Source organism: Euphorbia lathyris, chromosome 6 (assembly GCF_963576675.1).
Source record: "Euphorbia lathyris chromosome 6, ddEupLath1.1, whole genome shotgun sequence".
NCBI classification, from domain to species: domain Eukaryota; kingdom Viridiplantae; phylum Streptophyta; class Magnoliopsida; order Malpighiales; family Euphorbiaceae; genus Euphorbia; species Euphorbia lathyris.
In genome coordinates, this window is record NC_088915.1 from 72170855 (window position 1) to 72239309 (window position 68455).

Genomic DNA, 68455 nt, shown 5'->3' on the forward strand with positions numbered 1-68455 from the left:
GTCTGCCAATTTGGAGATTCTGGAAATCGATTCCGATCCAATCAAGTACATTTATTCCGGAAATCTCTAAGACTCCTTGAGGTCAGCCTTGTCATCTCCATGCTCACTGGTTTTCGCCCTCCCATGGGCTCATCAAGGGAGTAGGATCAGCTCCCGAACTAGTTTAGTGCCTAGATGTGCACCCTTCCATCGACAACTCGGGAGAGGATGCCATCTAAATAGCACGTAGTCAACCTTATCGCTAATCCCACATCCCACATTTCAAGATCAACCAGCAAGCACCCGCATCGTCTGTGCGTCACGAATTCGGGTCGTGACATACTCCCCCACTCAATTCATGCAACGTCCTCGTGCACGACTTCTGCTCGCTAGGATCAGTGTGCAGATTCCATGCCTGCTCGTATTTCGCGCTGCTTGGCGAAACACCCACTTCCGACACCCCCTCGATGTCGACCATGACTCGAAGGCCCTCTGCCTCATCCATATCCTCGTGCGGTCTGACTCGAGGTTCCAGGGTGCGAGCGACGCTTCTGCGCTCAGCCCTGTTTGCTTAGGACCCGGCACCGTGGCACCTCGGAGTGCTTGGCGAATTGTTCATTGCGGTTTCCTGCCTACTCGTGCTCCATTCGAGCACACCACTTGCGGTCCACTTTTAGACTCGCCACCGCGGCCAACGGAGGGCTCGGTAAACTGCGCAGCTAGCACACTACAGGCTCTGATACCATTTGTCACGGGGTCACAAGTTCACCTACAGCTCCACCATTAGTATGATATTGTCCGTTTTGGGCCAAACACGTACGGATTTGTTTTTGGGCTCCTTCCCAAAAGGCCTCATACTAATGTAGTTGGTGAACTTCTTTATAAACTATGCAACTCCCTTGTATCTTTCCGATGTGGGACTTGGGTGTTGGAAATAGGGCTAAGGTATAGCAGCGGAAATATAAAAATTTTAGCCTACTTCCTTTTAACCATAGGATCCGTTAATCGTTATTTCATATAAAGAGGGATAAGAAGATATACCTTTCGATGATCAATCTACCGTTGCAAACGAAGTGCCCACAACTTCAAAGGAGATGTAAACTGTTTACCAATCTGCCCCTATTCGAAATAGACCTTCCAGACCTCCGAACGACGATCCCTTCGGTGGAAACGTGAAAGAATGTGTCTAGAAGCTACTGTCCAAACATCGCGACGATCCGACGGTTCAATCTCCGGGAATCCTCGAAATAGTGAACTGACCTGATGTAACGAATTTCTCCCTTTTGATTGTTTTTCTTCTTTCGTGAACACGGTGAGGTTAAATTAGAATCAACCCTTATGAGATGTAACCAAAATAGATTACCTCTAATTAACCAACACAAGATCAAGGAGAAAGAGGGATGAATTAGATTAATCGATCGATGGAATGCCGAATGAATTCTTGTCCACGAACTTGGGGATGGAATTCACTTTCTCTCTCTAGCTAGTAGATTTCGAAAATCACAAGGGGTGGGGCTAGAGTGTGTATCGAAATTCACTAGGTAAGGGGTATATATATTATCTTGTCTCTAAACCCTAGTTAGATAGGATTAGGTTACTTAATAGCAATCCAATTCGGAATAGGATTTCTAATTATTATCTTACTATATATCTAATATAATTAGGATAATAATAAGTAACCTAGTTAGATAATAATAGGAGGACATTAATCCAATTAATAACTCCTAACTTGATTATCTCTTAATTAATTTAATTTCACAATCCTAATCCAATTAGGAAGAGTGGAATAAATTAATTCCCTTCCTTTAATACATATAATTTCGACCCCCTTTATCCATGGGCCTTACTGGGCTCAACTGGGCTTCCATCTATTAATCAGATCCATCTCTCTTTTGTTTCCAAGTCTTATGTGTGATCCATTAGGTCCTTACTACTTCTGGCCGTATGCAACTATTAAATTAATTTCTCCAAGAATTATATTTAATCCTTGCATAACGGAATGATGAACAGAGCATGTTATCGGCATGTCCGTAATCATTCCCCCAGAGTCCGTTAAGAAGACAGGTTGATTCTGCCGTTAACCCTTCCGTATTAGTTACAGTATAATTCGATCATTTATCAACTACATCCTTAAACTGAATCTTATGACTATGGATGATGTCAAGTCATATATAGCGAGACGTTCGTTTAACTTGTACAGGCCGAGTCAACTCAAATAGATAGGTTAAGTGAAATCTGTATTTCTACTCTTAAGCTATCACCTTGCAAGGATTTAGAGTCGAGTCTTCCACAAGCGATCCTTGGACGTATCTCCCATTCGTCGGGAGTGATAAATGCTCAATCCAATGTATAACTACCCTGACATTACCTCCTGTGACACCCAACCTTTGCAGTTCACACCCCAGAGTCATCTCTGTTAAGGATCGTGGGACCACGCGATCAAAGTCTCACATTCAGTAATTCAGGATGACCAATTAACATTCCTTTGAGTCTGAGGATTATTTATACCTATTAATACCAATGAGATGAACAGGTGACAAGGACGAATCTACCCATCCTGTTATCTCAAATCGGATCCCCAATCCTAATGAACGACGTTTCATCGGATCTATGTAACTGTCCAGATATCTATATATGTGAAGCTTGTGAGATCAGCTTTCTGTCGGACAGAAGACATTGTTACATACAAGTCTCAACAGTGATATGTCAATCCTAAACATCTCACTTGACTTGGGGTGGTTTTAAGTTTATTAGTTTATTATAAAGTCTTGTCTCACTTCATGCTTGTATGAACACTTTATAATCACTTTAAACAAACTTACGGATTTCCTTTTATTAGACTTTATTTAGTGCTGTAAAAGGGTTTGCCTTTATATAGTTATTAAACATATATCTTATTAAAACAAATGATATAAAGAACAATTCATTTACAATAAGTTTGTATCCTGCAACAATTGTCTATAGGACACTAAACCCCAACATACTCCCACTTGGACTAAAGCCAATTGTTTCTAAAACTTATCCCAGTAGAAGTCAAATGACGATCATGTACTTTCTGGGCTAACGGCTTTATCAACGGATCTGCAACGTTGTCCTCGGTAGGTACTCTTTCTATTCTCACATCTCCTCTAGCCACAATCTCTCTGATGATGTGGTATCGCTTTAGGTAGTGTTTGGATGCATTATGAGACCGTGGTTCCTTTGCTTGCGCAATGGCTCCATTGTTATCACAGTACAGAGTAATGGGATTGACAATGTCAGGCACCACTCCTAGTTCTATAATGAACTTTCTAATCCAAACCGCTTCCTTTGCCGCTTCCGCAGCAGCGATGTACTCTGACTCGGTCGTAGAGAAAGCCACGCTTCCCTGCTTGGAACTCTTCCAACTGACCGCGCCCCCATTCAAGATAAACAGGTATCCTGATTGGGATTTAAAATCATTCTCATCTGTGAGATGACTAGCGTCTGAAAATCCTTCAATTTTCAGATCTCCTTCTCCGTACACTAGGAACATATCTTTAGTCCTTCTCAAGTACTTAAGAATGTTCTTGACGACAATCCAATGCTCGTCTCCCGGATTCCCTTGGTAACGACTCGTTACTGATAACGCGAACGCTACGTCAGGTCTAGTGCATAGCATAGCATACATAATCGAACCGATCGCGCTGGCATACGGGACTACAGCCATGCGTCGTTTGTCATCATCAGTTTTAGGACATTGATGATTGTTTAACTTCACTCCATGTACCATGGGTAAGTTACCTCGTTTCGATTCAAGCATGCTAAACCGATTTAGCACCTTTTCAATGTATGTAGCCTGTGAAAGACCAAGCAGTCTACGCGATCTATCTCTATAGATCTTTATACTAAGTATATAGGCTGCTTCACCAAGGTCTTTCATTGAGAAGTTACCGGATAACCATACTTTTACCGATTGTAATAGAGCAATGTCATTTCCCATTAATAGTATATCGTCCACATATAGTATGAGAAATGCTATAGAGCTCCCACTTGCTTTCTTGTAAATGCAAGCTTCCTCGCAATTTTGTTCGAAACCAAATTGTTTTATGGTTTCGTCAAAACGCTTATTCCAGCTTCTAGATGCTTGCTTGAGTCCATAAATGGATCTCTGAAGTTTGCAAACTTTATTTGCATCCTTTGATATGAAACCTTCAGGTTGCATCATGTATACATCCTCAAGCAGGTTTCCGTTTAGGAAATCTGTTTTCACATCCATTTGCCAAATCTCATAATCAAAATGAGCGGCAATTGCAAGCATGATTCTGATTGATTTGGACATAGCAACTGGAGAGAAGGTTTCGTCATAATCAACACCTTGTTTTTGACGATATCCTTTCGCTACCAACCTAGCCTTGTAGGTGCTAACCTTTCCATCCATGTCAGTCTTCCTTTTGAAGATCCACCTGCACCCAATGGGTTTTATCCCCTCGGGTGGATCAACCAAAGTCCACACTTGGTTAGTATACATGGAATCCATTTCAGAATCCATGGCCTCAAGCCATGCTTTAGAATCTGGACTAGTAAGAGCCTCTTCGTAGTTTTCGGGTTCGTCGTCTAACACGGGAACCTCGTCATCATCTCCCATTAGAAAACCATATCTAATTGGGAGTTCACGAACTCTTCGTGATCTACGAATAGGTGCCACTGGAGTCTCATCTAATGGGACTTCTTCGGGTACTTCAACCGCTTCTGTTGTTTCAGTCGGCGTCTCTTCCTCTTGAACTTCGTCGAGTTCAATCACGCTTCCCTTTTGTGTTTCTTCGAGAAACTCTTTCTCTAAGAAGGTTGCGTATCTGGATACTATTACTTTCTGATCATCTGGATGATAGAAGTAATACCCTACGGTCTCTTTGGGATATCCAATGAAGAAACATTTATCAGATTTAGAATCTAATTTGTCGGACGCAATGCGTTTGACATATGCCGAACAACCCCATACTCTCATAAATGAGAACACAGGTTTCCTACCAACGAACAATTCATACGGTGTGGAACTAGCGGATTTAGTTGGTACTCGATTTAGGGTGAAGAGGGCAGTTTCTAAGGCATAGCCCCAGAACATCTTTGGAAGTAAGGCCATGCTCATCATGGACCGTACCATATCTAATAGGGTACGGTTTCTCCTCTCAGTTTATTAGTTTATTATAAAGTCTTGTCTCACTTCATGCTTGTATGAACACTTTATAATCACTTTAAACAAACTTACGGATTTCCTTTTATTAGACTTTATTTAGTGCTGTAAAAGGGTTTGCCTTTATATAGTTATTAAACATATATCTTATTAAAACAAATGATATAAAGAACAATTCATTTACAATAAGTTTGTATCCTGCAACAATTGTCTATAGGACACTAAACCCCAACATTGGGATGTATACCCAACAAGAGCTTCACCTTTACTGTTATCTTTGTCTTCATTGTTTGCAAAAGAGGATCGGGTCACTATCTTCTCTTCATCTTTGTCTCTTATTCATAATTACTTCTATCTTTCAAACATCTCATGAACAGAATAAATTAATTGATTGTATTTGATCAGGTCTTAGTTCAAGCTGACTTGTCCAATTATCACATACTGCATATTAGAAAAAAAAATCCATAAAGAAACGTACAAGAGCTCTCACTGCCTTCACTAAATAGAGAGAGTGAGAGAGATGTAACCATGGCTATTTGGGAATGGCTAAATAGAGTGAGTGAGAGAGATGTAAACATACAGGAGCTCTTTGACTATTATTTTATTAAAAACTATTAGGAATAGCCTTGAATGTTTAAGATAAAATAAACATGCACAAATCTAGATTAAATTCTTATAAGATCTTTATATGTATATGAATAAAACCAATTTGAATAGATCTAGGTTGCAGTGTTTAAGAAATTTGAACAATTTCAGTTGATTATGATCGTTTGAAACAAATTTGTTGGAGGAAAAATGATTAGCCAGGGACATGAATACATAGATATTCTAATTTTGATTCATATGATGATTTAATGGAAAAGAAAGTAAACTTAGTTAATTCATATGATAATTTTAATTTTGTGCAGGAAAAAAATGGTAAAAAATTTGGAAGAAAATCCATGTCTAGATGTGACTGCGTCTGTCCATGTTCTCACTCATATAACTCCAAAGCAAAAAATAAATATTGTAGCAATGATTGCATAATGTGGCCGGCGAATTATAAACTCGATAAGTTGAGTTTTAAAATAACAAATCTGTTATTATTGTTAACCTATCCATGTGCTTATTAAAACTTCATTATTTAAATTGAAAAATATGATGTTTTTGTATTGGTTCATTGTGTTCTCAAATTGCATGATCAAATGGATTATTCAAATGCTATTTGTTTTCTGAACAGTTTCCTGATACAGATTGAAAGCGATAGATGAAGGTTTTAATCGTAAACCAACAAAGAGGTTCTTCTCTAGCTAAACTAAAAGGAGTGAATCCCAGTAAACAAGGTATAAACCTTAGGTTCTCAAAGAGAATGATATTTGATTGATAAAAGTTGCCTCATCCTTATAAAATGGGGGTTAAATACATCCTCCTAAAGATAGAGAAAGGACAAGGACTACCCCTACTAGGGTTACAATAAGGTTATCAACAAAAGGGTAAAAGGGTAATACGCCCCGACAATCAGTACAAAGGTACAGGTACGGAGTGTCAGGGTTGTTGGTGAATTCCTTCGGGAGGAAGTAAACCTAGAGATCCGCCCAGGGGTAGATGTTGATACGCCTCCTTGTGTATTCCTAGATCCGCCCCGCTCGTATGTCCTGGGGATCCGCCCTCCTAGGTACAACCTCCGTGGGTCTGATGTCTGAGGATCCGCCAGAGCGCGCGTGATCAGTGATCCCAGTTAGGATGTCCGCATCATTCTCTCCTTCTTTAAAAGATCTCGGCACAGATTCGTCCTTGTTGAACTCCAAAGGACCATCCGGCTTCCACGGGCTAAGGTCACGGATGTTGAACGCTGGTGAGATTTTACCAAGCCAATTCGGCAATGCTATATGATAGGCATTGGCATTGACCTTCTTGGTGACCTTATATGGTCCGTATTTCCTAGACCGAAGCTTGCTGCTTGGGGCGTTGGCGAGTCTCTCTTTGCCCAAATATACCATAACCTCATCCCAAACTTCAAACTGTAGGTCCCTGCGGTGCTCATCCGCCTTAGTCTTTAATTTCTGATTTCTCTCCTTAAGAGTCTCTCTCACCTCTTGGTGCATCTGTACATAATCCTTGGCCAGCTGGTAGGCAGTCACGTTTCCTTTAGGAAGATGGGCTATATCAAGGACGTGATTCGGGGTCTTCGTGTATACCACCTCAAATGGAGATCTCCCGGTTCCCGAATGTATAGAGCCGTTGTAGGCGAACTCAGCTTGGGCTAAAACCGCATCCCACATCCTGGGCTTATCATTACATTTGCTGCGCAGTAAGTTTCCCAAAGTTCTATTGACCACCTCTGTCTGTCCGTCTGTTTGAGGGTGGGTGGTGGTACTAAACTTCAGAGACGTATCAAACAGAGCCCACAACGTCCGCCAGAAGTGACTGAGGAACTTCGTATCACGATCTGAGACAATGCTCTTAGGTACGCCATGTAGCCTGACAATCTCTTTGAAAAATAGCTTAGCAGTCGCTGATGCATGATTAGTCTTGCGACATGGTATGAAGTGGGCCATCTTTGAAAACCGATCAACCACGACAAAGATGGAATCCATGCCTCTCTGAGTTCTGGGTAACCCTAGGACAAAATCCATGGACAGATCCTCCCATATGGTTTCTGGTACAGGCAAGGGTAGCTGCAAGCCAGCATTTGTAGTGCGTCCCTTGGCGGTCTGGCAAATATAGCACCGTTCTACTAAGTAGGCAACATCTCTCATCATCTTAGGCCAGAAATAACGGGAACTCACTGCTTCATATGTCTTGTCTTGCCCAAAATGCCCTCACAGGGATCCGCCATGTAGATCACGAATAACCTTCTCGCGGATGGAAGTGCAGGGTAAGCAAAGTTGGTTGCCCCTCATGAGATACTCATCCATTAGGTGATACGCCCCATCCCCATGCTGGTGCTGACACTTTTCCCAGATACTGCTAAAATCAGGATCCGCCAAGTATTCTCCTCTGATTGTTCAAAACAATCGGTCTCCAGGTTTACTATTTTTATTAGTGACACCCTTCGACTCAAGGCGTCCGCCACCTTGTTCTGTTTTCCAGCCTTATGGATAAGCTTATAGGGGAACTTATCTATGAAGGCGGACCACCGGGCGTGCATAGAGCTTCGAAGTTGCTTCTGACTTCCCAGGTATTTGAGAGCTTGGTGGTCGGTGTAGAGAATGAATTCTTTCCCTACCAAGTAATGCTCCCATACTTTTAATGCCCTAACTACGGCATAAAATTCTTGATCATACGTTGCCCACTTTTGCCTTGCCTCACAGAGCTTCTCACCGAAATATGCAATGGGTCTCTTCTCTTGCATCAAGACACCACCAATCCCAACTCCACTAGCATCGCATTCAACTTCGAATAGTTTGTCAAAATTGGGATACGCCAGCACGGGCGATGTAGTCAACTTCTCCTTGATCAGGGCGAAGCTCTCCTCTTGGGCGTCCGCCCACTCAAACCCCCTTCCCTTCTTCAAACATTCCGTCAACGGGGCGACTATAGAACTGAAGTTTTTAATGAATTGCCGATAAAAGGTTGCTAGCCCATGAAAACTCCTGATGTCCCCCACGTTCCTCGGAGTAGGCCATTCTCGGATAGCTCTTACCTTCTCCCCATCAACTTGGACTCCATCGCCACAGACCACGAACCCAAGGAAAACCAGGCTCTCCATGATAAAATCACATTTCTTAGTGTTGGCGTATAGCTGGTTGATGCGCCCTCACCTAAGTTGGGATGAAGACTCACTAAGGGATAAGTGTACCCTGTCGTTATCAAGTAATAAATTTCTGGTTAAGTCCAGGTTATCGTCCACAGGATTTATTTCTACAAGTATCGAGCTACTTGGTTTCAGGAGTTATCTAGGCTTAGGGGGTTTTGAGTTTGTTTGATTAAATTAATCTACTCCTAAGTTGAATTATACTAATCCTAACTAAGTTATCTGATTCTAACTAAGTTATTCTATGCCTAATTAAGTTACTCTACCCCTAATTAAGTTAAACTACTCCTAATTGATCTTTCACTAATGCAATTATCCGAAGGAACATGGTATGAACGATAATAATGAAGATAGATTATTAGGTCTATTGAATAAAAACCTAATCTGAGTCACTTGTATTCAAGGCGATTAACCCTACTTACCCTCCTGGAGTTCCTAGCGCGTGATTCCCTAAGGCTGAAACAAGGGGAAAGCTAAGATAATTTACAAAAATGAAAGATACTAATTTACATTGGAAAAACTCTATTTATAGGCGTGGCTCGGCCCTCTTTTTGACCTATTTTCGTGTCCTTATGCAGGTAGGAAGTCGTGGGGTCCGTCGTGGCATCGTGGGGGCGGAATTGGTCTTTTTGACCAATTCCCGCAGGTCTGCTCGCCAAGAAGGCACTACTCGCGACGAGTAGCGCCCCGCTCGGCGAGCAGGCCTCTGGCAGCCTGCTCGGCGAGCAGGCATGGCCTACGGAGGCCCGCTCGTCGAGCATTCTTGCCCGGTATGCCCCCATGTGCTTGCCGACTGCCGTCGATGCCTTTTTTCGTCCGAACTTATACCTGCGCATGTACAGAAACTCCAGATAACATTAGTCCAAAGGCTAAATTGACCCGTCAATCGCTTATTTTGAGCAAACGCTTCGTTTGGTGTGACTTTTGACGGACCAATTAGCTTCAAAAGATAACGGAATTATACTATGCATGCTATTTTGGCCGTAATTGCCTAAATTGGTCATAAAACGAGCCTAAACAACGAAAAATAAATAAAACGTTTCCAATTCCTAACTAACTCACACAAAAGCATTTAAATGCGAGAAATGCTCGCTTATTAACTAAATAACCCTAAAAACCGTTCTAAAACCGTACCCAAAGATAGGGGTTTTTGACCCCTATCAAACCTCCTCGCACTTAAAACTTTACTTGTCCCCAAGTAAACTAAAAAACTAAACCCGCAATCACAAGAAAGCTAGAAAACCTCCCGATTTGACTAGGTGTTTGACATAATTTCGAGCATCTGTAATCATATGCATTCGGAAATACAAAGTAGAGACACGATATCCAAAAGCCGCATTTCAATTATCATAGGTCATATGTTTTAAGCAAAAGGACACATGTTCAATTAAACGAGCTTGAGGGGATCGCTAAGTAAAACACCTCACCGTAGGTAGTTCACTCATTTCACACAATTTTTGGTGGCTCAAGTGTTTACTCTCGGCTTATGTTCCTGCTTAGGATTACGTTGATTTTGCACGTTAATCCGAGTTCCTCTACTATGCTATATGACTCCGATGATATCAAAAACAGCCTCGAATTGGGGTTGTAATGTGGTTAGAGGGTCAAAGGTACAACAAGGGTTAATAGTTCTAGCGCTAGAAAAACGAAGTTTAAATGGCTTTAGCAAATATGAAGTGACTGAGCTTTTTATTCATTCATTATTCTCTTTTTAGGATGTTTTCTTGAGACGTCTTGGTTTCAAGAACTGGGGAACGAAATTCTCCCCTTCTTGTTCGTCTCTTTTCTTTTCTTTTCTTTTTCTTTTTTTTTTGTTTTTTTTTTGTTTTTCTCTTTTCCCCCTTTTTTTTCTTTTTGGGATAGTGATGCTCATTCACTTCTTAGCCTTTTGGCTTGCTACTATGATGCCATAAACAAAGAAAAAGCGCTAGAAGAAAACAAAGGCTCAATTTGAGCTTCGCAAAAACTTTGGGTTAGGTAGCAAACCAAGTTGTGGTTTGCAAAAATAGGTTAGAACGAAAGAAAAATCTATAAACTACAAAAATATAGGCTCAAAGGGGCTTCCTAAAGTGGATGAAAAAGAGAAAATAAGGTAAAGAAAAAGGGTTAATTCTAATGAGGCTGATTTCATCGTTTATCATCTCAAATCATTGCATGTAGGTTCAACACAGTATTAGGTGCAAAATCTGTAATCTTCCACAAGTCAAAGCATTCACACAAAAATGTCAAGAAAAAGAGCTTTTTGATGTTCACTCTTAGGCTCAAATTCAACTCACAATTCTTTGGGTTTCAATTTTGTGTTTACTAGTTTTCCCCAAACTCAAGTTCAACATCACATGCCCTCAATTCTTAAGTTATCTACCTAAGTAATGATTTTAGCATTTCTTCAAAAGTAGGGTCTAAATGCAAACTTTAGCTCATGCTCTTACAGATACAAGGATTGTGTCCTACACCTAAACTAGTTGTCATGCAATATTAGATTCGGTTCTCAGTCCTCAAGGATAAATAACGAAGTTTAGATTCGAAGGAGGTTCACGGTTTTAGGTCCTAAACATGCAAAAAGATAAATAAAACCCGAAAACGCTAAACTAAACTAGACACGACGCCACAAAAATTTAAAAATGATACAAATTTTTGTAAGTTTGTCTACCCCTCCTCCTCACACTTAAAATATGCAATAAGTTCCAACATTGCATCTAAAACCATCAAGCGCATGTGCAAAAAGTTAGGGTGGAGAAGACAACTTACTAACCAAAGTTAAAAACAGAAATCTATAATTGAATTAAAAAGAAAAACAAACCTATAAAAAGTTTAATCCAAACTTGGGTTGCCTCCCAAGAAGCGCTACTTTATAGTCGGTTAGCTCGACATGGAGTTCCTTCCTAGGTGTAAGCTTCTACTCGCGTTAGGAACTCGAACTCCTTGAGAAATAACCCGTACCTACAAAACGGATTAAGAGCCTCTAATAAGTTTAATGAAAGCAGGAGGTCGAATTTAAACATATTATGAAAAAGTTTGGTTTGCTCCCTTTTGGATTCTCTTGGTAGGTCGAAGAGAATGAAAACTTCTGAGCATGAAGCAAACCTAAACTTTTCTAATTTTTGAGGAAAAGGTAGTTGAGATACACAAGTTTTGATTTGATCTTTTATCTCTATCACATGATTTAGAATTTCAGATTTTGAACCGGGGTTGCTTACCGCTTCCGGTTCCTCACTTACCTCGAGTGATGCATGTGATAGTGGACTTGGTTCTACCTTTTTGTCATTCCTCAAGGAGATGGCTTGAGCTGATTCCCTTTGTGGGATTTCTATGTTTTCCTTTATGCCTGGGAGAGCATCTCGGGATTGCTCTTGCATCTCATGGTTTATTTGAGCCAATTGGTTGCTCAAGTCCTTGCAAACCTCCTCGTTGATTGTAAGTCGGGCTGATATTCCTTTCAAAAGGGACAGCACCTCATCTCGTGAGCTAGAGGGTTGTGGAGGAACTTGGCTTGCTTGTTCGTAAGGGAACATTCCCAATTCGTTTTCCCTGTGCTCATTAACAAACCTATTTGGAGGCCTCAACATGTTAGGGTTCCCGTAGGACAGATTTGAGTGTTGAGGTCTCCTCCAATCACTACCATAAAAGCTGTAAGAATTGGGGTTAGAATTATACCTTTGGTGATTACCCACAAAACTTACACTTTCATTGGTGTTGAGGCTCAGTTTCGTCATCAAGATATCCATTTTCTCATTTAAGTCGGCCATGGAGGGATTGGGAGCCTCATTCTCCAGGGCATGAATGTATTGTCTTGATGGGATAGTAAACTTTTGAGCTTGCCACTCGACTCTTTCTTGCCAATTCATTGATCAGAGAATGCTGAGAAAAAGTGAAGTTCTAGCACAAAAGTTGATAAGTAAAAGTATATAGAACAAATACAAAAGATATGAACAAGTATAGAATTTATAAAGAATTATATATAAACAAGTATAAACGATATAAACAAAGGATATTCACAAGGAATGCCTAAACTAACAAATCGACCTTTGGTTCGATATTGCAGAAGAAATAAATCCCCGGCAACGGCGCCAAAGACTTGATGCGCCCTCACCTAAGTTGGGATGAAGACTCACTAAGGGATAAGTGTACCCCGTCGTTATCAAGTAATAAATTTCTGGTTAAGTCCAGGTTATCGTCCACAGGATTTATTTCTGCAAGTATCGAGCTACTTGGTTTCAGGAGTTATCTAGGCTTAGGGGGTTTTGAGTTTGTTTGATTAAGTTAATCTACTCCTAGGTTGAATTATACTAATCCTAACTAAGTTATCTGATTCTAACTAAGTTATTCTATGCCTAATTAAGTTACTCTACCCCTAATTAAGTTAAACTACTCCTAATTGATCTTTCACTAATGCAATTATCCGAAGGAACATGGTATGAACGATAATAATGACGATAGATTATTAGGTCTATTGAATAAAAACCTAATCTGAGTCACTTGTATTCAAGGCGATTAACCCTACTTACCCTCCTAGAGTTCCTAGCGCGTGATTCCCTAAGGCCGAAACTAGGTCTAAGGCTCAGTAAATTGGCGCTTAATCAACTAAGAGGTCGTCAATCTCCTAGGCTCTAACTAGGTCAGATTCAGCTCGCAATATGTGCCTACTAGATTTTGGGGCTTTTGAATGAGTTAAACCAATTGAATAAAGCTTAAGACAGAGATTAGACAAATAATCATAGAACAAAACAAGAGCTAAATTATTATTAAAGGCGAAGATAAATGTCACAAGATACAATAAGCTAAGTTCGGCAACTGTATCAAAGAGTACAAGCAAGGAAAGATAAAAGGAGATACAAAAATCCCTTTCAGGGAACCTGTTTACTCTGCAGCCGGCGACCTAATCTTAAGGACGAACCTTGATAATTCCTCGAGTAAAGCTTTAAAGGAGCTTCAATGGAGGTTTGAAGAAGATGGAGGAGATGGAGAGGAATTACAAGGGGAAAGCTAAGATAATTTACAAAAATGAAAGATACTAATTTACATTGGAAAAACTCTATTTATAGGCGTGGCTCGGCCTTCTTTTTGACCTATTTTCGTGTCCTTATGCAGGTAGGAAGTCGTGGGGTCCGTCGTGGCATCGTGGGGGCGGAATTGGTCTTTTTGACCAATTCCCGCAGGTCTGCTCGCCGAGCAGGGCGAGCTGCTCGGCGAGCAGGCATCCTGCTCGCTCGAGCAGGCCTCTGGTGGCCTGTTCGGCGAGCAGGCATCCTGCTCGGCGAGCAGGCATGGCCTACGGAGGCCCGTTCGTCAAGCATTCTTGCCCGGTATGCCCCCGTGTGCTTGTCGACTGCCGTCGATGCCTTTTTTCGTCCGAACTTATACCTGCGCATGTACAGAAACTCCAGATAACATTAGTCCAAAGGCTAAATTGACCCGCCAATCGCTTATTTTGAGCAAACGCTTCGTTTGGTGCGACTTTTGACGGACCAATTAGCTTCAAAAGATAACGGAATTATACTATGCATGCTATTTTGACCGTAATTGCCTAAATTGGTCATAAAACGAGCCTAAACAATGAAAAATAAATAAAACGTTTCCAATTCCTAACTAACTCACACAAAAGCATTTAAATGCGATAAATGCTCGCTTATTAACTAAATAACGCTAAAAACCGTTCTAAAACCGTACCCAAAGATAGGGGTTTTTGACCCCTATCACTGGTGTTTCCTTAACAGGTCAAATACTGTCCGCAAGTGCTCCACATGTTCCGCCAAGGTCTGGCTATGGATCAGAATATCATCAAAATACACAACTACAAAGTTGCCAATTACCGGGCGGAGCACCTGATTCATTAGCCTCATAAATGTACTAGGGGCGTTAGTCATCCCGAATGGCATTACTAACCACTCATACAATCCATCTCTGGTCTTGAAAGCAGTCTTCCACTCATCCCCAGCCCGAACCCGTATTTGATGATAGCCACTCCTGAGGTCAATCTTGGAGAAGACTTTGGATCCGCCAAGCTGATCCAGCATATCATCCAACCTCGGGATTGGGAACTTGTACTTGATGGTGATCTGGTTAATGGCTCTGCTGTCAACACACATCCGCCAAGACCCATCCTTCTTAGGTGTAAGTAAAGCTGGAACGACGCAAGGACTCATGCTTTCTCTAACGTATCCCATCTCAATGAGCTCTTCCACTTTCTGCCTCATGATGTCATTTTCCTTTGGACTCATTCGATAATGGGGGAGGCTTGGTAAACTAGCCCCGGGCACAAGATCGATATGATGTTGGATGTCCCTCAAAGGTGGTAACCCACTTGACAGCCCTTCAGGGAACAAATCTTGATAGTCGCTAAGTAGGCGGGTCATTTCATTCGGCATCTCCCTTTCGCCCCTTTTGGATGACTCGTGTTTCGCCTTCACCATTACAACATACACCATCTGGCTCTCCTCACATTCGCTAACGAACGATTTGTGTGTGGGGCAGACCACCAAGGTAGACTTTTCATCGGCCTTTGGTTCACTCATCATTGGCGTAAGTACGAACTTCACCCCATCCTTCATAAATCTGTAGGTGTTCCTTCTCCCGGCATGGATGGTGTCGTTATCAAATTGCCATGGTCTACCCAATAATAGGTGGCAGGCATCCATATCGACCACGTCACAATAGACTTCATCCCTATATTCACCGATCTCAATAGGGACCTTACACTTCTGGGTTACTCTGAGTTCACCCACATCCTTGATCCATCCAACTCTGTAGGGGTCAGGGTGCGCCTCTGCCAACAACCCGAATTTCCGAACGGCGCTGCTGCTCACAATGTTCTCCTGGCTACCACTATCAATTATTACGTTGCATCGCCCACCTTTCACAAGACAGCGGGTCCTGAATAGTCGGTGCCTCTGATCTCCCTCTATCCGGCTGGAGACTAACAAACGCCGTACCACATGAATGGCGTATCTCTCTTCATCCGCCTCACCCTCATCTTCTCCTAAGGGTTCGCAAAACACTTCATCCCCTTCGTCATAGTCATCTTCATACCTCTCCACCATGTTGGCGCTCTTCCTCCTAGGACATTCATTGGACCTATGGCCTGGCTCATTGTACCGAAAACATTTAAAAGGCGCTGGCCTGGTGTACGGATTGTTGCTCTTAGGTGGTATGGGTGCTTCCTTGTACGGCCTAGTATCTCCGACAGATCCCCTTCACACACTATTGACCTTGGCCCCACTAGCACTCGCTACCTGCTTGCCTTTGTCATAGGGCTTCATGTTATCTCTTCCTCCAGGCATATACTCAGTAGTGGCGGATCTCCTGGATCTCCTGGTTAGTTGGGATTCAGCCTTGAGGGCTAAATTCCTGGCATCTTGTACCCGAACCACCATTTGTGTGCCAATACGATCCTGGATGTTGTATCTCAACCCTTCTAGATACCTAGAGGTGTTTTGGATTTGAGTTTCTGACAAGTTGGCCCTTGCCGAAAGCCTCAAGAACTCTGAGGTATATTCATGGACACTTCGGGTCCCTTGAGAGCATCCCCTGTAGGAGCTGTAAATATACTACTCATAATCCGACGGTAAGAACCGGATCGCCTTCATCCGTAGCCAAGATCTAATCGGATCTCTGCCCCCTCTTCTTCTTTCTTCCCTCATTTGATCCGTGATAGGGGTCAAAAACCCCTATCTTTGGGTACGGTTTTAGGACGGTTTTTAGCGTTATTTAGTTAATAAGCGAGCAATTCTCGCATTTAAATGCTTTTGTGTGAGTTAGCTAGAAATTGGAAATGTTTTATTTACTTTTCGTTGTTTAGGCTCGTTTTATGATCAATTTAGGCAAATACGGCCAAAATGGCATGCATATTATAATTCCGTTATCTTTTGAAGCTAATTGATCCGTCAAAAGTCGCACCAAACGAAGCGTTTGCTCAAAATAAGCGATTGGCGGGTCAATTTAGCCTTTGGACTAATGCTATCTGGAGTTTTTGTGCATGCGCAGGGATAAGTTCGGGCGAAAAACACACTTTTGGCATTCAGCGACCGCACAGAGGCGTGCCGGGCAAGACTGCTCGATGAACTGGCCTATTTAGGCCAGCTCGCCGAGCAGGCCCTCAGGGGCCTGCTTGGGCGAGATGGCCTTCGTAGGCCAGCTCACCGAGCAGGCCCTCAGAGGCCTGCTCGGGCGAGCAGGGAGCATGCTCGCGATGAGCAGTGCCTGCTCGCCGAGTAGCTCTCCCTGCTCGGCGAGCAGACCTGCGGGAATTGGTCAAAAAGACCAATTCCGCCCCCACGACTCCATGACCGGCCCCACGACTTCCTACCTGCATAAGGACACGAAATAGGTCAAGAAAAGGGGCCGAGCCGCGCCTATAAATAGGATTTTTCCAATGTAAATTAGATATCTTTTATCTTTGTAATTTTCTTAGCTTTTCACCTTGAGAAATCCTCTCCACCTCCTCCATATCCTTCAAACCTCCATTGAAGACACCTTCGAAGCTCCGCTCACCGAGGATTGCTCAAGCTCCATCTTTAAGTCCTAGGAAGACGCCTGCATTGGTAGACAGGTTCCCTGAAAGGGATTTTTCTTCTTTTATATTCTGTCTAGCCTCTGATCCATGTTATGAATCCTAGGCTCATTGTATCTTTGTGACAATACTTTCATCTTTGATATATATTATAGTTTTGTTTATTCAATTGGTTTATTGCTTTAATCTTTGTCTTACGCTTTGTCTGATTGGTTTAACTCATTCGATAATCCCAAAATTAAGTTGGCACATATTGCGAGCTGAATCTGACCTAGTCAGTGCCTATAGGATTGACGACCCTATAGAAGATTAAGCCCAAATTGATGAGCCTTAGAGCTAGTTTCGGCCTTAAAAGGGAATCATGAACTAGGGACCTCAGGAGGATAGGTAGGGTTAATCGCCTCGGACACAAGTGACTTAGATTAGGTTTTAATTCAATTGCTTCAACAATCTATTTTCATTATCATCGTATCCCTTCATGTTCCTTCGGATAATTGCATTGGTAAAAGATCACCTAGGAGTAGTTTAACTTAATTAGGGGTAGAGTAACTTAATTAGGCGTAGAATAACTTAGTTAGAATTAGATAACTTAGCTAGTAGGGGTGGGCACGGTTCGGTTAACCGGTCCATTAGGCAAAAAAATTAACCGAACCGTTATCAACGGTTTTTTAACTATCCAAACCGAAACCGGTCCATATCAATCGGTTAACCGCATGATCGGTTAACCATTAACTTCGGTTAGGTTTTTCGGTTAACGGTTTCTAACCATTAATTTCCGTTAGGTTTTCTGATTAATGGTGTGAGGAGAAGAGACGGACGGGGGTGTGCAGAGGAGAGTCGGACGGTGGTGCGTAAACAAAAATAATAGTACAGCAGCAATTATATTATAATATAATTATGTATATATTTGATTTTGAAAAAAACTATTAGTTTTTTATTTTCAACAAAAAAAAAACAGATGTATTTATTTTTGTTGTAAAGTACAGCACTTATAGAACATATATTTTATGCACATTTTGAATGGGTTAAAATCAAGCAGCACTTATATAGTATATTTGCACTTATATAACATATAATATACTGTTTTGTTTTTTTTAATATACTGTATTTATTCTCATCAAAAGAAAATATACTGTATTTATTTAATCTATGGTAGTACAGGTACATCAATTATATATTATAATATAATTTATATAATATATTAATTTTTTTAAAGTATATATTTATTAAACGGTTCGGTTAACCGGTAACTGCGGTTTTTGAACATCCTAAACCGAAACCGAAACCAAAACCGGTATCTATCTATTTTTTTAACCATTAAGAAAACCACCGGTTCGGTTAACCACTTTTTTCGGTTCGGATTACCGGTTTCCGGTTTGTCCAGTTTATTTGCCCACCCCTATTAGCTAGGGATAGTATAATTCAACCTAGGAGTAGATTAACTTAAGCAAAACCAAACTCAAAGCCCCCAAGCCTAGATAACACCTGAGACCAAGTAATTCAATACTTGCAGAAATAAATCCTGTGGACGATACCTGGACTTTTCCAGAATTTTATTACTTGATAACGACGGGGTACACTTATCCCTTAGTGAGTCTCCTTTACGGGAGGCGCATCAAGTTTTTGGCGCCGTTGCCGGGGATTTATTTCTTCTACAATATCGAACCAAAGGTTGATTTGTTAGTTTAGGCATTTGCTGTGAATACCCTTGTTTATATCGTTATATTATTTATACTTGTTTATACATATACCTGTTTATACATATACTTGTTTATATACAATTCGTTTGTGAATATTCTTTGTCTATATTTATACTTGTTCATATTCATACTTATATATGCAAATACTTGTTTATTCGTTTATACCTCAGTATATATGACCTTTCTATACTTGTTTATATCTACCGTGTTTTCTCATGACACGCGTAGTTGTTCATACCTATTCTTATTTATACTTGTTTATACAAACGTATATTTATACTTGTCAAATTCATCTATACTTATCTGTCTGTGCTTGTTTATACCTTTTATACTTGTTCATTCTTATATTTATATTTGTTCATATTCTGATTCATACTTATACATACTTGTTTATCTTTACTAGTTTATACCATGTACACCAATCTATATCTGTCAATATGAACCAATAAGAATACTTGTATAAAACTGTGCGACCCTGTATGATGTGTACACTTTTCTTTCATAGGAAAAATTTCTGCTTTCATTTATTTCTTGTATTTATTTCTTCTCAGCATATGCCTACAAGATCAGCGAGAATACCGTGTGTCCCTCTTAACCCTAAACTTTCAGGTGACCTACGGTTAACACAACTACATGAACTGGACGAGCTCCGGTATAACTCTTACGAGAATGCTAAGATGTACAAAGAACGGACCAAAAGGGTGCATGATAAAAAAGTACAGCGGAAAACCTTCCATAAAGGCGATCAAGTACTGCTTTATAACTCCCGATTGAGATTCTTCCCTAGCAAACTCAAGAGTAGATGGTATGGACCATTCTCAGTTCTTGACGCACATCCCTTCGGTATGGTTGAGATTGTGTTGAAAGATGGAGTCACCCAGAAAGTAAATGGACATCGACTCAAACTTTATCTCGGTAAAGACAATTCGGGTGTTCAAATTCTCCGTCTTCAGGACGATCAGTAAGTTGTCTTCTCCACCCTAACTTTTTACACTTGTTCTTTATGGTTTGTGATGCAATGTTGGAACTTATTGCATATTTTTAGTGTGAGGAGGAGGGGTAGACAAACTTACAAAATTTGTATAATTTTTAAAATTTTTGTTGCGTCGTGTCTAGTTTAGTTTAGCGTTTTCGGGTTTTATTTATGTTTTTGCATGTTTAGGACCTAAAACCGTGAACCTCATTCGAATCTAAACTTCGTTATTTGTCTTTAAGGGCTGAGAACCGAATCTAAGATTGCAGGACAACTAGTTTAGGTGTAGGAAACAACCCTTGTATCTGTAAAAGCATGAGCTAAAGTTTGCATTTAGACCCTACTTTTGAAGAAATGCTAAAATCATTACTTAGGTAGATAACTTAAGAATTGAAGGCATGTGATATTAAACTTGAGTTTGGGGAGAACTAGTAAACACAAAATTGAAACCCAAAGAATTGTGAGTTGAATTTGAGCCCAAGAGCGAACATCAAAAAGCTCTTTTTCTTGACATTTTTGTGTGAATGCTTTGACTTGTGGAAAGATTACAGATTTTGCACCTAATACTGTGTTGAACCTACATGTAATGATTTGAGATGGTAGACGATGAAATCAGCCTCATTAGAACTAACCCTTTTCTTTACCTTATTTTCTCTTTTTCATCCACTCTAGGAAGCCCCTTTGAGCCTATATTTTTGTAGTTTGTAGATTTTTCTTTCGTCCTAACCCAATTTTTGCAAACCATCACTTGGTTTGTTACTTAACCCAGTTTTTGCAAAGCTCGAATTGAGCCTTTGTTTTCTTCTAGCGCTTTATCCTTGTTTATGGCATTATAGTAGTAAGCCAAAAGGCTAAGAAGTGATTGAGCAATGCTATCCAAAAAAAAAAAAACAAAAAAAAAAAAGAAAAGAGACGAACAAAAGAAGGAGAACTCTATCTCCCAGTTCTTAAAATCAAAACGTCTCAAAGAAAATATAACGAATAAAAAGCTCAGTCACTTCATACTCGCTAAAGCCATTTTAACTTTGTTTTTCTAGCGCTAGAACTATTAACCCTTGTTGTACCTTTAACCCTCTAACCACATTACAACCCCAATTCGAGGCTGTTTTTGATATCATTGGAGTCATATAGCATAACAGAGGAACTCAGATGAACGTGCAAAATCAACGTAATCCTAAGCAAGAACATAAGCCGAGAGTAAACACTTTAGCCACTAAAATTGTGTGAAATGAGTGAACTACCTATGGTGAGGTGTTTTATTTAGCGATCCCCTCAAGCTCGTTTAATTGAACATGTGTCCTTTTTCTTAAAACATATGACCTATGATAATTGAAATGCGGCTTTTGGATATCGTGTCTCTACTTTGTATTTCCGAATGCATGTAATTACAGATGCTCGAAATTGTGTCAAGCACCTAGTCAAACCGGGAGGTTTTCTAGCTTGCTTGTGATTACGGGTTTAGTTTTTTTTAGTTTACTTGGGGACAAGTGAAGTTTTAAGTGCGAGGAGGTTTGATAGGGGTAAAAAACCCCTATCTTTGGGTACGGTTTTAGGACGGTTTTTAGCGTTATTTAGTTAATAAGCGAGCAATTCTCGCATTTAAATGCTTTTGTGTGAGTTAGTTAGAAATTGGAAATGTTTTATTTACTTTTTGTTGTTTAGGCTCGTTTTATGATCAATTTAGGCAAATACGGCCAAAATGGCATGCATATTATAATTCCGTTATCTTCTGAAGCTAATTGATCCGTCAAAAGTCGCACCAAACGAAGCGTTTGCTCAAAATAAGCGATTGGCGGGTCAATTTAGCCTTTGGACTAATGCTATCTGGAGTTTTTGTGCATGCGCAGGGATAAGTTCGGGCGAAAAACACACTTTTGGCATTCAGCGACCGCGCAGAGGCGTGCCGGGCAAGACTGCTCGACGAACTGGCCTATTTAGGCCAGCTCGCCGAGCTGGCTATGCCAGCTCGCTGAGCAGGCCCTCAGGGGCCTGCTCGGGCGAGCAGGGAGCCTGCTCGCGATGAGCAGTGCCTGCTCGCCGAGCAGCTCGCCCTGCTCGGCGAGCAGACCTGCGGGAATTGGTCAAAAAGACCAATTTCGCCCCCACGACTCCACGACCGGCCCCACGACTTCCTACCTGCATAAGGACACGAAATAGGTCAAGAAAAGGGCCCGAGCCGCGCCTATAAATAGGATTTTTCCAATGTAAATTAGATATCTTTTATCTTTGTAATTTTCTTAGCTTTTCACCTTGAGAAATCCTCTCCACCTCCTCCATATCCTTCAAACCTCCATTGAAGACACCTCCGAAGCTCCGCTCACCGAGGATTGCTCAAACTCCATCCTTAAGTCCTAGGAAGACGCCTGCATTGGTAGACAGGTTCCCTGAAAGGGATCTTTCTTCTTTTATATTCTGTCTAGCCTCTGATCCATGTTATGAATCCTAGGCTCATTGTATCTTCGTGACAATACTTTCATCTTTGATATATATTATAGTTTTGTTTATTCAATTGGTTTATTGCTTTAATCTTTGTCTTACGCTTTGTCTGATTGGTTTAACTCATTCGATAATCCCAAAATTAAGTTGGCACATATTACGAGCTGAATCTGACCTAGTCAGTGCCTATAGGATTGACGACCCTATAGAAGATTAAGCCCAAATTGCTGAGCATTAGAGCTAGTTTCGGCCTTACAAGGGAATCACGAACTAGGGACCTCAGGAGGATAGGTAGGGTTAATCGCCTCGGACACAAGTGACTTAGATTAGGTTTCAATTCAATTGCTTCAACAATCTATTTTCATTATCATCGTATCCCTTCATGTTCCTTCGGATAATTGCATTGGTAAAAGATCACTTAGGAGTAGTTTAACTTAATTAGGGGTAGAGTAACTTAATTAGGCGTAGAATAACTTAGTTAGAATTAGATAACTTAGCTAGGGATAGTATAATTCAACCTAGGAGTAGATTAACTTAAGCAAAACCAAACTCAAAACCCCCAAAGCCTAGATAACACCTGAGACCAAGTAATTCGATACTTGCAGAAATAAATCCTGTGGACGATACCTGGACTTTTCCAGAATTTTATTACTTGATAACGACGAGGTACACTTATCCCTTAGTGAGTCTCCTTTACGAGAGGCGCATCAATCCCACCAAACTGATGCGCCACCCTTCAAGCGATACGCCACCAGCCTCACTTTCCCCTCATCAGGAATCCCAGCATACTCAAAGAAACGTTCAACTTCCGATAACCAGTCTAAGAATCACTCTATATCCAGTTCGCCTCCAAAAGATGGTAAGTCTATTTTTAGCTTAAAGGCATCATCTCTATCAAATTTTCCTAGACCTGGGTATACTCTCGCAACATCCGCACGTCGGTTGTCAACAGGCCCAACATCCCTCGTCGTTCTAACGGGATCATCATCCCCAATACCCTCAAAGTCATCACTATCACTATCAGCATTATGCACAAGGACATAGTTGGGTCTTTTTACCTCAGGATCCCTAGGACCCATTTGTGGAATCTGTTGTTCAGGGACTCCTTCCTTTCTCTAGGTTGATCCTCCCACGGTTGGTCGGATTAGAGCCAGAACCTCCAGTTTGAGGTTTTCTAGGGAGGTGGCCAGCTCCAGGAACCGTTGGTCGGTTTGCCTCTGCCGCTCATGGCTGGCTTGGATCTGCTCCGCGAGGTGCTCCCTCAGCTCCTCATACCTTCGGTCACTGGTCTCCATGGAATCTTGCGGTTGTCGGGGTTGAACCATTGCCAAAAGAAGTTTCAGGTCAGGAAACAATTGGCTCTGATACCAACTGATACAGATTGAAAGCGATAGATGAAGGTTTTAATCGTAAACCAACAAAGAGGTTCTTCTCTAGCTAAACTAGAAGGAGTGAATCCCAGTAAACAAGGTATAAACCTTAGGTTCTCAAAGAGAATGATATTTGATTGATAAAAGTTGCCTCATCCTTACAAAATGGGGGGGTTAAATACATCCTCCTAAAGATAGAGAAAGGACAAGGACTACCCCTACTAGGGTTAAAATAAGGTTATCAACAAAAGGGTAAAAGGGTAATACGCCCCGACAATCAGTACAAAGGTACAGGTACGGAGTGTCAGGGTTGTTGGTGAATTCCTTTGGGAGGAAGTAAACCTAGAGATCCGCCCAGGGGTAGATGTTGATACGCCTCCTTGTGTATTCCTAGATCCACCCCGCTCGTATGTCCTGGGGATCCGCCCTCCTAGGTATAACCTCCAGAGCGCGCGTGATCAGTGATCCCAGTTAGGATGTCCGCATCATTTCCTGTCAGATTGGACAGCTAGTTTCTTTCCCAATGATGTTTTTCTTTCCCAATGATCCAGTTAGATTACTACTGATTTATTTTTCTTCTTCATCATCCTCCTTGAGATCTTCTTGGTCTTCATCGTGTGTTTGCAATGCCGCTGCATATGTTCTAGTCTTTCTCGCCATTGTAGGTTAAGTTGATTATCTCGGATTGAGACGTCTCTATAAATCCAGAGATGTGTATGTGTATATATGATTCATGATGATTATAAGCTCAAACCCTGATGAGTTTCAACATGGCTTTAATATTTACTACAACTGGAGAAAGGTTGGACCTTTTTACATCCACAAGGAACAGGAAATCCTCTCTGAAGTTGAGCCAGTGGTCTCGAAAATCTTGAGGATCGAAGTAAGCCATAGAATTTCGTATGGAATGCCAATTATGATCCTGAAGTTGAAGGATGGTCCCTCATCTGATGTATTTGAAGACTTCTTCTTGAGTTTCTTAGTGCTTTGCCTTTTCAATAATATAGTGGCTGCAAAACTGGTATCCTGAACATTGTTGTGAAATCACAACAAGTTTAACAAAATTGGATAAATTAATCCAAATTAGATTTCGTCCAACACGTCCCCTATTTTTGTCATAAAATCTGAATCTTTGAGAGACAGTGATGTTAGCAATGTGTTAGGAGTTGGGAATGAAGATGACCATAAAGGATAAAAGGAGCAAAGTTCTATTAGCATATTAATGCATCTAAAGGATAAAAAGAGCAAAGAAGAAGAAGGATGTTCAGGGACTTTGCATTGTGAGGTTTAGTTTAGTCGAAATGTCAGAGTACAAGTAGTGGATTTTGACAATGTGCAGCACATATTCTCAAATAAGTTCAAATTATTATTTGCTGCATTTCTCAAGGATTGAAGTTAGTAACTACTCTTCAGGAATTGAAACTCATAGAGATGGCAAAAAAGAATTTGAGAAATATTTGGTTCCAATTTTAGAACTTCTTTTTGTAAGTTCCCATTTTTTCTTATTTCTTTTGTAACCATTCCCTAATCTCATCTTTTTTTTATTAAATATTGGCTTCTCTAAGCTTCATTCTTTTGGTTTTTCTTCAAATAGTTTGTCTAGTTCATTTTGGTAGATAGTTTTTTATTTTCTTTTTTTTTTGTATATATTATCAAAATCATATATTTGTACATTATCATTAGGAGTAAAGTTATATGAAATTGTAGATTCCAATCTTTCAATTGCATGCAATCTATTTATGGGCAAAACTTCTCGACAAATGTCGCCAGATGATAAAAAAGTTGTTTGTTGGCTGGCCACAAGGCATGGTGGTTCTTACTCCGGTTGGTGCTTGTTGATGTGTGAGACATGTTTGGATTTCAGATAGGTTGAGAAAAGGGCTAAAGAACTAGTATCAACTAGATGTTGGGCTTATGAGACTAAAATATATAGGCCCAACTGCAGCGATCCAACTGCAACGATTAGGGTTTCAGACGGTTAGGGTTTCAGGAGTATAAATGTAACCTCTTTCTCTGTAATCCGTATCTCATTCATTATAGTGAAATATCCTGGCTTGGTAGTGCCCCCAGACGTAGTCATTCTAATCGAGTGGCGAACTGGGTTAACAATTCTTGTGTGTTTGCTTATTTTTTCGTTTATCGTAATTTCAATTATTCCTAACAACTGGTATCAGAGCGAGGTTAATTATGATGGGAGACGGAAAAACCCCTATAGAGAAATTTGATGGTTCGGATTTCGGTTTCTGGAAGATGCAGATCGAGGATTACCTGTACGGTAAAGATCTGTACCAGCCTCTGGGTGAGCAGCCAGAGGATATGTATGATGAAGAGTGGAAGCTGTTGGACAGAAAAGCGATGAGCGTGATTCGCCCGTCGCTGTCCAGAAACGTGGCGCATCACACGGTGAAGGCAAAGACCACGAAGGAGATGTTGGAGATCTTGAGTTCGTTGTACGAGAAGCCTTCGGCGGCAAATAAAGTTCATCTGATGCGGCGACTGTTTAATCTGCAGATGACAGAGAATGTAGCAGTGGCGGCGCACCTGAATGATTTTAATATGACAATCACTCAATTAAGTTCTGTAGATATTGATTTCGACGAAGAGGTATTAGCCCTAATTCTGTTATCTTCTTTACCAGAGAGTTAGAGCGGCACGGTTACTGCCCTAAGTGCTTCAGCAGGGAAAGAAAAACTTAGGTTTGATGATGTCAAAGACTTGATTATAAGCGAGGAGATTCGTAGGAAAGAGTCAGGTTCCACATCTGGATCAGCCTTGAATGCAGAGAATCGGGGCAGGACAGATCGCAGGTCAAAGCAGAATCGTGGCAGGTCTAAGTCCAAAGGGACAGGGAAACCTGTGAAGGACAAGAGCCACATCAAGTGCTGGAATTGTAATGAGAATGGTCAGTCAGTAAATTCAGCCAGCGAGGATTTTGGTGATGCGTTGATTCTGAGTAATTCAACTGTAGAAATAGCAGCAGAAGCCCTGGTATTGAGTGTAAGAAGTCCTTCGGAGTCTTGGGTATTAGACTCAGGAGCTTCGTTTCATTCATGTAGTAGTGCAGATTTGATGGAAAACTATACCCCTGGGAAATTCGGAAAGGTTTATCTTGCTGATGATGAGCCTTTGGAGATTGTAGGGAAGGGAGATGTTTCGATCAAATCTCCGAATGGATCTGTGATAAAGCTGTCTGGAGTAAAGTATGTTCCTGGCCTAAAGAGAAATCTGTTGTCAATTGGGCAAATGGATGATGAAGGTTATTGTGTAATCTTTGCAGGTGGTGCTTGGAAAATGACCAAAGGAGCCATGGTGGTTGCCCGTGGTGAGAAGGTTGGATCGTTGTACTTAACAGATAACGTTTTCAATAGCATTGATGTCGTGAGGGAGAATGTCGATGTAGATTTGTGGCACTGTCGTCTTGGTCACATGAGTGAAAAGGGGATGAAAGTGCTATATTCAAAGGGTCTGTTGCCGGGTTTGAAATCTGCTGATCTTGGGCTGTGTGAGGATTGCATCTTTGGGAAGCAGAAAAGAGTCAGTTTCTCTAAAGGTGGCAGAACTTTGAAGAAAGAAAGGTTGGAGTTAATTCACAGCGATCTATGGGGTCCTGCACCTGTGAAATCTCTTGGTGGAGCTTTGTATTACATGACCCTTATTGACGACTCCACTAGGAAAGTGTGGATCTATTTTCTGAGAAAGAAATCTGATGCTTTTGATTCCTTTCGAAAATGGAAGGCCCTGGTTGAGAATGAGACAGGTTTGAAAGTAAAGTGTTTGAGGTCTGACAATGGTGGGGAGTATGAGCTTAAGGAATTCAAGGAATTCTGTGCTGAGAATGGAATTCGCATGGAGAAGACTTTGAAAGGAACTCCTCAGGAGAATGGAGTTGCAGAACGAATGAACAGAACTCTGTGTGAGCGTACTAGAAGCATGAGGCTGAAGTGTGGACTTCCGAAGATGTTCTGGGCAGAAGCAGTTAACACTGCAGCATTCTTGATCAACAGAGGGCCATCGGCTCCCTTGCAGAGCGGCATTCTAGAAGAGGCTCGGAGTGGCAAGCAGGTAAATTTGTCTTTTCTGCGAGTATTTGGATGTGATTCATATGTTCATATTGCTCCCCTTGAGAGAAGTAAGTTAGATGCGAAGTCTGTTAAATGTACGTTCATTGGATACGGTGGTGATGATTTCGGATATCGGTTCTGGGATAGTCAGAAAAGGAAGATTATCCGCAGTCGGGATGTTGTTTTCAATGAGCAGATGATGTACAAGGATGGTCTGGGAGCATCTGATACTGCTGATTCAGAACCAGAGGTCGTGGACCTAGACATCACGAATTCTGGTGGGAGCAAGGAGGTAGTTGTGGAGGAGGCAGTTGTGGAGGAGGTAGTTGTGGAGGAGGCAGGAGAACCCCAAACTCCACCGGTTACACTACGCAGATCCACCAGAGAGCGTAGAGCACCTGACAGGTACACGCCTACAAGCAACTACATGCTGCTGACAGATAGTGGTGAACCAGAAAGCTACTTGGAGGCATCTCGTGGAGAGGATGCGAGCAAGTGGAGGCTTGCAATAGATGATGAGATGGATTCCTTTATGACCAATGGCACCTGGGAACTTGTTGAGCTTCCAAAGGGTAAGAAGGCTCTACAAAACAGGTGGATCTTCAGAATCAAAGAAGAGGCTGATGGTAGCAAGCGCTACAAGGCAAGGCTGGTCGTGAAAGGCTTTCAGCAGAGGTATGGTATAGATTATACTGACGTTTTTACTCCAGTGGTGAAGCTTACTACTATTCGTTTAGTGTTGAGTATGGTAGCTGCAGAAGATTTGGAGCTGCAGCAAATGGATGTAAAAACAGCATTTCTTCATGGGGACTTAGATGAAGACATCTATATGAAGCAACCTCAGGGCTATGAGTCTGATAACGCTGAACTGGTGTGCAAGTTGAACAAGAGCTTGTATGGTTTGAAACAAGCTCCAAGACAGTGGTACAAGAAATTTGACGGATTCATGCACGAAATTGAGTTCGTGAGGAGTGAAGCTGATCATTGTTGTTACTTCAGGAAATTGAATGAAGGCTACATAATTTTACTGTTATATGTTGATGATATGCTGATTGCAGGGTCGAGTGCTCGAGAAGTGAGAAAACTGAAGAAGCAGTTATCTGAGCGGTTTGCTATGAAAGATCTCCGAGAAGCTAAGCAGATTCTGGGCATGAGGATTGAAAGAGATAGGAAGGCTGGAAAGTTGTATCTCTCACAAGCTGAGTATATCAAGAAGGTCTTGATTAGATTCGGCATGCAAGATGCCAAGCCAGCTATGGTTCCTTTGGGTAGCCATTTCAAGCTATCTAAACATGACTCACCCAAGAGCAGAGAAGAGCGAGTCCAGATGGAGAGAACTCCGTATGCCTCAGCAATTGGCAGCTTGATGTATGCAATGGTGTGCACAAGGCCGGATATTGCACATGCTGTGGGAGTTGTTAGTCGTTTCATGGGAGATCCTGGTAAGAAGCATTGGGAAGCAGTAAAGTGGATTTTGAGATACCTGAAGGGAACCACTGAACATGCCTTATGTTTTGAGGGCAAGGAAGTTATGCTGACAGGATATGTGGATGCAGATTTGGCATCTAGTGACCTTGACAAGAGAAGAAGTACAACCGGATATGTCTTCACATTGGGTGGTACTGCTGTCTCTTGGGCTTCAAAGCTGCAAAAGGTGGTGGCTTTGTCTACTGCAGAAGCTGAGTATGTTGCAGTGACTGAGGCCAGTAAGGAGATGGTATGGTTGCAGAATTTCTTGCGTGAGTTGGGAAAGAATCAGAAGGATCCTGTTCTGTACAGCGACAGTCAGAGTGCCATTCATTTGGCAAAGAATCCCGCCTTTCACTCAAGAACAAAGCACATAGAGTTGAAGTATCACTACATACGGCATCTCTTGGACAGGAAGATATTGCAGTTGATGAAGATTGCAGGCACAGAGAATCCTGCAGACATGTTGACTAAGGTTGTAACCTTAGAGAAGCTGAAGCTATGTATGGCTTCAGCTGGCCTTGGTAATTAAGTTAAAGGCATGGCACTACCATCAGATGACGGATTTAGTCTCCAGGTGGGAGATTGTTGGGCTTATGGAGACTAAAATATATAGGCCCAACTGAAGCGATGGGCCCAACTGCAGCGATCCAACTGTAATCCGTATCTCATTCATTATAGTGTTTCAGACGATTAGGGTTTTTTGGACGATTAGGGTTTCAGACGGTTAGGGTTTCAGGAGTATAAATGTAACCTCTTTCTCTGTAATCCGTATCTCATTCATTATAGTGAAATATCCTGGCTTGGTAGTGCCCCCAGACGTAGTCATTCTAATCGAGTGGAGAACTGGGTTAATAATTCTTGTGTGTTTGCTTATTTTTTCGTTTATCGTAATTTCAATTATTCCTAACACTAGAGGCATTTAAGAAGGCAAGACATTGACTGCCATCATGCTTCTCTGAAGTTATGCCTACATTCTCCATAAGCCTTCTCCTTTGGTTGCTGTTTTCTTGGTTCTCAAAGTAGCAGTCATCAAACAAGTATCACAAGTTCTGGGTCATGGGTGTAATTGACCTAAAATGTAAGCTTGGTGGTTATACGTGTTGGGCAAACTAACCCAAAAAGTATTAATTTTTGTGTTTAACAATGAATAACAAGTTCTGGGTCATGGTATGAAAATGCACATTCACTTGAAAGTAAATATCATGTCCTTAATTTTTTACTATTATACCTTGAACCTTAGGTTATATTATATTCGTTTTAAACTCGTTGGATTAATGGGTTGTTATGGGAGAGGGTACTTGCAAGTTTTTAGGAATAATTATAAGTTTATGATAAGTTTTACAAGAAATTAGATTTTGGGGGACAAAGATAGATATTATTCAAATTCATTATTTGCCTATATAAGGCATTCAGACCTTAATCACAATTTTGTTCATTGGGGATCAAAAATAAAACCCCCACCCATCTTCCTCCATTTTCTCTCATTTCTCCTCCATCTTCTATCCAACACCAAAACAGGCAGCTCTACCGTTTTCGGATTTTGACGGTAGACTCTAGATATATAGGAGCAACTTCTGACCGCAAGGATTGTGAGGCAGATTTGCGGTTTTAAAGTGTTTTCTTGCAATTTTAGGATAAAATCAGTAGCTATCAACTAGTATTTTGGCTCGCATATATATATATATATATATTAAGCTAATGTTGAGTTTTGATGTATTAATAATTTTAATAAATTTTGATCTATTTGATGAAAAGTTTATACAATATTGTATTATTATTCATTAAAAACCCAAATACCTCTAAAGGAAATCAATTTCCAAATCCAGAATGAACCAAACATAATAATTTCATAGTCATTTCGATTACGATTACACGACGTCCAGATTCTAATTATATTTTTGACTCCGAAGTTTAAACCAAATGTCCCTAAGGTTTTTCATTCCATTTCATCTCTCTTACTAATTTGAACCTATAATCTACTTTACTATATTTTGTTTTTAATTTTATTTTACTCCATATATTTTTATACTTATATATTTTATTATTTTTTTCTAAAAGTATATTTTTGAGTAAATTTTACTTTTTTTATATTTTTTCTAACCCTTATATTTATTTATTTATATATTTTTTCTTAGACTAATTTTACTTTTAATCATCGTACTTATTTGTTTTTACTTTTTTACCTTAAAAAATAATTTTGATAAATATTTTTCTTTTCTCATATTATTTAGTTTTAGTATTTATTTTTTATTATTTGAAAATGATTATTTTCTTTTTAAAATATTATGCATTTTCTTTCGTTTATTTTATTTCAGTTTCCTCTGTTTTTCATCGTCTTTTTCTTTTAATGGTTGAAGTAATTGATTTTCATTCTTATATTTGCATGAGATTAATTTATTAATGCACACACATATATATGTATAGAAATTATTGTTAAAAGCACAACTCTCATTTTTTTTTATATCATTGTGTTTGTGAAACTGAAACAAACAAACAAGAGAATTCAGAGTCATTACATTCTTTTCTCCTTATTTCCCTTTCTTGATTCCATTCAGTTTCCTCTGTACGAACCAATCAGCCCCCAAGTATTTTTTAGGGAAAAGTACGCAAAAAATGCATGTGGTTTGCCCATTTTGCAAACAGAGGTATATGATTTAAAAGTTTACAAATAAATGTATGTGGTATGTTTTATTTACAAAACAAAGTATTATAATTAAACAGTTAAGTTCTGATTACAACTAAAGACATTTTCATCTTAAAAAACTTTATTCTTACATATCAGCAAAACATAACCCCCGAAAAAAATAACTTTCTAAATCGAAACAATAAATAATATGGTAGAATTTTACGTTTTTTTTCTAATCTGACAGTTTATGAACTAAATTGATATTTAAATTCATTTTACACCGTTCAATTTGATTTTGGGATCCGTATTTTGTCAATATATAAATATAATTGAAAAAAAAAATTAAAAAATATGCTTATTGTCATCAATTGCTTAAAAGTTTAATTTTAAATACTTTGTTTTGTAAAATAAGCATACCACATACCCCTATTTATAAACTTTTAAACCACAGACCTCTATTTGCAAATAAGGTAAACCACGAACATTTTTTTAGTACTTTGCCCTATTTTTTATAGAGTCAATTAGCCCATTTAAATAAGTTGAGGGATAACAATAATTTTTGTGACATTTATTAAGATTAATTTAATTGCGAAAAAAACCGAACCCAAAAAGAGCTTCTAGATTGTTTATTTGAGCATTGGGCTTGCTTGAAATGCCTAAAGACGCATACTTTATCTCTGCGCGAACCAATGGCCCCATAAGTATTTTTTATAGAGTCAATTGGATTATTTAAATAAATTGAGGGGTAAATATTTATTTTTGGGACATATATTAAGCTTAATTTAGTTACAAAAAAAGGTGAACCAAAAAAGGGTTTCTAGCTTGTTTAGTTAAGTAATGGGCTTGGTTTAAATGTCTAAAGATCCGGCCTCAATAGCGATCTTCTTGCCTTGTGCTCTCTAGGGTTACTTTTTCAAGCATATATAATAAACATATTACTTGTGATTAGAAAGAGAGAGAGGAAAATGCGAAGAAGATGAAAATGCCGCCACTCTCACTCTGGCTGCTTGAAGAGTAGGGCTTTAGTATTTCTAATTCATTTTTCATTTAGCTCTTTGCTTTCCCCTCCTTTTTAATTTGGGTATTCCACGTTGAGGGATCTTCCAGTTTTAAAATGAACCAATATTTTCATGTTTTTTTTTGTTTGTTTAATTTTGATTGTATCAGAAAAAGAAACCGTGATTTCTACCTACTTTCTTCAAACCAGAAAACTGTATTTAGGAAAAGAGTAATGGAATTGTGCAAAACTTCTTTGATAATAACAACTTATACTTGAGAATGGATGCAGGAAAAATAATGATGAAGAAACAGAAGTCAACATCTTCGGAAGTAAACAAGGATATTCTAGTGATTGCAGAATGTGGCCGGCGAAAAGGATTACTACTAACACGAGGTTGCAAGTGAGTAGTTGGTTTTATTTTGTTTCTAAGAGTTTGCTTTATTGAATGGTTCATTGTGTTTTCTGATAAATTTACAACCCTAAATTTTTATATATACTAATATTTGTAAATTTATACAAATTAATATATAAAAAATTGATTACTTATTTCTTATTTTTTTGGTTCATTTTCTTTATTATTTAATATAATATCTTTTGACCTAAAGTGATCTTTTAACCTCTTAAATTTGGGTTAAGTGGTCCATATTTGAATTTGCTCAGATCCCCTCTTATGGTACTACCTAGCAATGTAGGCTTAATCATCATTAAGCAAGTTTAGAAGGATAATGCAACATTCTTACTATTCCTGATGCCCGTGTCTTTAAAGGACCCACGATATATTCAACTTTGTTGTTTTATAAATTTTAAAAAGCAAAAGAGCTAACAACTAATTAAAAAATTGAGTTGATGCCTTGTTATGTACATAGGCATTCCTTTTTGAAGCCTGATAATCCCTTTTTAATGGTCGCCCTGTGGTCTTCTTATGTATATAGGGGACTTGCGAGCCCTTAATGTTCTCAATAGATTCTTGGGTTTTTCTTGCAGCACATCCCTAATACCTTTGCTCAGATCATGCCATTGACAAAAGATTTGCTTGGTGTAGTTGCAATTCTTAGTGGAGTTGATAATCATATCCTCAACAGGTTACTAGCTTTCCCTTCTTTCTTTTTGATTTTAGGAAATGTATCATTAGCACTTCAACTTGCTTAAAGTGGCATAATTTATCCCATAAGTTCTATGTGGTCCCTCAAAGTGTTGATTGGGATAAAATGAAACAAGTGTCACTTTGATTGAACAGGCCAATTGGCCACTTTAAGGCCTATTGAACATTTTAATAAACCAATTTAATTAAAAACTTACATCAATAGTTAAGTCCTAATAATAGTTTTTATTCTAATCTGTATTTTGAACAGGCTTTTGTCAAATTACTGGGGATTGGAGAAAATGCCTATGTTGCATGAAAACGGAAACGGATACTGAAACGGAAACGATACTAGGAAACGTAATTTCTGAAAAACATAGGAAACGGAAACGTGGGGTAAACGTATAAATATTAAAAACATAGGGGCATATTTATAAATATTAAAAATATAATAATACATTAAATAAAACACAAGATTGAAGAACAAGATGAAGAAAGTCCAAACTCAATCAAGATTCAAGAGACAAGGATTATAGGAGAAAGAAATATGGATAAGTTTTCTAAATTGATGGATACAAGGAAGTAATTATCTCCCAAATACAAAGTTTCAATTTTCCTAATCTTAGATTAAACAGGAACTGCAAAATAGAAAGTTTGAATTTTCAAAATTTTAATCGAAATATGTAGGGAAAACCATTTAAAAACGGAGAGACACGTTTCATATTTTTGGTAATTACGGAAACGTGCCCGGAAGCGTTTCGTATCAGTTTCCGAGAGTTTCCCTTTCCCACATCTGCCGAAAACGGGGAAACGCTTGTCATGAAGAGTTCCCGTGCATTATAGGAAAATGCTAGAGATACTCTTTAGAACTTCTGAAAGTTTGAAGGGCTTAGGTATTTATGAAAAAGACAATGTAAACAATGTTGCTGGTGTTCATGGCCTTGGATCTTCTACTGGAAAGAAAAACGGGGTCCTTGCTCTTGGCGACATGTAAGTCTTTTGTTGTTTGTTCTTATTGCGTTAATGTTTTCAATTTTTCATTGCTCATCTTCTTTACAGGAAGGTTGTGGAGGTGATATTCCCAGTAGTTTCCAACAACTGCAGTACAACTGAAAAGAAGATAATATCAGGAAATTAAAACGGGAACAACTTAATATTGCTGAGGATATGCGAAGAGAGCAATCATTGTTAGACACAATGAAGGCTTGAAGAGTAAAATATATGTTTCAACAACTTTAACTTTGTAAATGGTACTGAAACCAAGTTTTTAAGGTCATGTTTAATATGTAGTGCATGAGATATGCACAGTTTAGAACAATGGAAATGACGACACATTGTTTAGAACAATGAAAATGGAAATGGAACGTAAGTTTTTCTGTGCACTTTAGTATTATGTGTTAAATTTTAAAATCATGCATTGAATTTAGTAATCAAAAGTTGAATTTTTTTATATTATATGTCCTTTTTTATTGGAGTGGTACATCTAAATTTGATTAATTTTATATGTAGCAAATTGGAATATGAAAAGCAGTATATATAATAAAGGCTTAATACACAAATAACCCCCTGAACTTGTCCAAATATTGCAACTGCCCCCTCCAACTTTCAACTGTAACAACTTACCCCTCGAATTTGTCTAATTGTAACAATTTACCCCTTAAACTTGTCCAATTGTAAAATATAACCCCAAATTGCTGACATGGACTGCAATTGAAGACATGTGTGAAATGCAAAATCTGCAACGCTCGTGGAGTGTGATAATCAGATCTTTGGCGTGATACGAATCCGGAGAAACGCTTTTACTGTTGCTTCAAGTACGGGGTAAAAAAATTCTCAATTTGGGGTTATGTTTTACAATTGGACAAGTTTAAGGGGTAAGTTGTTACAATTGAAAGTTGAGGGGGGCAGTTGCAACATTTGGACAAGTTCAGGGGGTTATTTGTGTATTAGGCCTATAATAAATAATACATAAATTATGTATGGCCAGTTTTAAACGTCCCTAGAATCAAAAGAGATATTCTAGAATTATGTGTAGGGGTGGTTTAAATCGCCACTACAAATGGGTCGCTGATTTTTACTCTACTCCGTCGGTGATAATTTTCGTATTCGTATCTCCGGTCGGTTTTGCCAAGACAATCGTTAAGACCACCTCTAGACCTTGGAGGGGCATTTAAAACTGCCTTTATAGGCAGTTTTTGATCTAGTGTTATCGCCTTATTTTCTCTCATATGTATATTCTTATAACGCACTAAGTTGAGTTTTATAGGTATATCTATCCAATTCTTAAAAATATGTGCTTATTTTGGTTCTATGAAATTCTTCAAATGCAAAAAATGAGCTTACAAATATGAGTCAAATGCTTAAGATTGTGTTGTGCGAATTTACTTTCCTTCTCATTTTTGGAGTCTATGGTTTTAGATATTAATGTCTTGACTTGGTCACATATTGAACATTCACATGTTAAGTTTTTAGACATCTTGTGTCAGCTAAACAACCTTATATGTTCACACTAGAAAGGAAATGTTTTAAAAAACCATATCCAACTGGACTTCCATTTTGTACCGGAAAAATCATATAATATCCTTTCATTCATCCGTGATAATATAGGGGCAAATATGTAAGGAATGGTTACAAAAGACCTCATAAAAAGAAATAAGAAAAAAATGGGGGAAATGGGAACTTACTAAAAAAACTCCTAAAATTGGAACTAAATATTTCTGAAATGCTTTGCCATCTCTGTGAGTTTCAATGCGTGAAAAGTAGTTACAAACTTCAATCCTTGAGAAATGCAGCAAATAATAATTTGAACTTATTTGAATGTATGTACTGCACTTTGTCAAAATAGTACTGACATTTGGACCAAAATTAATCTTACAAAGTCATGTGAACATCCTTCATCTTCTTCTTCTTTGCTCCCTTTATCGTTTATATGCATTAATATGCTAATAGAACTTTGTTCCTTTTATCCTTTATGGTCATCTTCAATCCCAAAACATAACACATTGTTAACATCAATGTTCGTCAAAGATTCAGATTTTATGACAAATATAGCCGCCATGTTGATCCAAATCTAATTTGGATCAATTTATCAAATTTTGTAAAACTTGGTGTGATTTCACAACAATGCTCACCGTAGCTGCCTTGGGGCGACTATATTCTTGAAAAGGCAAAGCACTAATAAACTCACCAAAAAGTTTTCAAATTGATCAGATGAGGGAAGATCCTTCAACTTCAGATCATAATTGGCATTCCATACGAAATTCTATGGCTTACTTTGATCCTCAAGATTTTTGAGACCACTGGCTCAACTTCAGAGAGGATTTCCTGTTCGTTGTGGATGTAAAAAGGTCCAACCTTTCTCTAGTTGCAGTAAACATTGAAGCCATGTTGAAACTCATCAGGGTTTGAGCTTATAATCATCATGAATCATATATACACATACACATCTCTGGATTTATAGAGACGTTTCAATCCTACATAATCAACTTGATAAAGTGGAGCGGGCCTTGAACTATTTGGAGAAAGCGGACCCGAAACTGAGATTTTTAAGTTAAAACGGGGTTGTTGAAATTTAGTGATTTCGGACCCTAATTTCATTGGATTCGGCACACTGAATCAAACCCATAGGTCTACAGACCAATGGTGGACGTGTTTTTTAGCCATCCGAGGTCGTTTAGGGCCTCAAATCGGCCTTTTTTGTGTTTTATCGCACTTTCCTTGTTTTGTTGTTTTCCTTTTCCTTTTAGGTTTCGGATTAGGTTTTTATTTGTCAGCCTATATAAAGGCTCGACCCCCACCTTATGTAAGGCAGTTATTGATTAATAAAAATTTCAGAGTTTAATCTCTTTCTTCCAATTTTCGTTAGTCGTGCGCGATTCACGATAGTTGACGGTTTTAAGCTTTGTTCGTGCGCGAGCATTCGTTTAGAACGAAAGTCTGTTTATTCCGCTGCGTCAGTTGGTATCAGAGCCTAAACCGTTATCGTCATGCCGCCCAAAAGAAGAGTAGTGGATGAGATTAACACGCGAGAGGATCAACAACAGCTGGAACAAAGGATTGGACAGCGGGTTGAGCAAGCGATAGGGCAACGATTCGAACAGCGATTCGATGACATCGTGGATCAGCTGACACGGAGGTTGGGTGACATGTTCGCAACTCACGGACAACGAAACCCTAATCCGCAGTATCATCATCAGCAAAGGAATCCGTTCGTTGCTGATTTTGACGAAGAAGGGACTGATGAGGAGTATTATGAAGAAGTCAGGAGGCCTCGTCCACCACGTAATATGGGAGACGATAGGCATTGGGAGGCTGGAATGAGGACGGAGATTCCTGAGTTTCGAGGTTCCCTTCAACCTGAAGAGTTCCTTGACTGGTTGACCAATGTGGAAGAGATCCTAGAGTTTAAGGGTGTTCCTGAAAACAAAAGGGTGCCTTTAGTCGCTACTCGGCTCAGAGATAGGGCGATGGCGTGGTGGCAGCAGTTGAAGCAAACTAGGGTTCGACTGGACAAATCGAAAATTACAAGTTGGGAGAAGATGAAGAAGCAGTTGCGGGCGACGTTCCTACCATATAATTACCAGCGTATTATGTACCAGAGGTTGCAGAATCTACGGCAAGGGAGTCGTTCAGTTGATGAATATACGACCGACTTTTACCAGCTCATTGCTCGGAACGAGGTACATGAGACAGAAGATCAATTGGTGGCCAGGTATATTGGTGGTTTGCGAGAACAGATAAGGGAAACCGTCAATATGTTTGATTCCATGTCGGTTTCTACTGCTCACCAAAGGGCAGTCCAACTGGAAAAGAGGCGTGTTAGCGGGTTCGGGCAGTCTGGTGGGTTCGGGCAGTCTATAGGAGGAACGCGGGAATTTGTGAAAACTTCAGCCCCTACAACAGCAGCAGCACCTAGTGCTAACAGAAGAACTGCACCAAGCAGTAGCTCTATGAAGTGTTTCTCATGCGGTGAGGTTGGGCATAGACAGGCTGACTGTCGAAAGGCAGGAAAGAGAGCGATGTTTGCTGATACGGAAGAAGGAGAGGAGAATGTCCATTATCGAGAAATTGATGGAGAACCTGTCTTTGATGATGAGGAGCCTGTAGATGAAGAGATTGTGATAGGAGATGTTGGGACTTCGCTGGTTGTAAGGCGATCGTGCTTGACGCCCCGAGCTGTGGAGGAACGGTGGCTAAGAAATAATATATTTCAGTCCACTTGCACCATTAAGGGGAAGGTGTGTAAGTTTATTATTGATTCTGGAAGCTGTGAGAATATCATCTCAACAGAGGCAGTGAAGAAGTTGGAACTAGTACCCGAGAAACATCCGGCACCATACAAGTTGGCCTGGTTGAAGCAGGGAGGTGAGTTGACTGTAACCAAACGAGTTTTGGTATCTTTTTCTGTGGGAACTAGATATAAAGATGAGGTGTGGTGTGATGTGGTACCCATGGATGCGTTCCATCTCCTATTGGGGAGATCGTGGCAGTTTGACCGGATCGCGTTCCATAATGGTAGGGCCAATACTTACAGTTTTGTTTTCAATGGTGCTAAAATTGTGTTGGTACCTACGAAGGAGGAAATCAGTAAAGCAGCGCCCAACGGAAGCGTCCTATTGGTGAATCGGGTACAACTGGAGGAAGAGCTTCGGGATACTGAGGTGGTGTATTTGTTGATGGGTAAGCGAGCAGATCGAGAAGGGGTGATCCCAGACGAAGTTAAGCCGTTGCTGTCAGAATTTCATGATCTGTTCCCAGAAGAATTGCCCGTTGGTTTACCACCCATGCGGGAAATTCAACACCAGATTGATCTGGAGCCAGGGGCCGCATTACCCAACCGTCCACATTATAGGATGAGTCCGGGCGAGCATGAAGAGTTGAGGAGACAGGTAGAGGAGTTGCTAGCAAAGGGGTACATTAGAGAGAGTTTGAGCCCTTGTGCAGTACCGGCCCTATTGATCCTAAAAAAGGATGGCACGTGGAGAATGTGCGTGGATAGTAGAGCTATCAATAAAATCACGATCAGGTACCGTTTTCCTATCCCTCGCTTAGATGACCTGTTGGATCAGTTGAGTGGAGCTACTGTGTTTACAAAGCTGGATTTGAAGAGAGGGTACCATCAGATTCGTATTCGGGATGGAGATGAGTGGAAAACAGCTTTCAAAACACGCGAAGGGCTATATGAGTGGCTGGTGATGCCATTCGGATTGTCAAATGCCCCTAGCACCTTCATGCGAGTTATGAACCAGGTCTTGAGACCTTTTATTGGTACTAGTGTTGTTGTTTATTTTGATGACATTCTGATTTACAGTAAAAACCCACTTGAACATTTGGCTATCTTGAGGGAGGTTCTCACTGTTTTGAGGAGAGAGCAATTTATTGCTGCTGGAAAAAAGTGTGTTTTCATGTCAACCAGGGTGCTGTTTCTTGGTTATGTTGTTTCAGATGTGGGTTTGCAGGTAGATGAGTCCAAAATTGAGGCTGTTAGACACTGGCCCCGACCTAACACTATTACTGAAGTTCGGAGCTTTCATGGGCTGGCGTCATTTTATCAGCGTTTCATACCTCATTTTAGTAGTATCATGGCTCCTATTACTGATTGTATGAAGCAGAACGGGAAGTTTGTGTGGACCAACGAGGCGGAGTCAGCTTTTGAGCTCATCAAGGATCGCCTTACTTCGGCTCCGATTTTAGTCCTTCCTAATTTTCAGCAGCCTTTCGAGCTTCATTCTGATGTTTCCAAGATGGGAATTGGAGCTGTACTCAGCCAGAATAATAGGCCAGTGGCTTATTTCAGTGAGAAGCTGTCAGGAGCGAAACTGCGGTATAGTACTTATGATGTTGAGTTTTACGCAGTTGTGCAGGCCATTAAGCATTGGAGGCATTACTTGTTCTAGCGGGAGTTTGTATTGTTCACTGACCATGAAGCGTTGAAGCATTTGCATAGTCAAGACAAAGTCTCAGCCAGACATGCGAGATGGTTGCGTATCTGCAACAGTTCACCTTTGTTTTAAAACATAAATCTGGGGTTGCCAACAAGGTGGCGGATGCATTGAGTAGGAGAAGAGGGTTGCTCAGTAAATTATCGGTTGAGGTATTTCGATTCGACTCTTTCGCTGAATTGTATGATACTGACCCATATTTTGCTGGTGTATTGGCAAAAGTACGAGCTGGAGAGCGTACAGGTTACCACCTTCAAGATGGTTTTCTATTCAAAGGCAACCAGTTGTGTGTCCCTGAGTGTAGTTGGCGGTTAAAAATTATTGAAGAGCTACATGGAGAAGGTCATGTGGGCCGGGATCGTACCTTGCAGTTGGTTCAGGCCAATTACTTCTGGCCTTCTATCAGGAAAGAATTGGAGAAATTGGTACAGAGGTGTCGCGTGTGTCAAGTTTCGAAGGGAACAACTACTAATGCAGGGTTGTATCGTCCACTTCCTGTTCCTACACAGCCGTGGGCAGACATCAGTATGGACTTCGTGTTGGGGTTACCGCATACACAACGGGGTAATGATTCTATTTTTGTTGTGGTGGATCGTTTTTCTAAGATGGTACACTTTATTCCTTGTAAAAAGACAACTGATGCTGTTCAAGTAGCTCAATTGTTCTTCCGAGAGGTTTATAAGCTGCACGGCTTGCCAGCATCCATTGTGTCTGACCGGGACACTCGATTTGTTAGTCACTTTTGGCGGAGTTTGTGGAAAATGGTCAATACACAATTGAATTTTAGTAGTGCCTACCATCCTCAAACTGATGGGAAAACTGAAGTTGTGAATCGGTCCTTAGGCAATCTGTTGCGTTATTTGATTGGTGACAAGGCTAAGACATGGGATGTAGTGTTGAGCAAAGCTGAGTTTGCGCACAACCATGCTGTTAACCGCAGTACGGGTTTCAGTCCTTTTGCTGTGGTTTATTCTGTTGTTCCTCGAGACCCACTTGATTTGGTGTCATTGCCAGATAAGACATGCGTGCATGGGAAGGCAGAAACTTTTGTGAACAGCTTGGTGGAGGTGCATAAGCAAGTTCATGATAATCTTGTGACGGCAGCAAGCAATTACAAGAAATATGCGGATACGAAGCGCCGCCACGTCGAATTTGAAGTTGGGGATTTTGTTTGGGCTGTCTTGACTAAGGAAAGGTACTCCGTGGGAGATTATAACAAGCTGTCTGCTAAGAAGATAGGGCCCGTGGAGATTGTGGAGAAAATCAACCCAAATGCTTACCGGTTGAAATTGCCTAGTCATATTCGCACTACAGATGTTTTTAATGTGAAGCACCTGATTCCGTTTTCTGGCGATTCTTCTGATGATGACAATTCGAGGGCGAATTCTGTTCACCCAGGGGAGAATGATGAAGTGGAGCGGGCCTTGAACTATTTGGAGAAAGCGGACCCGAAACTGAGATTTTTAAGTTAAAACGGGGTTGTTGAAATTTAGTGATTTCGGACCCTAATTTCATTGGATTCGGCCCACTAAATCAAACCCATTGGTCTATAGACCTATGGTGGACGTGTTTTTTAGCCATCCGAGGTCGTTTAGGGCCTCAAATCGGCCTTTTTTGTGTTTTATCGCACTTTCCTTGTTTTGTTGTTTTCCTTTTCCTTTTAGGTTTCGGATTAGGTTTTTATTTGTCAGCCTATATAAAGGCTCGACCCCCACCTTATGCAAGGCAGTTATTGATTAATAAAAATTTCAGAGTTTAATCTCTTTCTTCCAATTTTCGTTAGTCGTGCGCGATTCAACGATAGTTGACGGTTTTAAGCTTTGTTCGTGCGCGAGCATTCGTTTAGAACGAAAGTCTGTTTATTCCGCTGTGTCACAACTTAACCTACAATGGCAAGGAAGACTAGAACATATGCAGCGGCATTGCAAACACACGTTGAAGACCAAGAAGATCTCAAGGAGGATGATGAAGAAGAAAAACAAATCAGTAGCAATCTGACTGGATCATTGGGAAAGAAACTAGCTGTCCAATCTGACTGGAAACTGTTCAGAAAACAAATAGCATTTGAATAATCCATTTGATCATGCAATTTGAGAACACAATGAACCAATATAAAAACATCATATTTTTCACTTTAAGCAACACAGGTTAACAATAATAAGAGATTTGTTATTTTAGAACTTAACTTACATAGTTTATAATTCGCCGGCAACGTTCTGCAATCATTGCTAGAATATCCATTTTTTTTCCTTGGGAGTTGTATGAGTCAGAACATGGACTGATGAAGCAGTCACATCTAGACATGGATTTTCTTCCAATTTCTTTACCATTTTTTTCCTACAAAAATTAAAATTATCATATGAATCATAATTAGAACATCTAGGGTTTTGAAGGATGGCTAGATGTATTCATGTTCCTGGCTAATCATTTTTCCTGCAGCCAATTTGTTTCAAACCATCACAATCAACTGAAATTGTTCAGATTTCTTTTAATTTCTTAAACACTGCAACCTAGATCTATTCAAATTGGTTTTATTCATATACATATAAAGATCTTATTAGAATTTAATCTAGATTTGTACACGTTTATTTTATCTTAAATATACCAGGCTATTCCCAGTTGGTTTTAATAAAATAATAATAATAAAAAAGACTAAGCTCACAATAGCTTACCTTCCTTGCTCGCCTAAGCAGCCATGGTTACATCTCCCTCTCTCACTCTCTCTATTTAGTGAAGGCAGTGAGAGCTCTGTATGTTTCTTTATTGATTTTATTTTTCTGATAATTGGACCAGTTTTTTCTAGGCTTCCCAGCTTGAACTAAGACCTAATCAAATACAATACCCAAAATTAGATCGATCCAAATCTAAAATCATCATCTTTGACAATAAATTTTTTTATTCTTTTCATAAGATGTCTGAATAATAGAAGTAATTATGAATAAGAGATAAAGATGAAGAAAAGATAGTGACCTGATCATTTTTCGCAAACAATAAAGATGAAGATAACTGTGACGGTGAAGCTCTATCTGGGTGGTTTTCAAATATAGTGAAGGTGAAGAGAAGAGACTACCAATTTAAAGACCAGCAATTAGGGTTTTACGGAAGTAGTTAACAGGTAAAAGGGAAAAGCCAAATCCTCATATCTAGAATATTGGACTTTATATTACAACCCAAATTATTTGTTTTGGTTCTTTCTCAAAAATAAATAATAATTTATAAGAAATTAAGAGAGCTGATATTTTTTTTCCCAAAGTGAGTTGAAATTAATATTATGGAATCGCAATTAATTTTTTACATTTAAAGTTGTTATTTTGCAAATTGTTAGGCTTAACATTTTATAGATAGAGAAATTCCTACCAAACTAACTACACGGAAATTATGTAGCGTTTTCTATCCAACCATGCATCCGATCAAATTTATCCATTAATTGACTTCCATGTGTTGATGAAGTGGCGCTCAATGGAATTGAGAAGATGAAAAAAGAGAAAATGATGAGCAATTGCTCTTATAGTTGATATCAATGTCCAACATGTGCCTTACTTTATTTTTTTAGCTTTAGATGCGTACCACATCATCCTTATGTAAATGTTAATTGATGCTCAAGTTTAATAAAATGAGGGATTGTGATACATAACTCACAAAGAGTTGTAAAAAATTTATTTTAGTTTATTGTGCAATTAGGTTGTTTTTACTTCCTCGCAAGATTAGCATCTTTACACTGATTTATATTTTGATGAACCAAATTATAATTTAAGTTTTAGTGTAGTTATTAGTTGAAAATATATATCTATATTCTATTTATAAATTATATTGAATGTACATAATTAGATTCAAAATTAGTTTTAATTTTTGAGAATTTTGTATACATAATACACTGGCAAGCATTTTGTAAGATGATTAGCAAAATCACGTGCAATAAAAAATTCTATGTGCGGCCTTCCAAATTCTAACTTTAGACAACGACATTCCACGTGTGTATATATTTATTACTATAACATTACGGTATATATTAGTGATTTTTTATTTTAGAAAATATGATATATATAAATTGAATAAAAGTTTTAACAAATATTATTTGAAAGTAAAACAAATCAATATATTGAAATATACCAAGTAATATGCTTGAATATATGCACGATTTGGTTCAAATTATTTAAAATTTCTTTTACTCATCAAATAGTAGCCACTACAAGAAAAATGGTCTATTACGATACTTTTTTAGCGACGCTTTTCAGTATGTGTCTTAATATTTTCAAATTTAGCCACGCTTTCGTCCACCTCCTCTTGCCGCACAATGCACCGATGGTGTAAAATTTGAAGATGAATCTTCCCTGGCAAGTTGCCGCTCCTCAGAAAGAAGCAAGCCAGTGAGATCCTCAAACTTGATTAACTCTAATCGAGCCTCAATTGCACGGACAAATGGACGATAGGTGGGTCCCAATCCATCTAATGTTGCTTCAACAAGGTCATCCTCTGAAATTGGATGTTGGAGTACGGTTAATTGATCACTGGTCAATTTTGCAGTTTGCAAATAATCTGAAATTGAATCAATATCACGGCAGAGACTGTGCAATCAGTGATTAACACGTTTTCAATTTTGATAAAAAAAAAATTTGAATTTTGTTTTAAGTCGTACTAAACACATTATACTTTTTAACTTTTTACTTTTTATGCATATGTTTATGATTTGTTATTGACGAGTGAACAAACTACACACACGTGCATTGGAGATGACATGATTCGTGACATAGAAGACAATTTGATGAATTATTTCTCTCGACTGCCAATGTTAGAGGTACAATTGCATCATTTTAGATGTAAGAGATAAAATTACTTCCTATTATCAATGTAAGTGGGGTCCTCATTTCAGAGAATTTATCTATATACAATGTACATTTATCTTTAAAAACAGAGTCCTCAATTTCATTAGATGTCTCCAAATATATTTTTGGAGCTTATTTATTTTCAAAAATAATATTTGAATTTATAGTTATAAAAAATGTTATGAACTTTTTCTAAATAACATATATTTGAATAAAAAAACTAAATGGAAATATGACATAAAATATGGCAACTTATCTTTAACCTTTTACAAAAAAAAACATTTAACCTACTGAATATCGTTATGGTATATTGTCTGAATTATTAAGCAGTTACATATACAAACAAAAATAAATGATATTTATTTGAGAAAAAATCAATAAATGAAATTAAAATAATTTAATTGTTAGTAAAAATGATATTATTTTCAGAATTTGTTGTAAGCAGTTACATATACAAACAAAAAATGAATAATATAATTAAGAATTTCTATTTAACCTTTAAAACTAAATTACGCCATTTTCATTATAAAAGTACCTCTAAAATTGATAACTACGATCAATCTCACTCCTAACATTTAAAATGATACAATTTTACACCTAAGTTGGCAGTAAAGAGCAATTTTACCTATAAAGTTAGCAAGTTTGGCTAATTTTAGACATTAAAAAAGATTTTGTGTGTTATTTTTATAATTTCATAAGAGAATTAGTAATCAATATCTTTTTAAATTGGGTTAATTTTAAATAATTGTCTTATGCTTTCACGCTTTTACAAAACGGTACCTCTGATTTTTTTTATTAGAAACTCAATATGGTTTGGAATATTTTCATTTTTTATTGACATTATCAAATTCGGCCCATAACGAACTCAAAATGAAAATTTTCAAGAATTAAAGTTGTTATGTATCGTATTTACTACTGAATCACATTTTGTTTTCAAAATCATTATTTTTGAATTTTGCCTCTCTAAACATTAATTTTCTCTCTCGTAAAAAAACACTCAAGTAAACTCAAAGCTAAAAAGTTGAATAATTAAACTTACTTAAAATATCATTTAATTCTTAAAAAAATTCATTTTTATGTTGTTATCGGCCAAATTTAGCAATGTCAACAAAAATGAAAATTCTGCAAACCATAGGATTCGGTTTGTAACAAAAAAACCGTAAATACCGATATGCAAAACCGTGAAACCACATGACATTTATTTGAAATTAACCCTTTTTAAATTTGATGAAATATTTGAATTTTATTTTCAATACGTACTAAGCACATTATTTTTTTCATGTGGATACAAATGTTTGTGATGTGATGAGTGAAAAAATTACGCACACGTGCGATACAGATGGCATGATTTGTGATAGAGAAGATAATTTGATGAATTATTTTTCAAATTGACCCAACTTGTCAATGTTAGGGGTCATAGTACTCTTTCCTGCTAATCTTAGAGGTAAAATTGGAACATTTTAGACATTAGAGGTAAAATTGCTCATACAAATCAATGTTAGAGGTATTTTTGCATCTTATTCGAATTTTAATTTTCTATTAATTTATGGATGGAATCGATTTTACTTAAAAATGTTAACAATAAATTTTAATTATTTTATATGTTAAAGGTACATATAACACCTCACTTCAAATGGCAATTTTTTTTTTACTTTTTTAACATTCACATTGTTTAAATACAAAATTTAATTGTAACAATAAAATGAACAAAAGTGGAGAATTAATCTACATACTTATGATGAGTAAATATTCATTGTTGTATACAAAGGAGGTACACTTTTGTAAGTTCACTGGATTCAAAGAATTTATCTAGGTACAATATAAGTTTTTTTTTTTTTTATAGAATAGGTACAATATAAGTTTATATTTAAAAACACTACAAGAAAACAGCTACTTTGCGACCAAAATTAGCGACCACGTGAAATTCAGTCGCTAAATTGCGACTGTTGTAGTCGCTAGTTTCTTTATATAGTCGCAAAAAGTAGCGGATCACTTAATGCCCATGTTACCACGTGTATTTTCATTTAGCACTGCGCTCGACCTAAGATATAAATTAATAAAAAAAAAACTAAAATATAAATTAAAGAAAAACTAAAAAAGAAAAAATAAATATAAATATGACATTTAAAAAAAGGAAAACCCTAAATTCTTTCTATTCTCGACCTAGCCCCCCTCCTCTCTTCTTTGCGCTTTGAACTCGACCTAAGCCCCCTCTTCTCTCTGCTCTGCTCTCCGACCTAAGCTACTCTCCTTTCTTCTTGTTCGACCCAATCTTTCTCCTTTCAGACATCTGACCTGATCCATCTCCCTTCTTTACGGCTTCCTTCTCCGATTAACTCTAACTGAGCATCGTGGAGCATACGACATTTTTTTCTGTATGCTGGAGCTTGTACCTGAAATTGGAGGAGTTTGAAAAGATACTAGAGGAAGGAAGAACGAGAAGCAGAAAGCTGTTAGCTCTAGCCTTCTTTTTATTAAGGTAGCAATCCTTTAGGCACTAGTGCCCTAGAAATTTCAGTCTTCATTTTGTATGATTGCAGATACTTATTAGGATGTTAATCATTGTGGATTTTAATGATTTGCTAATTAATTGTATTTGTGTGTGCGTTTTGTCTCTGAAATGATTTCCTAGTTTCAACTTAATTGTGGTTTTATCTTGGGAATATTGAACTTTTGAACTTGAAATCGTTGTTATGTTAATCCTTTCCTTTACCCATGAAATAGGTAATTAATTATATTCACTAATGCAGCTAATTTCATTGATAAACTGCTTCCGGTTCGAATTAGCCTTTTCTAAATTCCTAAAGTTATTGTTGCCAATATGCCTTAACATAAGGCATATATAAGAGATATTATTTTGTTCATTTTGACCTTAAGAAATTTGTATGAGGGGACTAGATACCATGGTTGGTGACATTGAATTTAGCTATCTGATGGACAGAAGCAGAGAAGAGAAAAATTGGATTTATCCTGAAAATATGACACAAAATAGTCACTAATCCAATTAGATTCACTTCATTATGACAGTAATTTTTTTTAAATTGAGTTAATGTTGACACAAACTCACTAATAGACACACAAACTGGATAATCGCTGCCTCTGAAGTGTAACTTTTTGTGTGTGTTACTCCGAATTCAATTTCTTTCTACTTGTCTGGTTTCCTCCTTTAAACTCTCTCTCATTGGATTGCTTGCAAAAACCATAATCATCCTTGTTAGATTTCTTATACTTGTTTTCAATGAGACCCACTAGAGGTTTCAAGAGAAGTAAAACAGCAGAGAAAAATGTTGACCAGAGTGTGTTGTCTGCTGATTTGTCTTCTCTCCAGCCTCAGCATCTGCCTCGCCAGCCTTAGAGGTGTGGATTTATTATTTATCAAGGCCAGCTTTGTGAAATTACATTATGTGAAATATATGGCTGGTATGGGGATCTTTACACTGAGAAGAATGTTGCTATCAAACAACCTTGATGAGTGCCTCTCTCTCTCTCTCTATTAGTAATCAAACTCTGAATGATGTAAACTATATGCAGGAATATCTCAAACAACAGCATCTTCAAGAAGCAGCAAAACAGGAACTTCTCAGGGTAGCAACATCTCTGGAAACAGCATTTTTTCCGGGGGAAGTGGGGATGATCACTCTCCCTTTCCAAATGGCCAGATCTTACCCACTCCCAACTTTGAGAATTTTCTCCTTTGTAGAACTCAGAGCTGCCACCAGGAATTTCAGGTCTGATACTGTGCTTGGCGAGGGAGGTTTCGGTAAAGTCTTCAAGGGTTGGCTCGATGACAAGACCACTGGAAAGCCTGGAACTGGAACTGGAACTGTAATTGCTGTTAAGAAGTTAAATTCTGAGAGCTTGCAAGGCTTTGAAGAATGGCAGGTAACTCTAACTCCAAAGGACTTTCATTATTGGCTACATTTGTTAGGAAAATAGGGAAATTAGAATAGCAAGTCATTGAAATGTGTGTATCTTCAATTAGGCCAGGACTTTTGGGTTATCATAATCACATTTGAGATTATTTTATACATCTTTAATTTCAAATCTGGTGGTTTATTGCAGTCGGAGATCAATTTCCTGGGAAGGCTTTCTCATCCCAACCTTGTAAGGCTGATAGGATACTGTTGCGAGGAAAAGGAGCTTCTCCTTCTTTATGAATTCATGCAAAAGGGAAGTTTGGAAAACCATCTATTTGGAAGAACCCGATTAATATATTCTCTTCTGCAACTTCCTATAGATATACATTCTGATTATGCATTACTACGCATTTGAATCCATTCAGGGGGTTCAACCGTTCAGCCACTTCCATGGGAAACACGGATCAAAGTTGCTATAGGAGCAGCCCGAGGCCTGGCTTTCTTACACGCATCAGACAAGCAAGTTATTTATAGAGATTTTAAGGCCTCAAACATACTGCTTGATGGGGTGGCTGCCTACACTTCCAAGTTATTTTCTTACATTCTTCTTTCTCTTTTATCCTATTTGATGTATGCTGCACGAAAACTCCTCTTCGGTAATGTTTCCATGTTTCATATCCATTTCCTAGATATGCTTTACAAACATGTTTCCCTGTGGCCGTTTCCGTTTTCACTTTCCATTCTAGTGCAACATATAATGCGAGTCTATGCTTGTGTTTTGGATGATGGCAATTGACACAAAAATGTCATTTTAACCTGTAATTTGTGACTTGTTGCAGTCATACACAGCAAAAGTTTCAGATTTTGGTTTGGCAAAATTGGGGCCTTCAGAGACTCTATCTCATGTAACAACAAGGGTGATGGGAACATACGGCTATGCTGCCCCGGAGTATGTGGCGACAGGTAAATATATGGCAGTCCTAGTGCATATCTGAATAATCCTGCAGAAGAACGCAGGAAATACAAGTATGATGTCGACAAAGAAATGACCCTATTGAAGTTTGTTGATGATGAGTGGGGTCCTGTTGGTAGCTTTAATTGGCTTACTACTCATGGAACTTCAATGAGTCGCACGAACTCTTTGTTAAGTGGGGATAACAACGGTGCTGCTGCACGCTTTATGGAGGACTGGTTTGAAAAAAATGTTCTGTAGATGTAGCTGATGGAATCCCTCGAAGAGTCTCAAATATCATTCCGAACCTACGGGATAATTGTAAGTTACTAGTTTTCTACTTGAGATATGTTTTGAAAAGTGCTTTAGAAAGAGCAATCTGTCCTTTCAGGAAACAATTTGATTTATCTGCTAGGGCTTTTACCTTGCATGATTTCCTTTAAGACAAACTCCACGGTGTTGTAGATTTCAACATGTTCACTCCCTTTATCAAACCAATGATGCCTATAACATATCATAAATTTCGTATGCAAATCTTTACAAAATTTCGTATGCTTTCTGGTGTTCTTTCAGTAGAAAGATATGTTTAACTTCTAGTGAGTAGGGGAATTATTTATCTGGGTTAGTTTACCTTTACATCTAAGTTCAAACATTATCGGAGTTGTCAAATGTAGTTGAGGTTGCTATTTAAGCATTGCTCAGTTTTCACGCTTTTTGTGTTATGTTGATACTGGGATTCATAGTCATTTATCATGTTCCAATTTTGGTTGCTTATTGTTTTTATCCGGAGATCAAGTAACAAATTGTCCGTGCTATTATGAATTTTTATGTGTTCAACTGTGGCTTTATAAAGCTTTATAAGCTCATAATTATGTGGTTCCTTGTTTATTAGGGCTGTTGTCATTGTTGCTGCTTGTTTCTCTTCTTGCGATCAGTTCAATGCGGACAGAACCAATTTATTAGCTGCTGTCAGAATTATGATGACCGGTATCCTAGAAAGTGAAAGACGAGCGATTGACAGAAGTTGGAGATACAAGAGCGATTATATAGACAAGTTAATGTAGCTCTTCGATATATTTTGACATAACTTTATAGGTTAACCTTTTTATGATATAGAATTTTGACCTCACATATTAGGTTAATCCAGATTATGATATCTTGTGAGTTATATTATATATTTTGATACATTTAAGCATCATATATTAATTCTTTGTAAATATATTTCTAGTTTTCATGAATATTGTTTATTGTTGTATGTTGCGGTTAATTTATTGTAAAGGTTAAAATATATTTATAATTGTATTTAATAATCCTAATTGTAATTATAATTACTATCATATATAAAATTTATAAATTACAATTAAATAAATAAATTGTCTAGCACATTACGACGAGATTTGCCATCCAACCAATAAAATCAGTAACAAAATGTTTCTAAATTACCGACAAATATTCCGTCGGTAAACTGATCAGATAATGGGTAGATCTAGCCAATTAGCGACTGCTTTTTAGTCGCAAATGTAGTCGGTAAAAGTTGCGACCGCTCAGCGACTAAATCGAACAGTCGGTAAAGTCTGCGACTATAGCCAGAAATAGTCGGCGTTTCTCCAGCGACTAGCGACTTACCGACCGGATGATTTTGGTCGGTAAATCGCTAATTTCAGTCTTAAACTGCTTTAGCTACCGCATCAGCTACCAAATTTGCGGTAGCTAACTAGCAGTTTTCTTGTAGTGAAATGATGTCCGCATTTCAATTAGATGCCTCACAATATAGTTTTCAGCATATTTATTTTCAAAAACAATATTTGAATTTATAGTTATAAAAATACCTTATGAATTTTTCTAAATGACATATATTTTGAATAAAAAAACAAACTAAATGGATAACCATCAGATATGATATAAAATATAGTAACTTATATTTGACTTATTTAAAAACAAACAGACATGGAAACTGTTGAATACACTACAAGAAAAAACGCTATCACCGACGGAAAAATCTGTCGGTGATAACAAAAAATGTGTCGGTGATCATCATCACCGACGGAAGACCAATGAAATCCGATTTGTCGGCGTTGACCTCCTAGGTAACCGATTACGACAAATTTTTGGCTGGGTCGGAGATATTACCGACACATTTGATGTCGGTGATATGTGTAGGTGGTGCCGACCCATTTTAGTTGGTGATTTTTGTCGGTCTTACCGACACCATTACCGACCTATGTGTGTCGGTGATCTATTTTTTAGATTATTTATTTAAATAATTTTCGACAGAAATGCATCGAAATTGCGTCGGAATTGACAATTTATTTTTTGCAATAATTTCTATATTTTGTTTTGGTTATTTATTTGGATTGAAGGAAACTCTTTATATATATATATATTACAAGCAATACAAAAACTGATAATTGTATATAAATCAAAAGATGTGCTGGGGGAAAAAATATCTACGGGAAATTATATCTTCATCTGCCATTTTCCCTATATAGGAAATCAATGTGAATCCCCAATACATAACAGAGTAAAGTGAGTCAAAAGTTTAAAATTTGCATCACGCCAACTACCATTAATTTATAGACAATGCTTAAGTTGTTGAAGGCATTTATCACATACAATAGGAAGAAGAAGGACTAAAATGGTTATTAACCAGTTAGCTAGGTTCTTTATGCTTTTTAGTGGCCTAGGTTGTGTTGTTCTCCAGCTGTCCCCTCATCATTGTACTACACTTCTTTATATGGGTCATGCCTTTTGAGAGGCAAAACATCAATGAAGAATATTATTCCTAATTCCTTCTACTTTCTCTCTTATTCTGTATTCTCTCTTTCTCTCTTCTCCTCCTCTCTTTCTAAATTCTAAACTGATTCTCTACATCAGAACCATCAGTCCTGACATTGGTATCAGAGATACTCGTTTCTCCGGCCAACTTGTATGGTAAACGCTAAAACCAGAGCAGCAAAACGAGCTCAAGCAGCCATGGAAGCTTTAGAACTCCAGTTGAAGGAGCTCACTACCCAGTTTCATAACAGATCAGAAGCCACAGCAGAAAAGTTAGAAAAAATGGAGGCTCATTTTGAAGCCATTCAAACAGCTCAACAAAAGAGGATTGTATCTATTCTTTTAGAGCAAAACCAACTAAGGAAAGATCAGATCGATTCTCAACAATCTCTTGAAGATTTAGTTCATAAATCCATCACCACCCTTGCCAAACTCATTCAACCACAAACTGAATCCAATCTCTCACCTCTCAAAACACCCAACCTAAGCATTGACCCAAATAAGGGAATTCTGGGCAGTTTCCCTACTTCCTCTTCAGGAGAATCTAATATTGCCAAACCTCAAACTCCAATTCCTACTCTTAACAAACTACTACCTAAATGTGAGTTACCTTCATTTGATGGTACAGAAGTGGAAAACTGGGTGAGCAAGTGCTCTAAATATTTTCAACTTTTTGAAGTTGATAATTCAAAGAAGGTAGCCCTGACTGGGCTGTATCTTCAGGGAAAGGCTGAGAAGTGGTATAAGAACTGGATTCCCAGTCATCCACATGCTACTTGGGAAGAATTTGTTGACGAGATCGAAAAGCGATTTCAGGAAACAAAAGTGGAGGATATAGTAGAATTACTATACCAGCTTAAGCAGACTTCAACTGTGGTGGAGTATCAAGATCAGTTTGAATCCCTCAAACTAAGAATGGAGAAGGTCCACCCCACTACAACGGAATCCTTCTTTGTTTCTAGTTTTCTCACTGGCCTGAAACCTGAGATTAAATCTGCAGTCAGATCTAAGGAGCCTGCTGATATTTTCACAGCTATCAAACAAGCCAAGTATGAGGAGATTCACCTCCAAAATATTATGGAAGTAGTTAAACCTAAACCTACCTATCGTTCGCCTAATCCAATTAAACCCTGGACTGCAAATCCATATTCCAGACCCACACCTACAACCCCAATCACCACCACTACACCTGGGTATAAATTACCTGAACCAAAAACTGCTGTTTCCACTTCTAATCCTACCCTGAAACGTATCCCTGGTGCTTGTTGGACTTATGGTGACAAGTTTTTCCCAGGTCATCGTTGCACTAATAAGAAGTTGAATCTTCTTCAAGCAGCTGTTGAAGAAGCTCATGAGGATAAGGAGATACAGGAGGAGAACAGTACAAGAGTGGATGCTGAACCTGAAAAGGTAGAGCAAATCTCCCTGTCCATTCATGCTTTAGATGGAGGCAAGAGTGATAACACCTTAAGACTTAAGGGCATTTTACACAAGAAACCTATCATGATATTGATAGACAGTGGTAGTACACACAGTTTCGTAGATCAGAAACTGGCTCAGGAATTGAAGCTGCCCTTGATTCAGGTGAAACCTGCAGCAGTATCTGTGGCTGATGGCAGACAATTGCTTGTCCAAACAAAATGTAATGACTGCCAATGGTCCATGAACCACAACAGGTTTTCTTTTACCCTTAGAGTCTTAGCTCTTGGTGATTATGATATAATTCTTGGTTCTGATTGGATGCGTGCTCATTCTCCTGTGACTTTTGATTTTGAGAAAAATAAGCTAATCATTTATAAGGAACAAAAGGCTATAGAATTGCAGGGCATCTTAGCTTCTCATCCCCTTAAACCTATGTCATTGAAGGCCATGAATAAACTAGTAACTAAGGGATGGAAGGGAGTTACATCAAGCTTATTTCTCTTATCTCTCACAGAAATTGAACCTAATCAAGTATCCTCACAACAACCCAAACCTTCAGAATCCTTACCAATTACACCTCCTGCTTTCACTCCCCTGGTTCACCACTACAATCACCTATTTCAAACACCATCTACATTACCTCCATCTAGATCACATGATCATGCTATCACTCTAAAAAATGCCACATGTGAGACCCTATCGGTATTCTCATCATCAAAAGAATGAAATTGAACGGTTGGTGGAGGAGATGTTAAACAGTGGTGTTATCCAAGCTAGTCAAAGCCCCTATTCCTCCCCTGTTTTGCTAGTAAAAAAGAAAGAAGGAAGCTGGAGATTCTGTGTAGATTACAGAGAACTTAATAAAGCCACTATCAAGAATAAATTTCCTATTCCTGTAATCCAGGAGTTAATAGATGAACTAAAGGGAGCTACAATCTTTACTAAATTGGATCTCAGGGCAGGGTATCATCAGATAAAGATGAAGGTGGAAGATGTTCATAAAACTGCATTTCATACGCATTCAGGGCATTATGAATTTTTGGTCATGCCCTTTGGCCTGACTAATGCACCAGCCACATTTCAATCCCTCATGAATACTTTATTCCAACCGTATTTACGCAAATTTGTATTAGTTTTCTTTGATGATATACTAATCTATAGTGCCAATGCAGAGGAACATCTTTTACATCTTGAGATTGTGTTTCAGTTAATGCTTGATCAACAGTTGTATGCTAAGGCATCCAAATGTGATATAGCTGTTCCTCAAGTAGCCTATCTGGGCCATGTATTGTCTCAATAAGGAGTAGCAACAGATCCAGCTAAAATATCTGCTATGCTGGATTGGCCTTTACCAGTAACACTTAAAGGATTGCGAGGATTCTTGGGCTTAACAGGCTACTACAGGCGTTTTATCAAGGGATATGGCTCTATTAGCAAACCCTTAACTGATCTCTTAAAGAAAAATCAGTTCAGTTGGACATCAGCAGCTACTGAGGCATTCCTAGCACTTAAGAAGTTGATGACTCAAGCTCCAGTTTTGGCCCTTCCTAACTTCAGCTTACCTTTTGTTCTAGAGTGTGATGCTAGTGGAACAGGAATAGGAGCTGTCCTGATGCAACAGGGCAAACCTATCTGCTTCCTTTCTAAGGCTTTAAGTCCACGCAACCAACAATTGTCAGCTTATGAGCGGGAATTATTGGCTATACTCCATGCTTGCACCACATGGCGCCATTACCTAGAGAATTCTCCATTTGTGATCAAAACCGATCATGAACGTATCAAGCATCTGCTTGAACAGAAACTCCATACATACTTACAACATAAAGGGGTCTCCAAGTTGCTAGGATTGGAGTACACCATCCAATATAAAAAGGGAGTTGACAACAGGGTTGCTGATGCCCTTTCTCGACAACAAGAAGATTCTGCCCACTTATTGGCTCTTTCTATGGTTATTCCTACTTGGTTAGAGGAAATCCATTCTTCTTATCAAGGTGATTCTATTGCTTCTACCCTCCTGCAACAGCTCACTATTCAACCTAATAGTGATCCTAAGTATTCATTACAGAATGGAATTCTCAGATTCAAGACTCGAATCTACATTGGCAGTTCTACAGGGTTGCGACAGCAAGTTCTGCAAGCTTGCCACAACTCTTCATTTGGGGGACATTCAGGCATTAAGGGCACATTAGTTCAGTTGCAGCAGAATTTCTATTGGCCTCGTCTTCACAAGGATGTTATTTCTTGGGTGGCTAATTGTGACATTTGTCAAAGGTGCAAGGCTGACCATGTAGCCTACCCTGGTCTCTTACAGCCACTTCCTATACCTCAAGGTGCTTGGCAAGACATTGCCATGGACTTTATTGAAAAGTTTCCTAAATCTAAAGGGTATGACACCATACTGGTGATTGTTGACAGATATTCTAAAGGTGGTCATTTTATTCCCTTATCACATCCCTTCAATGCTGCTACTGTGGCTCAGGTATTCTTGGACCAAGTGTTTAAATTACATGGCATGCCTCGCTCTATCGTTTCTGACAGGGATAAAAATTTTACTGGTACTTTTTGGAAAGAGTTTATGAAGCTCTTAGGTACCACTCTACATTATTCTAGTGCCTATCATCCTCAGACGGATGGCCAATCTGAGCGATTGAACCAGTGTCTTGAGAACTATTTGCGTTGTATGTGTTTCCTTACTCCAAAAAAATGGGCCAATTGGTTAAGTCTTGCAGAGTATTGGTACAATACTAGTTACCATAGCTCTTTAAAAATGAGCCCCTTTCAAGCTCTCTATGGAATTGTTCCACAGCTTCCAGTCCTTCCTATTACTACATCTCCTGTTGCAGCAGTGGAAGATCTCTTACAGGCCAGGGATAAAATGAGTTCTCTTCTTCGAGAATGCTTAGCTAAGGCACAGAATCGAATGAAACAACAAGCAGATAAGAAGAGGTCAGACAGAGAATTTAAAGTGGGGGATATGGTGTTTCTTAAACTTCAATCCTACAGGCAATCTACTATCATCTCTCGCAGCTCTCTCAAGCTTACTGCTAAATACTTTGGGCCCTATCCTATTATAGAGCGGATTGGCAAGGTTGCATATAAGCTTGCTTTGCCAGAAGGTAGCAGAATCCACCCTGTATTCCATGTCTCTCTCCTTAAGAAGCAACTCAGCCCTGCTACACCAGTGTTGACTACTTTGCCTCCTCCATTCAATGATGAATGGGAGTTGACCCCTCTAAAAGTGATCAACGCAAGGAATGTTATTCGTGGGGACACTTCTGTGTATCAACTACTCATTTTCTGGAATGGACTGTCCGCTGTGGATGCTACTTGGGAAGATGCCACTACTATTCGCCAGCAATTTCCAGCCTTTTATCATTCTTGGGGACAAGAATGTGCTAAAGGGGGAGGAATTGTCACATACAATAGGAAGAAGAAGGACTAAAATGGTTATTAACCAGTTAGCTAGGTCCTTTATGCTTTTTAGTGGCCTAGGTTGTGTTGTTCTCCGGCTGTCCCCTCATCATTGTACTACACTTCTTTATATGGGTCATGCCTTTTGAGAGACAAAACATCAATGAAGAATATTATTCCTAATTCCTTCTACTTTCTCTCTTATTCTGTATTCTCTCTTTCTCTCTTCTCCTCCTCTCTTTCTAAATTCTAAAGTGATTCTCTACATCAGAACCATTAGTCCTGACAGCATTAAAATATAAAAATTCAAATATGATTAACATGTAATGAGGAGAACAATCTCATTATTAAGCCAAATCTACGTATTACATAATATTTCTGTCTGGTGCATTTTATATTCATTACAGGGACATGAGTTGCCATCATAACAAATAAGGACAGAAATTAAACAAAAAGCTCCTAATTTTTCAATAGTCTAAACTTACATTCACAAGTAGAAGCAAAACCTGGCACCATTTAAAGATGTAAGGGAAAAACGAAACCAAAGATATCCTCTTTTCTCCCTCTAACAATAACATGGAAGAAGTTCTTCTCCTATCACCAACTGTTAAAGGTGCAATTATATATGTGCGTTTAACATGTAAGAACAATAATAAGAATTGGTATTATGAATAAACCATAATAATTATTCTTATTATTATTTCATAAAAGGCTAAAATCCCAACTAGAACTAGCTCAATACAAGTACAATGAGAAACAAGAAAATGCAAATTTTAGGAGTATAGTTTATCAAAGTAATAGGGCTAGAGCTTTCAAACGAATATTATATTTTATCAGGTACAGAAAAGGAATCTACCTCAGCTAACATGTCTGCAACTACAAACGAAAGTTTCCAGCATTCGAACCACCAGCCTAGATTAAATTCGCTGTCTTCTTGCAATCTGTGTTAGCAGAAAATGAACCAAATCTAGCTCTGCTACTCGGATTCTTATACCAAAGCAGAAATCTGTGCATTTGTTATAGAGCTGCAATAACCAATAGGAATACATGTAGAAAGAATAACTAAGTCTGTTTTATTCGAATAATGACACCAGCTCCATAATTAATTAGAAAATGGAATATGAGACCAACAAGAGTGTACCGGATGCTCAATAGGCAACACTATTGATCCTCAACAATTTTCAAATATTTATATGCAAAAGCTCAAAACAAGTTCAACAACTTTGGGGGAAAGTTGATCAGTATGATCTTCTGCCACAACGTATTTATATTTATAATACATGTTTGAGAAGGTTATTGCAAGTACCTGATCAGTACAATCTTCTGGCACAACATCATCAAAACCAGCATCCTTAAGCATCTCACTAGAAGTGATGTCAATTCTGCACAAACCCATGTAGGGATATGAAACTAATTTCTGCCAAATACTAATAATAGACCATATCTAAAAGAAAGTGGCGATATATATAGAGATTATTTATGGGAGTCAACATTGTAATAGCTTGAAATTATATACAAGGAAAGAGTGGGTACCTAGTAAAAAATATTCTAATTAATTTACCAAGACAAATATCCAAAGAAACAATATTACATCTAAAGACTAGATCTTTTGGCACATTATCAATCTACTTTGTTCACATTTCAATTTTAAACTTCTAAACCCCAAACTTCAGTAAACAAGAATCAAGAACACTCTCTAAGGATGGAATTGAGAGGATATATAAATATCCATCTTTCCTAAATATAGAAGCCTAGTAACAATAAGAACATTTATATATTAAACATTCCAGAAAATACTAATTTAAGGTTGTATTATCAGTTCTTGATAAAATCATTTATACACTATAACAGTAAGCAGTAAATAAAACTTGGAAGGCAAAAGCATAGTCATATCACTCATTTATCCTCTTATCTCAAGAAAAATGTGAAAACCCCATAGTCATACAACTCTTTCGCAAGGATACAAGCAAAAAAATAGACGAGAGTTTATAAATAAAAGAATAAAAACCAAACAGATGCAAATGGGTATGATAACTAGAACAACAGCTTTGTAAACCCAAATGGCTTCTTGAAACGACCCAAAAAGAGAGAAAGATGAGATAGGTACCTAAAAAAAAAGTAGATCTAGCACAAGAGAAAACTCTTTACCCCAGACCAGTAGAGGTGGAGATTGAGAAACAGAACAACGGCGCTAGTGAGAGGATGAGCAGGCACACCAGCGCCCGTGAGAGGAATAACAGGGGTTGATGGGATCCGGCTTCGCTCTTAATGGAGGCAAGGAAGAAGAAGCTCAAAAGGAGAGGGGGCGGGATTCAAAATTTTTATCGAGGAAGAAGGGGGGGAAGTAGGGATTCGGGAGAAAAAAAAGCAACACACTTTATATATTAATTTTCTTTTTACTTTTTATTTATTTATTAATATACAAATACTTCTAATTTATTTATTCATTTTACTCATATTTACCAACACAATTTTTGTAGGTCCACATGTAAATTTGTTGGTGTTATCACCGATATTCATAATTACCTACAATAAATATAGGTGATGAGAGCAGAAATAATCCCGCTAATAATCACCTACACATTATAGGAATGTGTAGGTGAGAGTGTAGGTGATTTCCAACACATATTTTTCGTCGGTGTTCCGTTGGTCATTCCGACACAAAAACTTTCGTCGGTCCATTCCGTCGGTGATAGCGTTTTTTCTTGTAGTGATATCATTATAGTATGTTGTCTAAATTATTAAGCAGTTATATGTATAACAAAAAATAGTAATATTTATTTTAGGAAAAAGAAATAAATAAAATTATAATAATTAAATATTTGGGAAAAATGACATTATTTTTAGAATTTCTTTTAAGCAGTTACATATACAAACAAAAATGCATAATATTTTATTTATGAGTTTTTATTTTTTGAAAACATTTATTTTATGAGTTTTAAATAATACAGTGGCTTTCATGGGTAGGTGAGTCTATCTGTATATATAATTGATTTCCATGCTCTTTACTCCATGGTTATTTTACACTTTATCGAAAGAGAATAGAAAATGATCTTCATGGCTGCTCTGGCTAAAATTGCACATGTCGCCGGCAATGACTAATCATGAGAAGGAGGTGTTTCCTTCTCTAGTTATGGTTGATCGCGGGCGACATTGTGCAATATTAGCCACCAGTAGTCTTTCTTTCGCCACAGAGTGTTGGGTACAATTATTATATTGGTGAATGATGTTAATCCAAACAAAGAGTAGTTTTGACACAAATCAACAGTTATGAAGGTGTTTTTCTTCTTGCAGATTCATACAAAAATTAGTGAATAAATTTCCATACTATTTTCTTTCATCATCCATTTGACTAGATCTGTTTTTAAATTAGTATATAACATAGGTTTGATTACCTTTTGGGAAGGAAAAGTAGTGAATAAATTAGGATTGGACTTTTGTTTTCGGTTTCTGATTTGCACATGAAAATGTTTAATTTGAATTGAATTTTTTTTTAATTATTGGGTTCTTAATTTGACCATGAACATTTTTTTATTATTATTTTCGTGTTCTTTTCCACCCAATTCAAGCTTGTATGTATGTTTATTTATTAAGTAGAGTTATCTTACCAATTAGGCTTTTCAGTTCTTGGTTCTACAATGGAAGTGTTGGAATTTTAGAGTTTTTATCAAATCCTAATTTTTTTTTCCTTACTTTCAAAATTTCTGGTCTGTATCCAATCCCTAATTTTTGTTTTAATTCAAACTGTTATTTTTTACAATCAGCTTAGTCTGGAATTTTTGTTTTGGGGTTAAATAAGAATGTATCTTTTCTAAATTACATTTTTTTTTCTTGACTTAGTAGAAATGGAAAGAGTGATGTCTAGAGATTTGTTGCATTCACAACGAAGAGAAGATGTATATAGCTTTATTAGTTCTTTTCATCGGAACTTTTGATAGGTATACCATTGATTACGACACTTAGTGTATTTTGTGGCGCCTAAGATTCTATGGAGTGAATTATCAATGCTTATGTATCCTAATTTGGAGCATAGTTTGGTTGTTACAGAAAAATGCGAGATTTAACACATTTCTTATAGTTATTGACTATTAGTTCTTCATATTATTGAATAGTTTGTTCATGTTTTCCATCTTCTAAAGTCAACTGATTCATAGTTGTAGAATGATTTGTATCTTAATCATTGGTGAATTATATATTGCCTATTAAGTTGCTGAATTTTTGTCCAATCATTGCAAAAAACATATTTCTTTCATTCTTGTCTAATTTTTACAGCAAGGTTGGATAAAGAGTGAGTGATGGCTGAAGAAGAAGAAATAGCTTGTAGCAGTCAGGAGGCACAAGGTACAACATATGGCTTCTTGCACGAGATTAGTATTTACTCTCGATTTGGATTGTCAAGAATTTCAAATGACAGAATTCTAGATTTGAATAATTATTATAATTATGAGAAAAGTTGTAGGAAATGGGTATATAAATCTAAAATGACTAGCATTTGGTACCAGAATCCCAACTGATGAATTTTGGGTGTTCTGCAAGTTTTTTCATTGTCAATGGCATTTAATTGCTCAACTTCTAAGAGTGTTCAAATACAGTTAAAACTTCAATTATATATTTTAAGATTCTAGAGTCTAGCATTTGGGTTAGCTGACTTTTATTCAATATTATCCTCTACACCAAAAGCTATTACCATAATATTTACTTAAAATGGTTCTAGAATTGTATTTCTCTCAACGAATGCTTCTCTTCCCTCTATTGCTTTATGGCTCTAATACTTGCTCCTATCCTATTGCTGACGAGGTTTACAAGTCCTTATACGTGTAGGTAGACACCATGATGTGAAGCTGATAGATTGAAAATGCTTTTGCCTGGAATTATCTCTGACAATCAATCTGCTTTTATTAAAAGGAGGTCTATTCATGATAACGTTTTGATTGCTTTTGAACTTATTCATAGCATTAACAATAATGTTGCTAAGAAAGCAGGTAGTGTGGCATTAAAAGTTGATATGAGTAAAGCATATGACAGAGTGGATTGGAATTATCTAAAAGAATTGATGCTAAAGTTGGGTTTTGCAGATAAATGGGTTAATTTGATAATGCATTGTGTATCTTCTGTGTAATATATGGTTAGAATAAATGATCAATTGGTTGGTCCTGTTTGCCCAAAAAGAGGACTCCGCCAAAGTGATCCACTGTCACCGTATTTATTTCTGCTTTGTGTTGAAGGGTTGATGTCATTATTGAAGGCAGCTGAGAATAGGGGGTTACTGCATGGTTGCCGAGTTAAGAGAGGGGCGCCTTCGATTTCACATTTGCTCTTTGCGGATGATGCATTCTTATTTTGTCAAGCTACCATATCTGAAAGTAGAGTCTTAAAAAAATTACTTAGATCATATGAATTAGCTTAGGGGCAAGCTATAAATTTTGAAAAATCTGGAATCATCTTCATTAGAAATGTGGCAAATGACCTGGCTATGGGAATTTCTAGCATTTTGGGTATTACTAGTCCGTTGAATACAGGAAGATATCTGGGTCTTCCATCGTTGGTGGGTAGAACGAAACGAGCAATCTTTGCACACTTCAGAGACAGGTTATGGGGCCTCATTAGGGCATTCACCAAGCTTTATATGGCGAAGTATCTGAAGTTCCCAACTAATCATTAAAGAAGGAATCAGATGGAAAATTGGAAGCGGTCAATCAATAAATGTATGGACTGAGAGATGGTTGCGTGATGAAGAGGATGGCTATATACGAACCCCTATGGTGGAAGGGTTGGAGTATTTGAAAGTCAATGATTTGTTTATCCATAATTCCAGGGATTGGGATGAAGAGCTGTTGGAGGAAATTTTCGAGCATAGAGATATTACAGAAATTCATAAACTGTCTGTTGGTACTTTGACTAGTGAGGATCGGTTAATATGGAAATCCCATTCTTCAGGACGTTACACAGTGAAAAGTGCTTACCGACTGGCTTACACAGTGAAAAGTGCTTACCGACTCGTGTTGTGTTGATGCTGCATGTTTTAACATTGATGGTCGTGCAGGGATAGGAGCAGTAGTACGAGATGCACATGGGCAGTTTGTAATGGGGAGATGTGCGGGTCTGTTATGTTGTCCGACAATACGAGAATGTGAGGCCGAAGCTCTATTACAAGCTATGCAATGGCTACAAGTTGATGGAATAAGAAATGTGGTTTTCGAATCTGATGCTAAACAAGTAATTGATGCAATAAATTCTACTTCTGTTGATGATTCTGAATTTGGGGATAGAATTATTCAAATACAATCGATTCTAATATCAAATGACTCTTACTCAGTCAAAGGGATACGACGGCAAGCGAATGGGATGACACATGTGTTAGCACAGTCTTCTCGTTTATCTACTTACCCTTCTGTTTTTAATTTATTACCGAGTTCTGTTTCTATTTCATTGTTACAATTTTTCCATGATCTGGCTCATTAATGCATTATTTTTTGTTTCAAAAAAAAATCTAAAATGACTAGCATTTGGTACCAGAGTCCCAACTGATGAATTTTGGGTGTTCTACAAGTTTTTTCATTCTCAATGGCATTTAATTGCTCAACTTCTAAGAGTGTTCAAATACAGTTAAAACTTCAATTATATATTTTAAGATTCTAGAATCTAGCATTTGGGTTAGCTGACTTTTATTCAATATTATCCTCTACACCAAAAACTATTACCATAATATTTACTTAAAATGGTTCTAGAATTGTACCATAATATTTACTTAAAATGGTTCTAGAATTGTATTTCTCTCAACGAATGCTTCTCTTCCCTCTGTTGCTTTATGGCTCTAATACTTGGTCCTATCCTATTGCTGACGAGGTTTACAAGTCCTTGTACGTGTAGGTAGACACCTTGATGTGAAGCTGATTCGGCTAGTGTTATAACAATCACTATACATGAAAAATATGTGGTTAGGGATTTAATTATTGCTGAGTTGCCAAGGCCTAGTTGTAGTGAATCGAAAGGCTATAAAGACGTTCTACCTCCAAATTTTGTTCACATTACAGGCATCACGACTTCACACAATTGAAGTCTTAATTTTTTTTTATTGCATCTTATATTTTCTGCAGCATGTGCAAATTAGCAATTCTGATTTTTTATAATGTGCATATCCTTAACCTCTTAAATAATGTATATCAGTTTTGTTGCAATATGCAAGGAAATCAATAAAACAGTCTTTTGACTAGGATTAATTTTCTGAAATGCATTTAATCTGTTCTTTTGAGTTAATCTTCATTAAGGTACCAAGCAAGAAAGTAGCTCATTCATTGCTCCCAAGACATGATCACTCTATTGAGCTTTCAAATAATGACTATTATATATATATATAGCTATTTTCCTTGTCCATCTTGGCCTGTCTTTGAGAATCATTGGGAAGCTGTCTGTTGTATCCATATCTCTGTTGATTTCATCCATTCTTATCACTTCCACCTCTGCAGTTATGTGATACTTTGGACATAAGTCTAGCATCTCTGAATTGTGTAACGGAGATGGCTTGATTGGGTTACCTTTGTTTGATGAAGTATAGCTTGTACTGTATTAAAGAATCAAGTTGTCTTCTTTGAAGCTTCAGGTTTAGTGTCGACGAGTCTTGCTAGGCATATGCTAGGCAGTTCCTATGTATGAAGGTTACCAACAAAAGCCATATTTGAAATCAATGCTTGTATTGTTCCCCTTCAAGAATTAATTAGATTTGAAACATAAGAAATCATATATATACTTCAACTAACTCATATTTAATGGATTGGGAAATCTAAACCTGAATACGGGCATCAAACCAGAAGGATACTCTAACAGACTGCAAAACGGTTCTGGTATGATGTCCTTGAGCTTTTTCTTTCTGTTGTAACCCATACAACATCAACTTTCAATTGGGTTCCGCTTTTCGCCGGCGAAATTCTGCAATCAATAATAGAATATCCTCTTTTGTTCTTCTTGAAGACGGGTATTCTTCTTGAAGACGGGTAATGCACTCACATTTTGACAAGAATTTTCATCCTCTTTCTTCACTATTTCTTTTCCTGTACCAAATTAGAGTTTTTTTTCTAAGTTCTGAACTGCCATAGTTGTCTATAAGTTTGCGATTCTCATTACCCCCTCAATGATGATTGCCTCCTTGATTCAGATTGTTACTGTTATGCGCTGTCATTGTGTGACAGCCTTCTTGATTCAGATTGTTACTGTTATTGCCCTGTTTTCTCCTCTGGATGCCGGAATATAAGAGGCTTTTTAAGAAAAAGACTGTAGACAACAAACATGAATGAAGTTTAAAGAATGCAGAAACAAAAGAGAAAGACTAAGATACCATAACAAGATCTCAACCAGAGAGAGAAATAAGAAGAAAGAGATTAGATTGGGATTTAGTTTACAAGATACTTATTTATATATAGTCATACTATAGTTTCTGAATTTTTTTTATAAAGGAATTTAATGATAAAAGAATGATAGTTTTTGAACTTATCACACAACATGCACCACCCGTGTACACACCATCAATGCATTGTGCAACGTGTCTTCTCATCACACAACATTCTCACCACCTGTCTACACACCATCAATGCATTTGCACATGTCTCCTTCGTCAATTCTTTACACCACCTTAACTGCTATCCATTCAAAATTCCATTTCTTTGATTTTAAATAGGGAAAATTACATAACTTGATTAAATGGGAGGCGTATTTACATATTTAGACCAATTATCTAACATATTACATATCTAGACTATAACAAAAAGCATACAAAAGAGTTTAAAGAGTAAAAAAAATACATGAATCAGTACAAGTCCCGACCATTACAATTATCTCAAATAAAACTAGAATAATATGTAGGGTGTCAATCCCAGGAATTAAACTCTAGGCTGATTCTACCAAAATTTGACAGAACATCAGCCACCTGATTCCCCTCCCTGAATATGTCTCGGACCTCCATTCCTTATCGTCTACCTTTTAATAAAAAAAATAAAGAAAAGGTAGCATTGGATTTTTGTCACAACTAACTAAAGAACAAACGTTTTTTCAAATGAATAATGATTTTTTTAAATGAATTAAATGTTTACACTTAAAATTAAAGGCCAGAGGCCTCGAGATGCTTTTTGTCTAATTTTTTTATTGATTAAGTTCTTAAGCTTGTAAATGGATACATTAAGCCCGTAATCTTTAAAATCCATATATCAACCCTTAATCATTTGTTTTTAACAAATTAAACGAATCAACTATGTGAATAATGTTAGGAATAATTGAAATTACTGTTAGGAATAATTGAAATTACGATAAATGAAAAATAAGCAAACACACAAGAATTGTTAACCCAATTCGCCACTCGATTAGAATGACTACGTCTGGGGGCACTACCAAGCGAGGATATTTCACTATAATGAATGAGATACGGATTACGGAGAAAGAGGTTACATATATACTCCTGAAACCCTACCGCCCCCGTACCCCCGTCCAACTCAGCAGCGAGTTGGATCGCTGCAGTTGGGCCCATCGCTTCAGTTGGGCCTATATATATTAGTCTCCATAAGCCCAACAATCTCCCACCTGGAGACTAAATCCTTCATCTGATGGTAGTGCCATGCCTTTAACTTAATTACCAAGGTCAGCTGAAGCCATACATAGCTTCAGCTTCTCTAAGGTTACAACCTTAGTCAACATGTCTGTAGGATTCTCTGTGCCTGGAATCTTCATCAACTGCAATATCTTCCTGTCCAAGAGATGCCGTATGTAGTGATACTTCAACTCTATGTGCTTTGTTCTTGAGTGAAAGGCGGGATTCTTTGCCAAATGAATGGCACTCTGACTGTCGTTGTACAGAATAGGATCCTTCTGCTCCTTTCCCAACTCACGCAAGAAATTCTGCAACCATACCATCTCCTTACTAGCCTCAGTCACTGCAACGTACTCAGCTTCTGCAGTAGACAAAGCCACCACCTTCTGCAGCTTTAAAGCCCAAGAGACAGCAGTACCACCCAATGTGAAGACATATCCGGTTGTACTTCTTCTCTTGTCAAGGTCACTAGATGCCAAATCTACATCCACATATCCTGTCAACATAACTTTCTTGCCCTCAAAACATAGGGCATGTTCAGTGGTTCCCTTCAGGTATCTCAAAATCCACTTTACTGCTTCCCAATGCTTCTTACCAGGGTCTCCCATGA

The 68455-nt window shown here is 38.2% G+C and overlaps 1 protein-coding gene, 2 long non-coding RNA genes and 1 pseudogene across 5 annotated transcripts; 2 read left to right on the plus strand and 2 right to left on the minus strand.

The window, feature by feature from the left end:
• The first annotated feature begins 32977 nt into the window (after window positions 1-32977).
• LOC136233967 (uncharacterized) lies at window positions 32978-35441 on the plus strand. Of its 3 annotated transcripts, XR_010691000.1 has the most exons (5): window positions 32978-33023; window positions 33298-33409; window positions 33994-34091; window positions 34362-35080; window positions 35150-35441. XR_010691000.1 is itself a non-coding variant. In XM_066023705.1 (4 exons), the coding sequence occupies exons 1-4, from the start codon at window positions 32986-32988 to the stop codon at window positions 34426-34428; spliced, it is 315 nt and encodes a 104-aa protein (XP_065879777.1). In that variant the 5' UTR covers window positions 32978-32985; the 3' UTR covers window positions 34429-35441. The 3 variants fall into 3 exon arrangements, 2 of the variants coding, with proteins under 2 accessions (XP_065879777.1, XP_065879778.1); XM_066023705.1 differs by having other exon boundaries at window positions 34362-35441; XM_066023706.1 differs by lacking the exon at window positions 34362-35080 and having other exon boundaries at window positions 35154-35441.
• A 10009-nt stretch (window positions 35442-45450) lies between these two features.
• Window positions 45451-51903, plus strand: LOC136233744 (probable serine/threonine-protein kinase PIX13; annotated as a pseudogene).
• Window positions 51904-58943: 7040 nt separating this feature from the next.
• On the minus strand, window positions 58944-60605 carry LOC136234083 (uncharacterized). Its single transcript, XR_010691035.1, has 3 exons — window positions 60379-60605; window positions 59578-59653; window positions 58944-59296 (listed from the first exon to the last, which is right to left on the minus strand). It is a non-coding gene; the product is annotated as an uncharacterized lncRNA (long non-coding RNA).
• A 4896-nt stretch (window positions 60606-65501) lies between these two features.
• Window positions 65502-66700, minus strand: LOC136233251 (uncharacterized). Its single transcript, XR_010690751.1, has 2 exons — window positions 66058-66700; window positions 65502-65972 (listed from the first exon to the last, which is right to left on the minus strand). It is a non-coding gene; the product is annotated as an uncharacterized lncRNA (long non-coding RNA).
• Window positions 66701-68455: the final 1755 nt, after the last annotated feature.

Bases quoted from the DNA above. Each gene is read 5' to 3' on its own strand.
- LOC136233967 (XM_066023705.1), top strand. From the start codon at position 32,986: ATGAAAATGCCGCCACTCTCACTCTGGCTGCTTGAAGA. The intron at 33,024-33,297 runs GTAGGGCTTTAG...GAATGGATGCAG, and splicing joins TCACTCTGGCTGCTTGAAGA to GAAAAATAATGATGAAGAAA. The intron at 34,092-34,361 runs GTTACTAGCTTT...TATTTTGAACAG, and splicing joins GATAATCATATCCTCAACAG to GCTTTTGTCAAATTACTGGG.